Source organism: Rattus rattus, chromosome 4 (genome assembly GCF_011064425.1).
Source record: "Rattus rattus isolate New Zealand chromosome 4, Rrattus_CSIRO_v1, whole genome shotgun sequence".
Lineage (NCBI taxonomy): Eukaryota > Metazoa > Chordata > Mammalia > Rodentia > Muridae > Rattus > Rattus rattus.
The window spans coordinates 139809412-139881500 of NC_046157.1; the positions used below are offsets into that span (position 1 = coordinate 139809412).

The 72089-nt window shown below is 44.2% G+C and overlaps 1 protein-coding gene and 1 pseudogene across 1 annotated transcript; one reads left to right on the forward strand and one right to left on the reverse strand.

Annotated features, from left to right (window-relative positions):
- The first annotated feature begins 9629 nt into the window (after positions 1-9629).
- Lancl1 (LanC like 1) lies at positions 9630-46843 on the forward strand. The gene is made up of 9 exons (XM_032901263.1): positions 9630-9994; positions 14472-14589; positions 27153-27360; positions 36691-36826; positions 37364-37510; positions 39822-40004; positions 41739-41915; positions 42280-42352; positions 43160-46843. The coding sequence occupies exons 1-9, from the start codon at positions 9914-9916 to the stop codon at positions 43234-43236; spliced, it is 1200 nt and encodes a 399-aa protein (XP_032757154.1). The 5' UTR covers positions 9630-9913; the 3' UTR covers positions 43237-46843.
- A 22260-nt stretch (positions 46844-69103) lies between these two features.
- Positions 69104-72089, reverse strand: part of LOC116898526 — a 13317-nt pseudogene continuing 10331 nt past the window's right edge.

The following is a 72089-nucleotide window of genomic DNA, read 5'->3' on the forward strand; positions in this document are numbered from 1 at the left end:
ATAAATTACGGAGCTGTCATGAAATGCAGATGACTCGGAGGATTGAGTCTGCTATGTATCAGGGCCCATCAATCATATGTACTATCTAGATATGAGACAGCAAAGCAGTTCTTCCTACTCGCCCTAGTTAGTTTCAGCTACTAACTTATCCGTGGGAGGCTCAACTGAGAGAGTGACCAGATCAGACTGGACTACGGCCATGTCTAGAGGAGCATCTCTTGATTCGTGATTGATGTAACAAGACCCAGTCCATCGTAGGCAAGCACGTCAACTACCAGAGCCTGAGAGCAAGCACAGTGAGGGGAGACATGAGAAGGGCCAGGACGCTAGCTGGGCTTTGAGATGTGTAAGTATCAAGTGTGTGTGAATAGGAGGCGAAGGATCCTTGAGGCCAGCACGGGCTTTGATATAATGTTATGATGACATGTATATATTCCAATATAGAGCGATATATCCCTTATTTCAGAGACAAAGGAAATGACTCCTTTTATTGGATAGGAACACTTTTCATGAGTTTCTGAGGCATACTGACTCTTCCCTAACCACTAGAAATCCTTCTATAGTCGAACTTTAGCTGAGACTAAGACTCAATTTTGGAGTAGGTTATCGGGCCTGCCCTTTTGAATGAGGAAGGAAGAACGGGGTACCCTTTGGACACTACAAGTGTTTTATCACAGTAACACAAAGGAAACTAGAATACTACAATGCCTGAAGGCACATGCCAGGTACATGTGCCTGTAGGCTAGCAGGAGCAGGTATGGAGAAGCCCCACAGCTACAGTCCTAAAAAAGAAAAACTATAGTGTATAGTTCAGTAGACCTGAGAAATTTACATATCAGCCTCATAGGGAAAGGTGAAGATTCGAAGGTTAGAAGCTATTTTGAGTCATTTCTGTGTCTTTTTACTTATACAGTGTATAAGTCAAGCAATGGGGAAAGGATTGAAAGTAAGCAAGAAGAACTATAGTTCTGGTGTGGTTTTGTATTCATACCATAAAAAATTGACTCTGCTGCATGTTCTCACCAGAAATATTAAGTAATTTGAAGAGACAATGGTTAAGCTGAGATCTAAACCCATCCTATTTCTGGAGCACCAGATCTAAGCTGTCAACCATAGTTCTTTACGAAAAGATGAAAAATAAGTCTGAAATGCAGAGAAGACAGCTTGGAAATCTTCTAGCAGGTAGGAAATAATAGGAGCTATTCGCACGGGGAAGGCACCAGGGACAGAGTGGACTGAGAACAGGATGGAGAACAATTCAGCTGTGTCAGAAGGAGGCTGGGAGAAAGAGGCAGTTTGTGACATCAAAAATCTCAATTCCAGAAGCAGGAATTGTGAGTTATTTGTCAAGAAGGCCCCAGAGTCCTCAGATCAGCACATGCTAATGCCATTCCTCTTGGTTGCCTGCCACAGGTAGATTGCAAAACCATTTTGTTGAATACACCACACACATTGGTTGTAGAACGGAAAAATTAATAGCAAGCATGGACCAGGAAACCCTCACTGCTTGTTAGACTTCACAGTGCGGGAAGATGCTACACAGACTGCTGGAGGAAAACACATAAATGCTCTTACCCAATGTTGACCCAATTATGCCACACCATTGACCTGCGAGAAGTGCCCGCTGGTGTGATAATGGCATGACTGTTATATGGGTAATCAACGACCCTCTGAATGGATTTGAGGCCTGCTCCTTTGGCTGGAGAAGTCATAGATCCTAGGGAGAACCTACCATTGATAGGTCCTAGGGACAACCTACCATTGTTTTCTTTAATGGCAGTGTGGCTAAGAGATTTGTGCTGCTACTGACTTATATCAAGGAAGCTTCTTTTTGCAGTGGGCAATAGTTAAAGCAGACTCATAACTGACCAGAGTGCTGACAGTACATAACTGTGAGTGCTCACATGGATAGGGCCATCTATATCAGCGTCACATGTCTACAGGAAGGGGTAGCAAGAAGACTACTAAATACCGTCTTCTGGACATGACATGGCTGTTGCACCTATAAACTCGAAGTAGCTGCGTTTGTCTATAGAAGACCAAGCCAACTAGAAAAGCGACATAGATGGGGAGGCAGTCCTGAGCCCCAACCCCTATCAGAGGAACTATCAGTGGTTGATGGCTGCTTGGGAAAGGGAGTCATTTTCTTTGGGGGTGTGGCAACTGGTAAATTGTCCATGTCCAGTGAATGGTCACAACTCCATGCACAATTGAGCTGTACTAATTAATCTCAGGCCGTTATCTAAAAATACCCCCGACACACACATACACACACACACACACACACACACACACACACACACACACACACTCAATAACCCATACAGTTGTGAGGAAGATATTTTGGGAAAGTCCACAGGGAATAGAGGGTAGATATGATCAAGACACATTGAATACATGCATAAAATTTCAAAAATAAATAACACTGTTGTTCATTCTTTATAGTATACTCTATATGTTATTATATTGTATAACATAATGTATATGGATGTGTATGTATAATATATAATATATACATATTATATGTGCATGTTATATAATATATAATGTATACATATACACATATAGATGCATACATGTATAATATATTATATTTATAATGTATTATGTATAATATACTGCTTTGCATATTATATATAAATGCATAAATATATAAATGTATATGCATGTTCATACATGTGAACAGGAATACATATATGTCTATATATGAACAGGAAGATGAAAATCAGTGAGAAAGATGAAAAAGAACCAGGAATTGAGAGAGAGAGAGAGAGAGAGAGAGAGAGAGAGAGAGAGAGAGGCTTCAAGAAACATGAGCATGTAGCTTCTTCTCAGACTCATTGTCTTTCTGCTCTTAACACATCTTTAGGAAAGGCATCAGTGCTGTATGTCATAGTCACATGATAAGTATGAAGACCTCTTGCCTCCCAGGCGTTTAGGACCTAAGATTAACAGGAATAAATGCAAAAGCACACAGCAATTTCTGCAACAAAAGTAGGTCCAATTTCAAAGTTGAGGTTTAGGAAAAATGGCTATAAGGAGGCAAGATTAGAAGAAGGTTTGAGAACTCGTTCCTATTGGAAGTTTGTGAATTCCCACTCACAGGTATCCTAATTCTACTGCAGGGCTAAGGACTAGAAAATTTAAAACACCTGGATAATTTCTGTGTTTAAGCAAATTGACCACAACCACATTAATAGGTAGTTGATTTAATGAATCTGAAATAGTTACACGTGGGACTGTTTTAATGATGGACAGAAGTCGTTTACACAGAGTGCTTGGCATGTAGACAAGGTCCTGCGAACACAAGCTATTATTATTAGGAAGGGGCCATGGGCTAGTCTCCCTTGCTTGGCCTTTTCATGTGCCTGCCAACCACAATGAATGTTCTGGAAGGTTTATGAGCGCTTGTATAAAGAGTGACAGCAAGCCTCCTGAGTCCCTCCCCAGCAGCCTCTGGCTTGGCAGCAAAAAGATGTATTATGGGGCTTCAGTTAGTTCCACAGTAGAACTGTGTGGAGCTGACTTGTTCTGCCTGGTGTCCAGAGAAAGCCACAGGACTCCCGGAAGATTTGTCCCGGCTAGTTCTTCTCCACCCTGCTAGAAACATGTTTGAACATATGGTTGCGAGACATACTACATTGAAGAAAGAGATCCTGGAAAAGTGAAGGTAGAGTAAAAACTTATTTGATTGGCAAAAAAGAAAAAAATAGGAATAGCCCTTCCATGTACTATCTAGATAAAATATAAAAAAAAAAAAAAACTGCCTAGAAGCACAGGCTGGCTTAGGTCAAAGTAAGAATACAGGACCATCCTCCTCCTCCTCCCTCCTCCCTCCCTCCCTCCTCCTCCTCCTCCTCCTCCTCCTCCTCCTCCTCCTCCTCCTCTCTCCTCTCTCTCTCTCTCTCTCTCTCTCTCTCTCTCCTCTCTCCTCCTCCCCCTCCCTGCCTCTCTCCCTCCCTCCCTCCTCTAGCTCTTGCTCTTTCTCCTCCGTTCTTTTTCTTAGCTTTAGTCTACAGCAGTGGTTCTCAACCTTCCTAATGCTTTAATACAGTTCCTCACGTTGTGAAAACACCCAACCATAAAATTTTTTGTTGCTACTTCATAACTGTAATTTTGCCCCTGTTATGGATCATGCCATAAATATCTGCGTTTTCTGATATTCTTAGGGGACCCCTGTGAAAAGGTCATTTGATCCCAAGTTGAGAAACACTGGTGTAGAGAATATGTGAGGCACTGTGATGTTCCAGATATAAACTGGAAATCAGTAATTCCCAGATTACTGTCGTAATAGCCATGTCGTTTATAGTCATGGTTTTCAAATATTCAAACTATATTCTTTTATTGTCTTCTCTTTCTCTAGAACCAGAACATGCCAAACTCTAGACAGCGAGAGAATCACGTGACAACCAATCCAATTCTGCAAGTTTTGCCTACAATAGATTCGCATGAGATTTTCATTATGCGGAGTCAACCCAGTTCCCCTACGACAGAGTGCGTGGCAGGAAATCCGGGAGTTTGTATTAACATGAGTTCTGGCAGTGACAGCCCAAGGGGATATAGGCCTCAAGGAGAACAAGTGTTGCATGATTCTTCAGAGTTCGAGCCCTGTCCTTTACTCGGCCAGTCCAGGGCACGGCCTTCACACCAGGCTTGGTGTCTCAGCCCAGACATTGTATGGATGAAGGAGGAAAATCCTCACTGAAGCCCAGGCCTGATGGCTGTCACAGTCGAACAAAGACATGAGTGGTTAAAAACCAATGTGGCAAGGCGGTAACAAGCTAGCTAACCAGGAGATTCTTAATGCCCTCCCTGCTCTAAGAACTCAGTGTATGGTCCTGAGGCAGTGGCTTTGGCTTTTCACTGTAAACCTTTGTGGTCCACAGTAACTCACCTTGACCTTTGACCTCTTGCTTCTCACAGCAAATAGAAAAGAAAAAAATATCTATCGGGAAAGCTGGAAATTTTTAATGTTTTCCTTTAAATGGCTTGAACTGCCATTTATAAGACAAATCTGTACGTGACATGAGCATTGTAAATACTGGTACCTCCTTGTCAGATGGTGGCACAGGCCAGTGGGCTTGCCAGACTGGGACAAACCAAGGATGAATATATATCATCTCAAGACATGCACTAGTGTTGTGTGGCTGGGTGAGGACAGAAGCAAATGCGGTTCACCTCATTTGGGGTTTCTGAGGGCCCAAAGCGTGGCTCAGTGAGTAAAGGCACTTACTGCCAAGTCTGATGGTCCAAGTTCAATCCCTAGGACCCACACAGTAGAAGGAAGAAAACAAACTCTCTCAAATTGTCCTGTAACCTCCGTGCACAGCACATACACCCTATAGCTAAATATAATTAAAATATTAAAATATATTTTTAAGTGAAATATTTTCTGTGAGGAGGATCCCAGGTACAGGGGCAAGGCCAAGAGGTTTTCTATTGCTGGCTTGTTCATACATTACCATGCAGGTAGACAGCAAGGGTCTGTAATCTTCACAGTAGAACACAGGCATGCGTTCTCAACAAAATCCTCTCTCTTCTTGCTCCTAAAGGCATAAGCTGTGGTGCTGATCAAGATCTATTCTCACGGGTTAAAAGCAAAGCGAGAAAACGGTGTAAATGTTTGAACTCTTTTGACCAACTTTCTGTGCTTGCAACCTCTTTCATCTCCCACAGAATGCCAGCAAACCCATGTTTCCTATAGCAGGAGCGTTCGCCCGGCAGTTACAGGTACAGAGAAACCTGTCAGCACACTACCAACAGTCCTGGCAAGGCCAGGAGGTGGCGTCATCTGTAACACAGGAAACACTGTCTCTAGGAAATTAAAAGTGAACCGCAGTGTGCTTGGTGTACGTGTCTGTTTCCTCTGGTGCCAATGTGGGGTCAGTAGCATGGGTGAAACAGGATGCTTCAGTTGTCCTGTTAAACCAACAGGACAGTGACAGTAAAACCAGACTGAGGCAGCTGCTAATTTATAACTTTGGAGCTGAAAAGAAAATAGGCTACTCTAGGTAGAAGGGGGAAAAAAATAAATCAAAGCCACAGGCTGCATGTGCATGCACATTAGAGAAGATGTTTCTGGAAAAAGTAAATAATATGGAATCCTGTGGTCTATCTCCTCCCTAGCTCAATGACAGAATTAGCAAAATTCAAGGGGATGCACCATAAACAGCAGCGGTGCATTCAACAAGGTCAGAGGCAAAGTGGGGACCAGAGCAATATAACTGTGTTCCCCCTATGCTAGCACACAGGTACTATCAGTTATTAGCACTTCCACAGTACATAGGAGACCCAGCAAACCAGTCCTCTCCTTCAGACATCAAGGGTACAACAGGCAGAGTGGGTCAGAGGATGACCTCATTTCATAGCTCCCTGTGCAGCCCGGTCACAGCCATGCAGCTTAATTCTCACCAGTGGAGACACGAAGGAACTGACTGATTCTACGACCAGGCTGTGCAGGCCTGACCCCAGCACTCCCTCAGGCCTGAACACAGATGTACCTCTGGACGACCACCATGCACACTGTGACCAGAGTAGCACCTTGAGAAATGAACAGCACATGAAGAGATCTACAGTCCAGAAAGGGGGACGAGGAACAAAGCTAACCCAAACTAAGAGAAGTGCTTTTCTCTCTGTTCCCACCATGTGGCGGTGACCTAGCTGTCACCCTCACACATGTTCTGGCATTTGGAGGTTGCCTTCTACAAACCCAGAAAAGGAGCAACAGAAAAAGAAAAAAAAAAAGTAAATGCTACCAGCATCTCAGACTTTGAAACCTCCAGAACTGTAAGAAATCTAACTTTGTGTTGTCTGTGCTCCTGGGCGAGGGTGGCTGTAGCGGCAGCTTTGAGGAGTCCTCCTTGCAGCCTGGCAGTGGATAAATACACGTAGCTTGAGGCTAAGTATTTGAATCACGGTAACAAAATTGTATGGGTTTTATTTAATTGATATCATAGGAAAATTAAATTTAACAGGCAGGAGAATATATTCACAATATCTGAAGCCAGAGATTCATAACTGCAACCTATCTGCTAGGGGACCAAGAAAACTTGTCAACTAACAAGAAAATCATGCAAAAACAAACACAAAAATGAACACCCACAGGTAAAGCCTATTTGTCTGGAATATGTATGAACAAAAGCCCAACACAATTATCAACAAATATTAAAAATAAAAAAAACTGTTTCAACATCAATGGAATTGTATGCCATTCATTAACATGGTAAATTTAGAATACTAGACAAAAAATGCTGGACAGGAGGTGAGGGCAAAAACTGATGGGTGCCAACAGAAACAAGATAAACTAGTCCAGCGGTTCTAGAGAGCGGTGTAACAGTATTGGGAAATTAATATTGAGGGAATTAATTTTGAAAATGTTCTATGGTTCAGTAGTTGACTTCTGGCATATAGAACAGTTATACCTAAGGTATTTAGATAGATGGATGGATGGATGGATGGATGGATGGATGGATGGATGGATGGATGCATAGATAGATAGATCATGCACCTTGGCCTGGAGAGATGTCTTCGTGTGTGAGAATGCACGCACAAGCACAGGGATGTGAATTCAGATCTCCAGCACCCACAGAAAAGCCAGATGCAATAGACACGGTAATCCCAGGTTTGGGGAGGATGGAGACAGGAGATTCACTGGGACTTGATTGACTCCAGCCACTGAGAAAAACAACAGTGTCCAGGCTCAGTGAGTCACTGTCTCAGTGGAACAAGACAGAGAGAAGACAGCACAGAAGCCTCTGGCTTGCCCATGCTTGTTCCTCTGCTCCACATCGGAGCTCAGCACCTCATTATACTGTCGTCATGGCACAGCCTTCTCAGGCTTTCAGCCACCAGCATGTTGCTTTCCAACTTTCAGACTCTCTCCATCCTGTGCTCCCGTCTTCCTGTCCACAGTCATCTGGTCAAGCCTTGTCTGCTTAAGTTAAATGTTCCACTATGCTCTCCTGAATCATTCCTTCTGTACATTGTTAGTGAACTTAAATATGGAAACTTCAATCGCTCATGTAAAGCCTGTGAGGGGATATCATGACACTGGGCTTGCAATAATAATGATAATATAATATAATATAACTACAACAATGTAATTAATATAAAATGTTTCTCCTTTTCTTTCCTCTCTTATGAGATGCTCCTCCAATAGTCACTAAAGACCTTTACTAACTCTGCCTGAATATGCTAAGAGAATTGAACTAAAGAATTTTCTGAGAGATCAAATGTTATTTAACATAACAAAACCCAGAACTTTTATGTGACTCTAAAGCAACTTCTCAGGAGAGAACTGGGGTCAACTTGAAGGAGAAGAGGTTCAGGAGGACCTGGAGGCCAGGAGTGGGGGGTCTGAAGCGTGTGCCCCTTAATCAAGAGAGAGGAGAAATAAATGATAGTTTATGATGTTTATATTTTATTCATTCTCTCTCCCTCTTTTCCCCTTCTCCTCATCCCCATCGTGCGTGTGTGTGTGTGTGTGTGTGTGTGTGTGTGTGTGTGTGTGTGTGTGTGTGTGTGTGTTTGGAGGGGTGTTTATGGAGACCAGAAGGCAGCATTGAATCACTGGAGTTCTGTTGATTGAAAGCAGCTCATGGGTGCTGGGAATCAAACTCTGGACCTCCTGGAGAGCAGCAAGAGCTCTAGCCAGCCCCCAGGCATGTCTCTTACCAGAGACAGACATGAACTAGATCCCCACATTCTTTGAACAGAGAGGTCCCAAGGTGTCCCAGGTAGGATTTAATTTCCAACAAAAAAATTTTCAAACAAGAAGACTGTTAAGCACTGAGGTGGTTCTACAATCTTTGTCCTTATTTTTTTAAGGGTTCAAAATGTAGTATCAAAGTCTAATTTAGGCTACTGAGCAGACTAGATTTCCTAAGAGTTTTTGCTTAAATTCTCTGATGTTTTCATTTGGTGCCTTATCCACAGTCTCCATAGCGCCTTGAAGAAAAGAATGTGCCCAAAGTATTTAGCATATCCTGTTTATTATGATATAGTGCTTGGTGGCCCACAAGGTCTAGTGGGATTTGTTTAAGACAGGGCTTCTCTATGGAACCCTGGCTGTCCTGGAACTCACTCTATAGACCAGGCTGGCTTGGAACTCAGAGATCTGCCTCCCTTTGCCTTGTCGTCCGAATGTTGAAATTAAAGGTGTGCACGACCATCGCCTAGCTGGTCACGTGGGTTTGCTGTTCTTGGTTGGTTGGTTGGTTGGTTGGTTGGGGTTTTTGTTTGTTTGTTTCCTTCATTGTCATTTGTGTCTTTTTCCCCCTCCTTTTAAAAACATAATTAGAAGATGAAAAGGCAAAGACACTTCTCCAATTTCATTTTGTCAGCTGTAGTTAAGACTTCGGTGTGTAGATTTGAAAGCGGTCCTTTCCTTTTGCAGACAAAGGTAGCTTCGACCTCCTGGAATCTAGAACTGAACTTTCTATAACAAGGTGTTTATAAATGAGCTTAGGAAACCCTGATCCCCACCACCACTCCCTTCCCAGGAAAGCATCACTTTGTGACTTTGTGTCTTTAAGAACCTGCAGGCCGGAGGCGGGACTTCGGCTCCGCGTGCCCGCTGATTGGCCAGGCCTACAGGAAGTGGGCGGTAAACGCGCCGCGTCTGTTATTGTCCGCGCTGCGCGGTTTGCGTAGCCGCTGGAGAGGCGTGCGGGCTACATCACCTCGGTGTATCCCCCCTCTCGTGGCCGTGGGACGTGGGTGAAAAACGGGCTCCCTTCCTCCCGCGGGGCTCCGAGCAGCGGCCGCTGTCTCGCGCACCTGCCGAGCGGCTGCCAGCCGGGGGCCGCTTGGAGGGAAGGGGCTGTCAAAGCGCCTGCAGTCGCGTCCCAGCCCCGAGTCCCGACCCCTCTTGAGATCTCTCTTTCCCCTGTTCTGCAGGTTCGCTTTCGGCGTCATGGCTCAGAGGGCCTTTCCGAATCCTTATGCCGATTATAACAAGTCGCTGGCCGAAAACTATTTTGATTCTACTGGGAGGGTGAGTTGAGGCTTGCCTGCATCGCCACCTACCTCTTTCCCCAGCCTAGGGGCTCCAAAGGACATCACTTCTGCCTAGATGATGGGGATTCCCATCTGTCCCCTGCCAAAGAGTTGTGATTAGATCAGATTTACATAAGTATCTAAGTCGGAGTATACTGAGGCCTAACGATTCGGATAGAGAATAAAAATCCATTGTCAGCATCACTAACAGTGGAAGAAATAACCTCAGGTAGTACGAATGTCAGTTATAAAAATTGTCTTCGAAGTTCGCTCCCTAAGTGGCATTAAGGGAGATGAGGAACCTAGCTGTTTTCATAGGTGCCATGCTATTCTTTAGTGAGTGTGTGCGAGTCTGGGCAGAGTAATGAGGGCAAATATGGAGAGGACGACTTTTAAAGGCATGGAAACGTATCCCAGAGGCCCAAAATAATTTGTAATTTTACCAATTTTTGAAGTCTTTAAAGCCGAGAGCGGTGAGCCAAAGATTAGAAAACCCATTCTTATGTAAGCTGGTTTTCATACCACCAGGCACTTAGAGAGGAGAGCCATGGGGGGTGGGGTAGTGGAGGTACCGGGGACTACCTGGTTTTGACAAATCCCTGAGAGAGAGCTGAAGAGTATGCACTCACTTTGTAGCCCAGGCTGAACTCACAATAGCCCAGGCTGGCCTTGAAATCACTATCCTCCTGCATCAGCTTCCCCAGCACTAGGAGTAAAAGTGTATGCAACCGTGCCGGAGCTCACACATTTTAAATTTTATCACTTCTTTCTTTGCAATGCTATTACTGTGCAAATAAATAAATAAATAAATAAAAGGAAAAGCGCTTTTAGGTAGCTGTGAGGGTTCACAGAATATGTCTGGCTTCTGTGGTGTCAGCTCACCCCTGAGAGCACCCTGGTTGGTGTTGCAGTAGGAGGGATGGAGGTGCAGTGTAGAAGGGTATCAGTGTATGTTCTCCTGGGACAGAGCTCTGTGTCATTGTCTGGAGTTCCTCAGGCCTTCTTGTCATCATGTGGGCCTGTGTTCTGCCTACCTCAGCAGACCTGAAGCTAAGGCTTGAGTCAGCCCTGTCTGATCAGAGGGAGAGAAGGTGTGCCGCTTCGTGCTGACTTGGCAGAGAAAGCACTTAGAGAAGCGTCTAATGACGGAGCCTCAGGCTTACGCTTTAGGCTGCTCATAAGTAACTTTTGCACACTTTACTATTATTATTATTATTATTATTATTATTATTATTATTATCCATTTTTTGTTGTTGCTTCAAAAAATTAACACATATGTTTCACGTGCGTGATGTGCAGGCCCATACATGTTACAGCCATGTAGAGTCTTTTCCTGCCTTCTGCCTCGTTAAGGCGCAGTCTCTGTCATTTCTGCTGCTGTGCGGTGTATTCCAGGCTGGCTGGCCCATGGCCTCTGGGTGACTCGTCTGTGCCTGACATTTTGCTGTAGGGGTGTTGGCATTAAGATATGTGTTGCTACATGTAGCTTTTTACATGCTCTGAGACCATGTCTGGGCAGTCGTGTTTCACAGCTAATGCTTTTGCGTGCTGACACGTCTTGACCTGGTTTCTTTGGATTTTTAAAATGCTAAACTAAAGCGCACATTGGCTGGCCTTCAACTCAAAGTAATCCTCCTGCCTCGGCCTCCTGAGTACTAGTGGTATAGGTGTAAGCCACCACATCCAGCTCTCAAAGTCATTCATTCTTTTCTTTTCTTACAGCAGTGTCTCACTGGGTAGCTCTAGCTGGCTAGGCTCTCACTGTGAAGTCCAGGGTGCCCTCAAACTCACCGGGCTCTATCTGCCTTTACCTCCTAATGCCACCATACCCAGCCTAACTTTAATTCATTTCTAAGGGACAAAAAAAAAGACACAAATGCAAATTCTAACCCCAAATAACAGGGCGACAGATGGTACAGCACAGTGTGGGACTCCTACAAAGAAAGTGGCATCCATTTTTAAATCCTCTTGTTGAACCTGGCTGCCTCCATGTTAAGACAAAGACACAGAAGGAGCCCGTCTGTCTCCTGGCGTCTTCCGGGCCTCCTCACACTTTCCATTTCAGTGGCGTGGTCTGCCTAAAGCAGCCAGTGTTCTCAGGCAGGGCACTTTTGTGAACAGGTGTGCCTGGCAGAGAGTGACTCCCGACCCCAGGCTGAGGCACTCTCACTGTGGCCTCCTGATGTCAGGCCGTCCAGGGCCGTGCTTTACACGTGGCCTCTGTGCACAAGGTGGCTTATGGCCATGTCAGGCTACTCCTTGACTCCTGTGAGGCTTACAGACCTTCTTATATTAATATTAAAGTCCATCGTATCTTACTAAATGCATCTCAAGTCTCATTGAAGTCCTGACCTTTTGTCAGATATTGTTGAATAACAGGAAAGTGTCTTTCAGGCTGTGGATTCTTCTTGGTCCTCTGTGCTGCAGTGGCCACAGACCTCGCCAGGGATGTTCCTCAGAGGCGAATCTTTGAAAATTGTTAGTGTTAGGACTTTATGACGCTGCCTTCCTCCAGTCGTAAGTGCCACTTTGCATGTGTGCGCTGGAGACGTGCATGAGTGTTGGCTTAAAGAATAATGTCCATGCTCCCTGTGTGCTGTCTCTTTTTTCCCCAGACAAGACTTTCTGACATGGAACTTGGCAAGTAGGCCCAAGACTGTCTGTCCACCAAGTCCCAGGAATTGGCCTATTTTTTCCTCCAGAGCTCTAAGATAATAAGCATCTGCCAGCATTCCCCCTATGAGCACATGCCAACATGTCCCCCTGTAAGCACACACTAGCATTCCCCCCTATGGGCACATGCCAACATCCCCCCCATAAGCACATGCCAGCATTCCCCCCTATGAGCACATGCCAGCATTCCCCCCTATGAGCACATGCCAGCATTCCCCCCTATAAGCACATGCCAGCATTCCCCCCTATGAGCACATGCCAGCATTCCCCTTATGAGCACGTGACAGCATTACCCCCATAAGCACATGCCAGCATTACCCCTATGAGCACGTGACAGTATACCCCACTTTTTAATATACTGGTTCTAGAGGTCAAACTCAAGTTTTCATGTTCTTCTTAAAAAGTGAGATTAAAGGGCCGTTGAGATGGCTCATCAGGTGAATGCACTGGCAGGCAAGCGAGGACCCAAGCAGAAGGAGAGAACTGACCCCTGACAGTTGACCTCTAACCTCTACCCAGGTGCAGCCATGTATGCATGAGCAGGCCCACACGCACAGCAGGACTCGGAATAATGGAGACAGATAGCCTCGGGTGATGGCCGGTGTGGGTTTGATACTACAGTCTTTTCATGATGAAACACCTGTCCGCAGGTGTGGCGGTCCTCAGCCCTGGTTTGAAAGCTCACTGGTCTTTTTGGAATTGCTGTCTGGAATCATAGCATGTTCCTGAAGAGCTAACACGTTGACACGGGTCTTTAATCCCTGCAGTCATTCAGAGTATACAGCGCTTCAGACCTCCTTCACACTTGCCTTTAAGAAGCGTGTGCCCTGCTGTGGTGGCAGAAGACGTGCTGAGAGCTCTGCCGCACGTCACAGGACCTCAGTTCGAGTCGCAGCACCCACAGCTGTCTGTAACTCCAGTTCCAGGGCATCAGACACCTCTGTTTTGGCCTCCCAAAGCACCAGATACACATAGTACACAGATATATAAGCCATCAAAACACCCACACATAAAATAATAAAAACTAAATTGAAAAGAGATTTTCAAAATAATAATAATAGGATTATGACCTATGACCCTCAGCTTACCCATCCGTTATGCAGGCGATTACATGGGTTTCACTAACCTCAGGGCCTCAGCCTGAGAGTACCCGTATGGCACATTGTGGGTGGCCTTTTAGAAACCATGGGGCAGATATTAACTCTCCAATTCCAGGAAGGCATCTGCAGTACAAAGAAGTGGAGTTAAGCTGGGCAGTGGTAGCTCACCCCTTTATTCCCAGCACTTGGGAGGCAGAGGCAGGCCGATCTCTGAGTTTGAGGACAGCCTGGTATACAGTTCGAGTTCCCAGACTGCCAAGGATACACAAAGAAACCTTGTCTAAAATAACAGAAAGAAAATAACTTTCTTTTCTATTAAGACTAGGTCTGACTGTGTAGCCTAGGGTAGGCTCAATGTAGCTGACCTCCTGCACCAGCCTCTCAAATGTTGGAATTGGAGGTGTGTACCACTATTACCTGGCTCATGGTAACTTTTTAAAAAACAAACATGTTGTCTTAAGTAGTATGAATTCCCTATGTGGTTTCTGGAAAACCTGTCAAGCTGCTTCAAGTTTTATGTGATAATATTTCCATGAGTAGAAAATGTCATCAGAAAAGTACTATTGATCGACTGTTTACTCTTTTTTTTTTTTTTTTTTTTTTTTTTTTGTAGCTGGGGACCCAACCCAGGGCCTTGCGCTTGCTAGGCAAGCGCTCTACCTGTTTACTCTTCTTAAAAATAATTTTCCTTCATTGCTGCAGCTGACTCCTGAGTTTTCACATCGCTTGACCAATAAGATCCGGGAGCTCCTTCAGCAAATGGAGAGAGGCCTAAAGTCTCCAGACCCTCAGGATGGCACTGGGTACACCGGCTGGGCAGGTATGGTGTGACTGACATGGCATGCACACTGCCGAGGACCAGTGCAGGACCTCCCCAGGTCTGTGACAGCCTGCGCGGCCGCCTCTGGCTGCGTCCTGGGAGAGTGCTGCTCCCCGGCCCACAGGCAAGCACACTGCAGGTATTCATGCCTGGCTTTGGGGAGGTTACTCTGAGGCAAAATTGTCTTCAGCGTGATATAGCTGATTAGAAGAGTTCCTGGAACAGACGGAATAAAGCACGTCTGTAAATATCTCCTTAAACACCCATCCCAGTGCACCGATCTGTAAGGACACACAGTTAGTGCCAGGTCTGTGAATGAACTCCTGTGCTCTCCTTGCTGGCTGATTTTCAAGTGCTGTCTGCCAGGCTCCACCGCTGATAGCCTGGAGGGAAAGCAGGAGCCACTGCTCTGGAGGGAGGTGGGTGGGGAGGCCGCGAGCACAGTCAGACTGCTGAGGACAGAGGTCTAGGGACACAGTGTTTCCCTCACACATGGAATAATTGGGGCTCCATTTTGAGCTTCTGGACTTTGCAGGTTCCTGGGGCCCACAGCTGAGTTGCTTAATAACTCATAAGCAGAAGCCAGAAATGTGCGTTTTACAAACACATGTGGAAGCTGATCTGTGGGCTTCCAGGGAAGGGGAATTACCATGTGAGAGATTGCCTGACAGCAGGCTCGGTACTGCTCTCTGCATGTGAGAACTCACATTTCCCCCCAAGGTCGGGAAGACACGTGAGATCTCTAACATAATTGCAGAGGGAACATGAAACCAACATTGTTTTTTGACACATGGCTTCACTATGTAGCCCTGGCTGGCCTTGAACTCACTATATTAGTCTGGCTGTCTTCAGACTCACAGTGATCTACCTGCCTCTACTCTCCAAGTGCTGGAGCACTGGGATTAATGGCATGTACCACCTCACCTGGCCTGAGGCAAGCTAACATTGGTCCATACTTCTTAGAGCTGAGTTTTAAGTCTGTTAACATATTTTAGAGGCTGAACATAAGAAACATTAAGAGGAGAATGAAAGGAAAGGATTTTGTGTCAAGAAGGAAGTTATCCAAGTGTCCTTTATTACCTACTGTAATTTCAGCTGTAGTCTAAGTGACACTCATTAGTGAAGAGCCTTGCTGTCTATTTAAATGAGCAGAAAACAACACACACCTACACAAGTGTTGCGGTATCTCTCCCTGCCAGGTTATCCACTAGAGAAGGCCCAGGCTCCTGTCTCATCCTAAGACATTTGAAGTTGCCATTATTTCGCTACCTCTGACCAGAGAAAGAGGCACAGGCTGACCTGAGGCACATGGCTAGACTTAGTTCCAGAGCACATCCAAAAGGGAATCCTAAGTCCCTAAGTCACCCGTTTGCATAGGCTCATGGTGTTATGGAGAATATTGCTTGAGGCTGGAGGAGAAATGGTCTTACATTCCAGTGACTGACTTGACAGTGTCAGGAAAAGATGTCTGTCAAACAGCCTGAATTGCTCATGAGTTGAGAGGCTAAAAGTCAGACTTCCTTCAGAGGGACCTTTACGCTGAGGTGCAGCACCTGGTTTACGCTGTCTGGCTGCAGTACATTCTGGCAGCGTCTCCTTCAGCTGCCAGTGTCTTCTCCTGGAGCAGCTCACTCTCAGCGCTGGCTCTGGGAAGCAGCTCCACAGCAGTTGTCTGAGGCGGACTGAGGGTGTCTTCAGTGGCTGGTACATTTCTGAGGAAACTTAAAATCTTGTAGAAAAATTTGCTAATAGCTTTAGAGGCAAGGCTCCTAATATCCTGTCTTCGAACGCTGTTAAAATGCCATTGTTTCTGAATAAACTGTCTCTTCCAGCGTTCTAATACATAAAAGGCTGTCCTGGGCCTGGGTTCAGTCAGAACAATGTAAGGCTCTGATTTGACTAAGATAGAATGCTGATTCAGCCGCAGGAAATCAAACTGTAGTGAGCCTTCAGTGGCCTTACAGCTTACAGACGACTGTCTAGTGATGGCTGCCATTTGATTACCCAGCCCTGCATCCAGGAAGAGCACAGTGGAATACTTGCTGCCGTGTGTCATAGCAGTGACTACCCGACAGGGGCTACCTGTGTGTGCACTTTATGTACACCCAGGTAGCTTTCTAAAACTAATGCTTTTCTCAAAAACAACATACTATCTTTTGGCTTCGCTCAATATGAAATTTGGAATTTGTGACCTTTTACAAAGACCACCTTCTTGCTCCTTTTGCTAATTTATCTGTTAATTTAGGAAGTGCTTTTTTATTGTAGAAGACCGATAAAGCTCTCTTCAACACTGACATCTATTGAGCATCTGTTGTCTGTGAACAGTGAAAGCTGTTACAACTTGTCGTTAGCTTACAGTGCAGCCTGTGTGAGCCAAGGCTGTGATTACAGTTAATTAGAACTTTTAAGTTGAAATCTTATTCTCTAGTAGAAATGTGGCTGATAGCCAATGCTGATTCAGGGAGAATTAGGATTTGGAATGGAATCCGATTCATCAGTTTAAATGGTATAGTTTGTTTCTCTCACAGAAGAGGCCTGAGTGACAGCTGAAGGCCGACAGGGAAGCCTTGGCTGGTTCCTCTCACTGCTTCCTCGGTCTTCAGCCACTAGTTCCAACCCTCGGTCAAGATGGCTGCTAACCGCCAGCTCTTACTTCAACAAGGGAAGGATGGGTCCCCTTCCCTCAGTGTTCAAGTTCCGCTCAGTGTGCTTTTCCTGTCGCACAGTCACATGGTCACTGCTGTTCAGAAGGAAGGGTGACTCATGTAGTCAGTTAGCTGGAATTTCATTACTAAGAAGAACTTTCAGGTAAAGCCTGTTAGTGTCCTAGAGCTCCTATCTACAAGCAGAACCTCTTAAATATGTGTAGTCCAGCCAGTTGGTCCTTATTTTTTTTTCCCCATCTATAAATTCTCTCTAATGTCTTTCCACTTGGGTCAAGATTTTTATAAGAATGAAGACCTTTGCTAGGGTCTTAAATATTTTTAAATCATGTAAGCAATATTTTGCCCTTTCATTTCCAAAGGAACTCAAAACAATTTTTTTTTTTCTTCTTGAAAACAAAGTCTTCATCTCACACATAGTGGGTTCCATTGTTACGGAGAACTATTTCAGAACACAAAACCCTGTACTGCTCAGTGCGCCTCCCTCCAGGAGAGACTGCAGCTGATTCTGCCCATGTCCCTGCCTTCTCTAACTGAAGACCTAGTCCTCCACTTCCCACCTTTCTTGTCCTTCAAACCCCTGTTGGCTTTCGTGGCCACTAAATGCCTTTGTTTGCTTGTTCTGTACACACATTTGTCACGCATCACTAAACCCCACAGTCACACTATGTGCCCTTTATGATTCTGAAGTTTACAGCTTCAGAATGAGGCTGCCAGCTCCGTGATGCCGGGCATGTGCTGCTCTGCTCTGCTCACCTTGAAGAAGAAAGGGTTTAGTGAGGAGACTTAACACCGAGTGTTTAGTTCTACATGAGTACCTATTTCCAAATACATGGCTACTGTAGCCTTTTCCATTCTCAGTGTTTCAGCTGAACCTAAGACTAATGGGGTCAAGGCACCTCTGTGTGATATGTGCTTTGCAAGGTAACTAATGCAATTAGAAGCTTACCACCTGATTTATTATGTCTCTCACCCTAATAATTCAGTCTGATAGTTTAGTTCAGATAAGAGTGAACTTTGAAATAACCACATTTGTACAAAATATATTATTAAAGAGTGATAACATGTCCATGGTTAAACAAAACTTGAATAAATAAGGGGCTGGCGAGGTGGCTCGGAGTAGTGAGCCTGCTACCCAGGCATGAGGACTGGCGTTCCCCAGCACCCAGATAAGAACTGGGAAAGCATAGCAGCTCACCTGTAATCCCAAGCCCAGCACTCTCTTATAATCTTAGTGCTCAGGAGGTGACGAGGGTATCCTTAGACACTGGCTAGCTGGACTAGCCAAATGTGTGAGCTTCAGGTTTAGCAAGAGACCCTGTCTCGGCAAATAAGGTATAAATTGACCAAGGAAAACACCCAACATTAACCTGTGACCTCCACATACATAGGTTTACATGCATACTAACAAATGCACACTACACACAGAGACACTGTTCTGCAATAGGCCCTATCTCTATCTTGACTTTTATTTTTCAGTGGAACGTGAGGATATTTTACAGAACTGAGTGCTAAGTGTGTGCTTTCAGTAGAATCTAAATGTCTCACCTATGAGATGCCATCACTAAGCCCCTGACATTTACCCTTTCACTCTTTGATGGAGAAGCAGAATTCCATGACCCTGGGGAGAAAAGAGTAGAGGTGACAGCACTGTCCCGTTAACAGTCACTCTGACATTCTTGCGACAGAAGCGAATGTGTGTGCATGGACACCAGTGACCAGTGAGGAAGGCATACACCATGCTCAGTGCTTTCCTCTAATCACTCTTCTGTGCCTCAGGACAGCGCCATGGCGTGGAGTCTAACAGGTTTCTGTATCCATGTCACAGCTGAGAAACAGAAGCAGAGCAAGGCCGAGATCTTAGGTCACACGGCCAGCAGGCGATGATGACAGGTTTCTGTCCAGCAAGCCTGGCTCGTGAGACGTGTCCTTCAAGTTTTGAGTGAGTCTGTGTGCATGTTTTTTGCTAACTACTACATTGGTGTCCGTTGTCCACGTTTTGTGAGTGGAGATTTTCTTAAGCTCTCTGATACGGATACCTGTACTGTACAGCATTTTAGAATTGCATATGACCAATCAGTTCAGCATTTTTTGTAATTATAAAAAGAATTTGAAAAATAGAGAAATGAGCCTTACTACCAAGACAGCAGAGGGAGGGGTGGCTGCTGTCTGGCCTGGGAGGAGCTGGTTTAGCATTGCACATAAAGTAAATCCTGGAAGTTTTTCTCAGCATTTGCAGCCAGAAAACCGAACTCTGTGACATTCTTTTGGAAGAATTTGTTTTCCCATTTCCTGATCCTGTGGTTACATTCAACGTAAGGAAGATTCTTCTCACAATGGCTTGGTTTGGAAAAGGGTTGTTGCGAATGTTCTCGAGTGAGTTCTCACCGTCATGTAAGACCGCTGGCAGCTGTCAGTAAGTGATGGTTGATAGAAGCAGCCTCCGTTCTTTCTCTCGAGTCCTCCTTTACACTGTATCACGCTGTAGGGTAATGCACTGCAGTGAACGTGGAGCACGTGCCAGCCGTCCGCGTTGGGGTGGTTTGTCTACGGTCTCCATCCCCTCCCAGCAGACCAACAGTGTGTGCATTCAGGTGACTTAGATGCAGAAAACAACAGGAGTGGAGCCCTGCAAAGGAGTGGCCAGTTGCTGGCTCTGTGATGGGTCCAGTGATGTACAGGACACTCTAGGGCACTAGGGGACTAGTACTACCTGTCACAGGGCTGGGCTGCCTTTTGTTCCAGGGAAGACTGTAGAAGATCTTAGGTTAGCGCCCAGAGGTGAAATCACAAAAGACGAGTAAGGAGTTATTGCTATAAAGGGTTAATGGGTCTCTGTGTTAAAAGTAAGTGTTTACTAGGAAACACTGACTCTCTGACAGGTAACAGCAGAGAATTAATAAGCCTGAGGGAGGGCTGTTCTCTCTGGTGTCTTTAGACTGAGGAAAAGTGCTAGCCTCCATGTGATGTCATGTTTCCCCACTCTACTGTGCTGACTCCTCAGAGAAATGATGATCAACTTAGACTTTAAAAGAGAAAAAGCCATGTGCACAAAGGGCTCCAAGGGATTCGGCTCTGAAGGACGTGACCTAAGTTCCAGTAGCCAACTCAGGAAGTTAATGAGGCTGGGATTGGCATGAGTGTCCTTTGCTGAAGTATTAGATAACGTTTTAAGTAAGAAGAGCTACACTGTGATCCCTAGAGTGATATTAGCTCGGGCTCTAAATGCACGTCATTAGTGTTTCAAGATGCTATACCTCTGCTCTGCCAAACGTATAGCTGTTAGCTGCCGCATTGGTATGTGGGTCTCAGTTACTGCTGACACTAGAGTTACCTGAAAGAAATCCTTCTGGCCAGTTGTCTTCTCTGTGTAATTCGATCTCTCTTTGTAAGAAGCTCCCAGCTGAGCAGTACAGTGTCTAACTGAGCCCTGAGCAGATGTCCCTCCCCTTCACCTTCCTTAGAAGCACCCATCCCTCCAAGCCAGTGCTTGGATGTAGACAGTGGGTTCCCAGAGCCCTTCTTATCCACTGGAGAGATAACTACGTCAGGAGCTTTGTCTGCTCCCTTTCTGAGCTATATATTATCAAAGCATTTAACATTGATGCCATTATACTGTAGGTTATGTTACTAAGGCTCAAGTTTGAAACAAGTGTGGGCTTTAGGTGTCCTGTCCTGAGTGTGCTCAGGTGAAGCACAGAGAGCAGAAGGCAGTGTTTGTAAGCAAACAAGAACAAATGCTAGAAGAGGAAGTGAGGAGATGGCTCATTTGGGTAAAGGGCTTGCCGTTCAAGGATGACAAGCAGAGTTCATTCAGGTCCCTAGCACCCATGTGAACTCCGAGCTGCTGTGGTGGCTGGCTGTAATTCCAGCATTCTGATTGTGCACACAAGATCCCCAAAGCAGTCTGGGTAGCTAGACTAGTTATGGGTTCAGTTAAGAGGCCCTGACTTAATGAATAAAGTTAAGAGTAGTTAAGAAAAAGTTACAGCAGCAACTTTGCAGGCACACATGTATGCGTGTACACACATACACACACAGAGAGAGGGGGAGTGGGGGTGGGGAGAGAAAGAGAAATGGTAGAAAGGGAATCAGATTAACCTATGCAATGACCTTTACAGACAAGGCTGCAGTTGGACTTGGCATTGCCATTCCAGGTAACTCCTACTGGGCAGTTGCCTGCATTACTGCTCTTTGCCATTACCTGTTTAACCTGAAAGAATTGCTTAAAACTTGGTGCAAGGGAAAAAGAATGAAAATTCAGTTGAGCTCATATCTGCTAGGATTTGACTCGGTTCACCACAGCTCTAGTCTGGCGCAGTTGGAATTCAGGAATTGGCTGACAAGTCACCATAACTGGTAAAACTAGTAAGGAGCCAGTCTCTTAGGCTTTGGATTCTCACACCCCTTGGTCTGAACTTCTCCCCAGACTCCTCGAGATGCTTCTGTATGAGAGCATTTCTCTGTCTTCACAGATCAGGACGGAAGGAGAGATGCTGGCATGTGGGAAGAGGGGGAGTGTAGCCCCAATCCACTCTGCCCCCTTAGATGAGTGATCAGAGCTGGATTAAGACGAGTTAACGTTCAGTGATGTGCACTGTCTAATGGTTGAATGCGTAACCATTCAGTGTGTGCCAGGAGTGTTCCCTGGGGGCCACATGACGCAGTGATTCTACAATGAAAGCTGCTATTGTTTCTGGTTTTAGAAGAGTGTTCAGGCTTAGCGAGGTTTATGTTTGCACAGCTAGGAAGGGCAGGGGCAGCCCTAGACCCCACGGTGAAGAGCCAACATCCTTTTAGCTTATTTATCAACTGCTATGCTAGTCCAGGGAAAGGCTAACAGTGCTTCTGTATTAGACCTTCACCAAGTAGAGGGCTCTGGACACTGAGTGAGAGGAGGAACATGTGAGGTTCCCTTTGCTCTTAAATCCTGGCTCCACAGCTACATGGCAGCTGTGGAAATAGCTACAAGAAAGGACGCGTGTCTGAAGGGCTCTTTGAACCGCTTTGTTTAGGGCTCTATTAAATCGAAGGTGAAGAATTGTGCCTGCTTTCTTCCCAGATTTCCTGTGAAAGGCTCTGGGGGACTTGTGCAGTGAGCAGTGAGCAGTGCACAGTGGGCAGTGTGAGCACAGCTGAGCAGATAGCATGGGTGCTGGCCTGAAACCTGGGCTGGATGGTTGAGCTGGGAACAGTAAGTGATCATCAGGAGGACACTGCTGCCCTAATGGCCTCGAATTCATCTATTGGTGAAACGTGTGTCCGATCACTGACACATGAGATTGAGGAACAGTTCTGCCATTAGGGTAGAAAGCTCCAACTTGATACAGAAAGGCGGGGTGATGGGTAATGGGAGTTCAGGGACTTTCACTTGTTCCCCACATCTGAAAGGAAGAAAGTGTAGTAATTGATGATGAGCAATAAAGCAGCAGTTTTCACTCAGGCTGCAGTTTTCCCCCCACCTTCCGTTAGTAATTTCGACATTCTAAACTACTGAGTGCTAATGGACACCTCTGGCAGCTCCCTAACGTCCGGATTGTCACTGTGGTCCTGCCATGAGACCCCCTGGCCTGCAGGGAGCTGGCATCCTCTGACAAAGGTACCACCGCTGACTGCTTATTGAGTAAACAAAGCACTCTCCAGCAAGGCAGAGGCAGTTTGCAAGGCCCATGTGTCTAGCGATTTTATCCTCAGCGTGTACATTTGGGACAGTGAGGTCCTGATTGGTCAGGAAGAATAGAACTAATGATCCCTCAGAAATGCAAAGGCTTAGTATTAATTACTTCCCGCAGCTGGCTGTACTTCCCGCACTGCTGCGACCAGTAGCTGAGTAAGGAAATTGCAGATTTAGAAGTGTCCCTGAACACTTGTCCTCCCCAGGGCTCTAGAGAGAAACAGCAGAGCAAGCCAGGGTTGGGTGCCCCTCAGAGAAGCGTTTTTGGCCTCACAGTGTTTTCTTATCTTTTTTCTTAAAGTAAATTAGTTGCAAACATTCAAATCCACATTTATAGGGTGAGTCTGAGGCGGCCCCAGACTTCCTCAGCTCCATACTCAGAGGAATGTTGGTGTCACTGCAGCAGCCATTGGCCCAGTGTAGTTGTTGAACATTTTGAATGTGGGGGTGTGACGGAAAGTTGCTTACTGTTTAATGAACCTAAGTGTCTGAAGGTGAGAGCAGAGACTGACATCAGACACTGCGGACAAAGCTGAGAACAGCTTTCTGGAGCATTCACGTCACATGCAGCGTCCTCCCAGACCACAAAACTGTAGCAAGTCCATGTGCTTTGCTTTGTTCTAAGGAAAGGAAACTCTCCAGTCCTCTCTCTCCCACTGCTGACATACACTGGGAATCATTGCCGACTCCAATTACCAGAACTAAGGTGTTTCCCCAAATGCCCACTGATCACATTCTCTGACTGTCGGATTCATAAATAAATACGTCTGATTACAGTTTTCCTTTTCCACTTCTTTGATTATGCCCTTCTCTTGGGTTACACTCTCCTTTAAGACATTCACGTGTTTTAGCCATGAGTATGAGCAAAGCTGAAAATGACTACAAGCCAAAGACACTACCTAACCTGCACAGCTTAACAACACCAGTTATGGGCTGGGCCGACCCCGGTAAGAAACTGGTACTGCTCACCTTAAATGTCCGTGCTAGTGTTGGCCAGGGCGGTGGTGCAGCGAGTGGAGGTGCTTGTCACCAGGCCCCAACGTGATTTCCATTGCCTGGACCCACATGGTATTAGCAGGAAAGAACAGATGCCCACGAGTCACCCTTCATGTATGTGGCATGGCATACACACACACACACACACACACACACACACTCAGACAAATAAAATGTAATTTTTAAAAGAAAAAATTTTAAGACTTTTAAAAGGTTTGTGTTCATGAAAACATCAAAATGTATCTGGGTTCATGAAAAGAAGGCCTTTATATTTGTAAATAAAAAAGGTAAATGAAGCTTATTCTCCAATTAAATATAATCAGAACTTAAATAATATTTAAACATTTTCTTGCATGGTACAGGTTAGCAGATAGGAAAAAGAAGCATACCTGTCTTTGTAACCCTTGCTTGGCAAACAGGGTGAAAGCTCAGGTGTAAACCAAGAGAACACTTAGTCACAGATGGCGCTGTCTTCTCTTAAAGAAGCTGAGTTCTCTGATAGATTGAAATGCTGACAGACGCAGCTCTGAGCATCACTGCTGAGCCCCTGGCCAGCTGTGTTGTTAGCACGAGCATTTTCCTCCTGATGTTAAGCGTCCTTCAAAGACCAGCAGCATATTTACAGATGTGTGTCTCCGTGGGCATAGCACTAGTCTGCCCTTGAGAACCTGGTGGTGCCCTCAGAGCTGTGGACCTGAGACGTTGAGGAGCCATCATGGCGTCTGCTTGTCACCCATCCCCCACCACGCCCTGCTGGTTTTACCCCAGGCATGTTCATTCTCACGGTGGAGTGGTCCTCTGTTGCCCTGTGTCTCACTCCTGTTGCACCCTCCTAACTATCCTTGAGCACCCGCTATTCCAACCCTGACAGGACAGCTAAAGTGATTTAAAAAAAAATACCATCATGCCGTTGTCTGCTCAGAATGATACATTTCAACCGAAGCCACCACCATCGACTGACAACCTGAGTAAGCTGCTGCTGCTACCCCTCTAGCTTTGAAAAGCGCTTTCTTCCCCAGGACTGGTCTTAACTGCATCGGGTGGTATTCTTAGATAGCAGTGGCTTGTGTTAGTAGACAGCCTAGGGTCTGGTGCGGCTGCATAGTAGCTCTCAGGTACTAGACCACCATCTCCTAGCAACACCTGCATCCTAGAATGCACAGTCCCAGTCACTGTGTCAGCCATGCCATCACTTCTGCATCCCAGACAGGAGAAGGTGGGAGGAGGTTGCCTAGCCAGAAACCATCCCCTGCTGTAGATTCGGTCTGCCCTGAAATCTAGGTCATCATTTAAGGGGAAATGGGTGTACATCTAGAGAACTTTAATGTCTCTGTTACAAAAGGTAAATCTTCATATTCCAAATGGGAATATTTTTTTAAAAACTGTCTGAAATGGAAAGAATTGACAAAGAATATGTAGGCTTTCTCTTAGAAATTTGGAGGCAGCGAGTCAGACAAGTAGATGACATCATTGAAGGTGGCTGCCTCTAGGAGGCAGGAATGGGCAGAGGAAGGAGGCCAGTTTGTGTGCACAGCCTTACAGTGCTTTATGATTCCCAGTGTGCAGCCGAGGCCAGGCCTGATGGCTTATCAGCAGGACCACAGGCTGCATCTTGTCGGCCATCTTTGATATCTGTGCAAAGAGGAAGGTATGTGTGCAGTATCAGTGTGGGGTGCTCTGTGCAGGAACAGACTGTCGAATCGAAAGATGACACCGGGGCTCAGAGGGAACTGGAAGCGGGGGCTGTGGACTCCAGACACAGGACGCTGTGCTCATCAGAAAGAACCAACCAGAAGGTCCTGCAGTCTTCATGAGGAGTGTGGGTCTTGTAGCTGTGAGGCACAGTAGGTCTTGTTTGTTAACTGCTAAGACAGAAGTTGTCGGTCATGAGAGACAGGAGTCCAAAGGGAAACCACCTCTGGGCTTGTACTTAATCACATTCTGTTTTCCCAGATGCACATTGTGTCATTATCTGGCTTTGGTGCTAACATCACTTAATTGGGGGGTTGCAGCGGCAGTGGGAATAGGGGGAAGTGGAAGGGCAGCAGTTTAAGTGGATCACCGGCAGGTGCGTGATGTGGGTGGTGATGAAGCCCATTAGGGAGGTAATTCTGGGAGAAGCTCTTGATGTTGATCATTTGTGAAAAGGAGGGTTTTCTTCCCCGCCACGTGCATGGTTCCATACACTTGTCTACAAACCCTGTGAATCCTTACATCTGCTCATCAACTTCTGGAATTACTAACACCACGCTGCTTTGAAAGAGCAGACAAGGTTATTAACTTCTGGAGGAAATGAAAACTTGGCCTTAATATACATGTGAAATTGAATTGTCTGTAACACAAAGCTTTAGAGATTACCCATGCAAAATGAGAAAAGTATCTGAATCTAAAATTGTCCTCAGTACAGTGAGAAGTAATTCTGCAGACTGCATTTTTACTGCGTTGAAATCCATGAAGAGATTGGCTCTATTAATTTAGATTTAAACATAGGCTCTGTGTCTCCTAAAAATGGTAAATGAGATGGAAAATGTGCTTTACAGGAAAAAGTGTTTCTGGAAATGCTTTAGGCAGACAGACTTCTTCTCCACATCTCTGACCGCTTCTCACTGAGCTTCAGAGGGAGAGCTCTGTCCTCTGTGAGAGGCATTTGTATTAAGGATTTGCACACACTGCCTCAGTTACTCCACAGGCTTTAGGGGAAGACAAGTTGCAAGGTGAGTGGGGGCCAAGTCAAAGTCACTGGCAGCTCTTACGTTAGTCTCCAAAGTAGTGTACTGGGTAAGGGGATGCCCCTGACAGGGAGCCAGGGTCTAGGACTCAGCAACACAAACGCCTCTCACATACAAGAAAGTTTACCTTTTGCTGAAAGAGAAGTTAGCTTTTTCATTCCTTACTCTGAATTGCTTTATGTTGCAAAGATGTTTCTTGTTCATTATTGATTGACAGAACAGCCATTGACCAAAAAACATTAATTACAGCCAGTACATCTATGTGTTTCTGTCTTGGATAAGTCTTCAAAAGTCTTTACTACTTAACAGAATTTGAACAGTGAGTAGTAATACAAGGAAAAGTAAGATTCGCTCTGCCTCATTCTTAGAGCTGAGGCTAGAAGGAAAGTCACCGGTACTTACAAATGATGTCACCCAGCTCATAAACCTCAACCCAGATGAGCAGATAAGGCACCCGAGTGACAGGCTCCCATCTCCGTGTCCTTTCTGCTTGCATTCCAGGCATCGCCATGCTTTACCTTCATCTCCACAATGTGTTTGGGGACCCGGCCTATCTGCAGATGGCGCACAGCTATGTAAAGCACAGCCTCAACTGTTTGAGCAGGCGGTCCATCACCTTCCTGTGTGGGGACGCGGGCCCCCTGGCTGTGGCTGCTGTGCTGTACCACAAGATGAACAGCGGGAAGCAGGCAGAGGATTGCATCACACGGTAACCATGTTTGCTTATGAGGATTGTTGCCTAGACAGCCTTAGGATTCTGCATATGTTACCAACAGAACGTCCAACTGAGTTTGCTTTTCTCTCAGCAGGTAAATCGTCCCCCTGCTTTTGGTCAGTTCTCCTGTTCCTCTTACAGTTAAGGAATCGCCTAGTAATCCTTATCTTAGTATACAATAGAAGACATGGGCATGGTCCTGATCAAATATCAATTCCCTGGGATCAAAGCCTTGATCATGGCATGAATAATTCATGGTGCTTCCCAGAATCCACATTTGGAAAGGAAGTGGCTCTCCTTGCAAACCAAGGACCAAAAACTAATTTGAGACTGCTATTCTAGATTATGGGGGTGCACCTGTAATCCCACTTTGTAAACTGTAAACACTCTTTTGTTCTCGGAAGGCGTTGGACAGGCATGCAGCCCCACAGAGGGCTCATTCACAGAGTCCTTACTGAGATCCTGTGTCAGTTGCATTTCTAACATGATCACCCCAGAGTCTCCTGTGATTTTTATATTCTCATTCTTCTTTCCTATAATTGCTGCTAAACTGCATAGTTATCAGTTTAGTTAGTTGTGGGATTCTTTCATTAATATATATTGTCCTTTCATACCCATGGGTTTCCATCCGCACTCAGCAGGCAGTGTTGGGGAAACAGTTTGTGTCATTCCCTAAACAGTATGCCTGTTTACAGAGCACTATAGGATAATCTGCTGCAAAGCAATAGGAAGATATTTATGGGTTGCATATTAATCACTCACCTTAGATGATGATGCGATTGTCGGTATATTTTAGTAGTTTGTGGGTGCTAGAACCTTTCTTATGGGTACCGAACAGTCATTCTGGTCTGTGTGCAGTTCATCAGTAGGCTCTTTGTACTGTTCAACTTGTGCTTACGCGACAGAGAAGGAGTTAGTCATTCTGTTCATCCCAGTGCTGCTTGGTGGGTGTATAACTTGCGTATGCATGCACACACAGAAGTTCACCATTCTCTCCAAATTTTGTCCCATACACTGGTGCTTTCTCATTATAACCATTATTTTTTCCTACTGGAAATTATAACCACAGAAGGAAAGTGAAAGAATCTTTTGCTCTACCTATAACATTTTATGAATCAATATAATAAATCATTTTCCGCATTGACATTTTAATATATAATTGTACCTGTATCTATCAAGCCACAAATTATATAGTCCAACTTCAAACAAAAAGCCATATTATCTAGTATGTATAGAAAAAAAACTTTGGCCAAGAATTGTTTAATATAAAAGTACACAAGGTTTCTGCATGCTGGTTAGTCCTCATCATGCTGGAAGGTGCTGCTGTAGGAGGAGGGACATTACAGTCAGCTATGAACCCTGCAGTGTGTACTACTGACTTACTGACCGCTAGTGCAGTACAGGCACGACTCTGACAGGGGTAACCAACTCTTTTCTTACTGATGTGAGGCCCACTCACCAGGAGGGATTTTATGTCTGGTACTGCGAACCTGGGCAGAAGCCCAGCTGAAGTGGTCTTCTGCCCTGCTGGGGAAGGCACTGCTGTTGTTTTGCTGAAAGGACTTGATGCACCTGTCAGATTATCACCTCATTATTATGTTGATGCCTATTGTCAGTTTTAGTCAGAAAAGCTGCTTTCTGCCCTGGATGGCAGCTACTATAGAGGTTCATAACTGATCTAAGCATTGAAAATAAGTTCCTGTTAAGGATTTAGCCCTGTGATGGCATCATGTCACCCCTCCACTCTCAGAGACCATCAAGGGAGCTGGAAAGAATGGAAGGGCTTAGGAAGAAGCTGGAATTGTGCCTCCTGTTGTGGAATCCTGCCCTGTGGGTGTGACTTCCTGCTCTGAGGGTGTGACTTCCTGCTCTGAGGGTGTGACTTCCTGCTCTGAGGGTGTGGCATCCTACCCTGTGGGTGTGGCATCCTGCCTTATAGGTGTGGCATCCTCCTCTGTGGGTGTGGCATCCTGCCTTATAGGTGTGGCATCCTCCTCTGTGGGTGTGGCATCCTGCCCTGTGGGTGTGGCATCCTCCCCTGTGGGTGTGGCATCCTGCCTTATAGGTGTGGCATCCTCCTCTGTGGGTGTGGCATCCTGCCTTATAGGTGTGGCATCCTCCCCTGTGGGTGTGGTGTGGCCATTGCTCTCTTGAACTCTTTGCAGCTGTGATCACCTACCATAGACCTGCACAGCATCAATCTTACCAGTATCCTTTCATGGAGAGGGGAGGAGTCACAAGCCACAGCAGCCCTGATCATCTCCTCAGTGGTCAGTGGCTGCCAAGGGTAGGGAACAGCAACTGATAAGATTCCCATGCATTTGTGACAACCAAGCCCCATGCTCTTATAATCTTCATTAAACTCATGGGTACACTAAAAAATAAAATTAAAATATGAATTTTAAAAATCTGTCACCAATCTTGACCAGAGTGGTAGATGATACAAAGCAATAATTTCTCTAAAAGTCTATAAAGTAAGTTTGTTCCCATTGCCGTTTACTGGCACAGGAGTGGCCAGCAGGACTGTTGGATGCTCACTTAAGTCTGACACAGAACCTACCTTTCTCATTTATTAAAACCAATCGGCATTTCGATCTCTGAGACAGCATTCTTCAGTATCACTCTGAATTACTCTCAGAACTGTTACAGTGGTTCCAGTTGTCACACAGGTCACCTTCCCTGCAATACAGTGGCCAAGTAGTAACTGCTCTGTAAGAACGTCAATGGTATTTGGTAAAACAAGGTGTTGAAACAGATCGGAGTTTGTGCTCAATGCTGGTTACACAATTTAAATGCACATTGCTCCCTGTCTGCGCATGGTTTTCAGGAGCATGTGTGGCTGCAGCAGTGCTCTCTTTGCTAGTCATGCAGTCGGCCGTCTCCTCTCACCCTAAGGGCCTGACCTAAGAAACGCTCTCTGGGAAATGGTAACAGATACCACAATTAACAGATGCCATGATTGCTTTATTAAAATTAAAATGCTCCAATGAGTAAGATAAGACTTACTTATTATTTGATACCTTTTGTGATTTACGTTTTAAAATTTTATGACACAACAAGAACATCTTATTTATGGCCAGCATAACTATTATGTACAGTTAAACTACAGAATTTGAGACAGGCCTGGTGGCTCCTATCCATGATCCTAGCACTGGGAAGGTTGAGGCAGGAGGATTTCTATAAATTCAAGGCCAATCTGGGCCATGTAGTTACGTTCCAGGCCAGGCTAGTCTAGAGCGTAAGGTTCTCTCAAAACAAAAGACTGTGTGTGTGTGTGTGTGTGTGTGTGTGTGTGTGTGTGTGTGTGTGTGTGTGTGTGTGTGTTCTGTCTGTCTCTCTGTGTGTATCTGTGTGTGGTTATTCTTACAGTCACGTATGTATTCGAATGTGGATGTAGAAGGGACTTGGGGGCCCCAGCTTTGTTTTATGAGCTCTGTTGGGAACTGCAGTGTTCCCTTCACCTTCTGCATCTCCTCCCTCTCCGTGGCAAAAATTCCATTCGTTTGGTTTCTAGAAGCCCAGAATTACTTTTTGCCCTCAGGTCGAGTCAGTGTGCTTGCTTATTCTGTTTTTTTATGAGCCATCGTCCTGTCCCGGTGGCTGACTCTCTGGGGAATCATACACCAGTGTCTTTGTTGTGTCCCCTTTACCTTTCCAGCATTTTCTTGATAAAATAGAATCTCAAAATCAGAATTTTAAGTTTGAAAGAGCAAATATGCCGTTAATATTAAAAAAAAGTAATGTTTACATAAAGAAACCAGAATCCAAAGAAATCAGTTTCCTTTAGGTTTTAGTTCCTAACCTGCCTCTGGGCATCTTTAGCTTCTGGAATGGATAGGACTTGCACTTTTCAAATGGCGGATGGAGGTCTCTAACTTCCCACAGGGGTGGAGGGTTTAGAGGGATGAGTGAGAGCCAGTGAATACAATGGCCTGCTTGAATGGCAGAACCTCTCTCTCACTGGTTCTCTCTGCTCTCTGGTAAATTCCCTGTAGGAGTTCTATGTAGTCTGCATGGAGTTCTTGGTGTCAAAATGCAAATGGAAGGCATCTCCTGTTTGCCACAGTAGGTGACCAGCCCGGCAGAGTAGAACTTGGAGGCTGGTAGTTAGGATGAGGAGGAGCTGTGGGTTTGGACAGAGTGAGACGTGTGTTGTAGGGAGATGAATTAGAAAAGGACTTTGCCCATTATAACACCCTCGGGAAGTGCCACTATGTGTCTAGCAGCACACTGTGGTCATTGAGTGTCTTTACTCTTCCTCCAGGGACATTCACTGACTCGCTGGTCTCTTCTCACACCTTGTTTCTATTAACATCAGCCCACCCAAACAGATAAATGGAGCTGCAGAAATATGCTTCTGGTTTGAGAGTTTCCAAAAAGACATAAAGCAGCCTTTATGATTTTCAAATGCCCTCGTTATTTTATTGACAGAGTGTAGCATGTGAAGCACACGGCTGAGCCCTACCTGTAGAAAGCAGAAACACTAGTAAGTGCTGATGAATTCTGATCCAGAAAAGAAATCCATGTTCCTTATTAGCCTAAACTGTGCTGTTGGAAGATGCTGGCTCTGCACAGTGTGTATCTGTAGGCATTTAAACCGTATACCATATTCTGCTATAACCAGCCCCAGTGCAAATGACCTTGGTTTTAAAATGTTAATTGTATTTCGCCACCTAGTGGTAGTGTAAATGAGAACACCTTAGTTCAAGTGTTTTGGTAAGATCGTCATTGAACTAAGTGCAGTAATGGTTCATAATTGTATTTCCTAGGGCAGAAATGACACCGACATCTTCCTTCTTAAATATCCCTTTGCAAAAGTAAATCAAGTTCATTTTTGTTTTCAAAATCTGTGATGCATTTGTATTAACACTTGATTCAGAATTCTGATCCGACCTTGAGGTTGTATTCTGGCCACTGCAGTAACAGAGTTTGTGTACAGTGGACAGATTTGTTTTCTTAGCCCCAGTATTTCCTAGATACAAGTTATGGCATAAGGGAAAAACACGTATGATTTTCTTAGCAAATGTTTTGCTAAGTTCTTTTGAAAGAAAGGGTCTGGCCAAGCTCCTCTGCCTGGGGCCATGTCAGTTGCCCTCCCAGATCCTCTCAGAAGTGTCTCTGAGCTCTGGGGGCTCTTCTGTGTGAAGTCTTTGTTTTAAAAGGAGAATCTTCTGTAGCCCAGAATGACCAGGAACTGGTCCACTGGCCCTGCCCGCACCTTCCAGGCGCTCAGGGCACAGTGTATACAGCATGCTCAGCTCCGTGAAGCCTCTTATTCCCCGAAGAACCTCCAACTGCCTGGTTGTTCAGCATGGGTCATAGCAGAACAAGGCCCAAGAATCTGCATAGCACCCTTTGGATCTAGAGTATATGTGCCAGTCATTTCGCTCCTCAAAGACCTGCATAGGTTTATACTGAAAAGCAACTGGACCAAAATAAGGCATGTGAGCTCTCTTAGACAGATCCCTGTAGAAATAGCTTACCCTCCAAGATACATAAATATGTATGTGTGTATATATATTCCATACAGTCACACCAATGCCAGTGTTTACAGTATTAACCTGATTCAGTAGCCCAAAAGTGCTATATCATTTTTTTCTTTTAGTTTGTTACCACCAGGATTGACTTTGACTATAAAAAATGTCAATATATTAGCTGGGCAGTGGTGGCACCCACCTTTAATCCTAGCACTTGGGAGGCAGAGGCAGGCAGATCTCTGTGAGTTTGAGGCCAACCTGGTCTACAAAGCAAGTCCAGAACAACCAGGGTTACACAGAGAAACCATTTCTGGAAAAAAATAAACAAAATAAAAATAAATAAATAAATAAATAAACAAACAAACAAACACATTTATTTTTGCCATTTGTGACTTCAAGAATAATTGGAGGCTGAGGGTCTAAGTCAGGATGGGCACTTCCTGCCCATTCTAGCCCTGCAGCAGCAGTAGATGTGTGTGAAAAACCACCTTACCTCCCTGCCACTCACACGGCCTGGTGGCATGATCGAGGCTTAAACAGAGTCTCACAAGGAGACAGACGTCTGCCGTGGTGACCCTGCCCCCGAGATATGCTGGCAGAAACACTGCCGTTGTTTCCTGTCGTTGTGGCGGGGAGTAAGGAAGATGGGGACTAGGCTTTACAGACTGGCTATAGAGGTGCATCAGTCCCTCGCAGCATGTCAGTCTTTTTTCAGCCCCTTTTTTCTACCAAGGAACAAGCAACCATAAAATACCCTTTATTCTAGAAATGGAGAGAGGGCCCAGTGATTGGAGCAGAGCACTGGTTGCTCTTGCAGAGAACCTGGGTTCAATTCCCAGCATCCTCATGTGACTCACACCCTCCATGACTCCAGTTCTAGGGGATCCCATGCCTCCTTCTGACCACCGCAGGTACCAAGCACACGCAAGCTACACATGCACCACTCAAATGAAACACTCGTGTATAAAATAAAAAATATATCTAACTTAAAAATGTGTTTAACAGACACAGAAGGAACACCCATTCAGAGTCTGCCCCACATGTGGCCCATACATATACAGCCACCCAATTAGACAAGATGGATGAAGCAAAGAAGTGCAGACCGACAGGAGCCGGATGTAGATTGCTCCTGAGAGACACAGCCAGAATACAGCAAACACAGAGGCGTATGCCAGCAGCAAACCACTGATTTGAGAATAGGACCCCCATTGAAGGAATCAGAGAAAGAACTGGAAGAGCTTGAAGGGGCTCGTGACCCCATATGTACAACAATGCCAAGCAAACAGAGCTTCCAGGGACTAAGCCACTACCTAAAAGACTATACATGGACTGACCCTGGGCTCCAAACCTCATAGGTAGCAATGAATATCCTAGTAAGAGCACCAGTGGAAGGGAAGCCCTGGGTCCTGCTAAGACTGAACCCCAGTGAACTAGACTGTTGGGGGGAGGCGGCAATTGGGGAGGGTGGGAGGAACACCCATAAAGAAGGGGAGGGAGAGGGGATGTTTGCCTGGAAACCGGAAAGGGAATAACACTCGAAATGTATATAAGAAATACTCAAGTTAATAAAAAAAAAAAATGTGTTTAATTTTTTCAAACATTGTTGCATGTCAGCTACTTCAGACCCAGAGTCATCTCATTCTGCGTACGGCAAGAGGTCTTCTTCATTTTAGGCACCAAGTTTGCCTGCCCTCCTAGTAGGTGATAGGAGGAGAAGGGGGTGTGAGAGGCGTATTCCTTTCTCACAAATGCTCTTCTGTCTAACAGTAGCCTGACTCTTGGCTGTGTGCGCTGGTGTGCGCTGATCTGCTGGAGCAGTTACCATAGTTCTGTGTGCCTGAGTTTCTTGTGGTTTTGATCTGGGGAAATACTGTTGGCCTCCAGGGGTGATGGCTGTCTGCTACCTTAGCGATGTGTGTTAAATAAAAGTGCGGGCAATGGCCTAGTTCTACGAAATGGGCAAATAATTACTAAAAATAAGAACACATATGATAGTTTCAGAGCTCGCTCTTATAGCTCAGAGAAAGCCAGTGTCCCTGGACTAGCATTAAAGGACGAGGAAGACATCCAAATCTGCAATTCTCTCAGCTCATTCTACCAAAAAAAAGCCATTTCCTCAAACTCCTTACTGCTTTTATTAACCAGGTCTTGGTATGGATTTTGGTAGAAAGTATTGAGTCACTGACTATTGATGCCTGGTTACAATCCCAGTAGAACCATCCCTCCTTCCTGTGTGCGTTGTAATACTGCAAATGCTGATGATCCAAAGGGAGTTTCCACCCTGACAGCAAACAAGCCAACTTTAAAATCAGGATTCATTCTTAAAGATGAGACATGGAGATTAGTATATTGTAAAATACCAGTTTACATTTGATTTTCCAGAAAGTCCCTAGGTTTTTACACTAATACCATTTTGTCAAGTTTTGACCAAAATGTCAAGTGTTTTAATAACTTAAATGGGATCCCACTGAAGTTCATAGAGAATTTAGAGAAAATTGAGATGCATTTCGAAACTCCATGTGAATAAAAATTCTAAAGCAGCAAGAAAATCCCCCTGAACAAAACAAAAAACAACCAAAAACAAAAAACTCACACAAACTCGCTCTCAGAGTTGCAGCTCCCTAGTCTGTGTGTTCTCTAACAAGCGCACTCCCCTGGGCTCTCCCTGCTTTCTGTCTGCCTGGGGTTTCATTACCCCGCTGTACTTCCCTGCGCCCGCATCTGGGCTGAGAGACAGAAGTGAGGTAAGCTGACTAGGTTATCCTCCATGGAACCACAGCGCCTCTGGTTTCTGAGGAAGGTCTCTAGTCTCCCTTACAGATCTGACTGCTGTGGCTTCCCATAGCAGTTGCTTCTGCTTTCTCGGGGCTTGTAAGGAGAGAGAGAGAGAAACTCAATCTAGTTTTTTGTTAGGGACCGTCCTTTCCTGTTCATCCTTAAGACAGAACTTCTTCTGAGATCACTGTCAGCTTGCAGTTACCTACTTCTGTGTTTTGGGCTGTACTGAGGTCAGGCCAAGGGAATATTGGAAGAGGAAAAAAACCCTCCAATTTGGTATTCCAGATTCTGCCCCATTATTAGCTGCCATTTCCTTTCCAAAGTACTCAAATAGCTACCTTGTTATTCTGTCCAGGTTGCTGGTGCTGTGTTTAATGGGAGAGGGAAGGGTGGAGTCCACTCGGTGCTACTTAACTGGAAACAACCCATAAAAACTTTGAAAAAGCTGTACTGCATACAGCAGTGAGAACCTAATAAATTATAATGTTCAATCTGACAGGATATTGTTTTGCAACTTACAAAAGAATGTGTGTGCTTGATAGATCTTGAAAGGTGCATTTATATTTACACATACATGTATTTTTATGTGTACATAGATCTAAACATACACATACAAAAAAAAAAAAACCTCAGTAGCCAAGATAGTTTCTAAAAATAAAAGCTAGAAGGGTTTATGCCACTTGCATGTGTTACCTCGTGGCCAAGCAGGCTGCAATGAAGGTGAGTGGGATGCAGCAAGCATAAAGCCAGCAGCTCTCCAAGCATCGATTAATCCCGGCTAAATGCTGTGATGGCTGCACTTGCTAGCTCCTCCCATCTCCACTGCTTAAGCAGAAGTCTTAGAGCCAGCGAATGTGAGAAGCTAGGGAGAATCCTAGAGCCTCTGCCTCACTTGTGCATTCTCCTTGTGTTTGACCGGTTCCAATGTGAACTCAGTACGGGGCTAATTTTAACTTTGCTTTTAGGTATGTATGCTTATGTGTTGGTGTTTATATATTTTAATGGACCACTTGGAATGCCAGTGTCTGCCCCCTGTCAGGTGATCATAGTCACATGTTTCTGTTCCTAGGCTCATTCACCTAAATAAGATTGATCCTCACGTACCAAATGAAATGCTCTACGGCCGCATAGGCTACATCTTCGCTCTGCTTTTTGTCAATAAGAACTTTGGAGAGGAGAAGATTCCTCAGAGCCACATTCAGCAGGTAATGCAGTTCTGTGGGGTTTAGAGTGTCTGAGGCAGCTGCTTGCATACTCTTTGTCTCTCCACCTACTGTGTCCATGTAGGGAGGCCAGGTGTTTGGCCTGTATAGGTGAGGCACCGTCAGAGAGCCTGCAGCTTCACACTCGGTCTGTGGGAGGCCCTGTCAGGAGCCAAGCGAGTCAGAAGGCCATCCTGCTAGGTTTGACCATTCAGAGGCCCTCCCTAGGGGAGACAGAGGCCAGATCCATCTCTCAGATACAAATATCTCCTTCAGTGCCAGGAGGAGTTTGTGCTTTTCTTTGAAGGATGGATTCTTAAAAGTGCTAATAAAGAGAGTTGGGGGACCTCCTCAGCCAACAGTCCTCTAGACAAAATATATTCCCACTTCTCAGAAGGGAACTGCCTGTCCTTCCTGGTGGATGATAGTGTCCGATTCCCTTCCAGTTTTTCAGTACTTCTTAACAAAAACTCCCTTGCCTCCACCAAGAGCACTTTTTGTCTAACCATCTTGTTACATCGCTTGGCTCTCTCCCTGTAGATTTGTGAAACCATCTTAACCTCTGGGGAAAAGCTGTCTAGAAAGAGAAACTTCGCCACGAAATCCCCACTGATGTACGAGTGGTACCAGGAGTATTACGTGGGGGCTGCCCACGGCTTGGCAGGCATTTATTACTACCTGATGCAGGTAAGGGATGCTCAAGGCGAGACTAAGCTGACCAGGCCCATGTGTACTGTCTTGGCTGGGGATCAGATCCTGACACTGTCTTCCTGTCTGTCACTCACTGAGTCACACGCCTTGCAGTCATCTGACCTCAGCAGAGGTGCAGTAGCCAGGGAGCTCTTTCAAGTGTGACAGCATGAAGACCCCCATCCTGGGGATGCTGCTTGAACCAGGTGAATATGCACTCCCAGCATGCAACTGGAGCAGGATCATGACCTCTAATTCTCAATGATGTGCCCTTTGTTGGTCTCTCTCAGAAAATGCCTGGAGTTACAAGTATTATTCCCTATTATAAAGAAAACCCACTGAAACAGACTTGAAGAGTGAAAACAAAAATCAATTAAAAAAAAAAAATAACAGCACACACTGCCTAAGGCTCACTGGGAGAACAAAGCCAGGAAGACTATCCAGGGGATTTCGTGCTATGTTCCATAGTTCTCAGGTTCTGACAGTAGTGGGAGACATCACCCCAAATTAGAAAGACTGAAGACAAATAGAATTCACTGCAGTAAACTTGATTTGGGGAAGGTCAGAAAGAGAACTCAGAGGATGCCTAGTTCTAAGACAACAATTGGTGTTTGTGAATGAAAATTTATGGCAGAAGAAAATGGATTCTTTCTGGAAGCAGAATCAAGTGCCTCTTCTTTACAAATCACAGTGTCGCATAAAGGAAGGTATTGTCTACTCGTGTGTCCAGCATGCACGCATGGATGTGTATGTCACCATCTAGCTGCAAGAATACAAAACCGTGTCCTACCTCTCCTCGACCCATGTTTGCCTTAGAATACAGTCACAGTTTGGGAGCAGCGATAAGAGGCCAACCTGCATTCATTCATTCATTCACTCATTCACTTATTCTGTTTTCTAGTAGAAGTTGTATAATTAGCATTATTGACAACCAAGATTTAAATTCCTTCTTCCAGATTGTTCCCTTGGTGATGCATATTTCTAGAACTACATGTATATTCTTAAACAGCTTTCAGAAAAAGAAGGTTTGTGTCTTTTGACATTCAAGGTGTGTTAAAATCATAACATGTCAGTGAATGGTGGTAGCCTTTTTGACCTGCCATTTAATCTAATAGTCAAGAGATATCGCCCTGCCTCTTTCTGCAAGCTCTAATAAGAAATCTGGAAACCACAGCATCGATTTTTCAATTTCCAGGTTGTTATCTATTTGAAATGATGAAGGTTTTAGTAATGGAAATCTGTTTGTGACTGTGCCTAGCTATTAATATAACATTGAACAGCATTACTTCTCGGTCATGTTGGATGAGTCCTGGGGAGGGACTCACTCCACTTTAATACTTTGCTCTGACTTTTCCTTGTGTAAAGTACTGTTCTTACATGCCTTGAAGAGCCCAGAATGCTAAGAACATACTACATCTTATCATTTCCAGCGCCATCCCCTGATTGTGTACCCCTCATCCTGCATGCCCTGTCCCCTATGTCTTTTTTTTTAAGATTTATTTATTATATTTATATGAGTACATTGTAGCTGTTTTCAGACACACCAGAAGGAGGGCATCAGACCCCATTACAGATGGTTGTGAGCCACCATGTGGTTGCTGGGACCTTAGAACCTCTGGAAGAGCAGTCAATGCTCTTAACCGCTGAGCCATCTCTCCAGCCCCCCTATGTCTTTTAAAGAATGAACAGGCCCTGAATTAAGAACAGTATCAAAAAGAAAATGACTAGATTATATTCCAAATAACATTCATGTGCCCTGCCTCACCATGATTTATAAATCTCTATATCCTAGTATCAGAGTAATCCAGTGTACAAGTCATTTCCAATTTGGTGTGGAGGCATACTGTACTTCTGCATCAGGTCTCAGATCTCCCAGTCTCTCTCGTGCCCTTCTCTGTTACAGACAGCATCCACTACCACTCTGTCTTAAAGTGGAAGGTGAGCTTGGTGGTCAGTGCATCCCTGCACTCAACACACATCTGTTTCACCCTTGTTTGCAAGCATTGACGTGGGCACAGTACTTGTGAACCTGTCCATAACAGCAGTCATTAGAAACAACACATACAGAAGGCCATAAGAGGTCAATAATGGCCCACCTGTAGTTTGTTCCATTTCTTAAAAATCATAAACTAGATTAAAACAAGACTATCTAGCAGATGAAGAAATCGGAAGAGATATGAAGCCTTTTAATGATGTCACATTTCCTATTAGGCATGATTTTTTTTTTCTGGTTTGGTTTTAACTCATTTTGAGTTCTAGGAATGTCATTCTCTTCAACAGAACTAATAATCCTGTCTTTCCTCTTTAGCCCAGCCTTCGTGTAAGCCAAGGGAAGTTACATAGTTTGGTGAAACCCAGTGTAGACTTTGTCTGCCAGCTGAAGTTCCCTTCTGGCAACTACCCTTCATGTTTGGATGACACCAGAGACCTGCTTGTCCACTGGTGCCATGGCGCCCCTGGGGTCATCTATATGCTCATCCAAGCATACAAGGTACCTCTTGTTCTCTTGGTTAACAACAAAATAGCAAACGCTTTTACAACTTAACACTATTCTCAGTCACGAAAGGATTATGAACAACTGTTGGGTCTAAGGTCGTTGTTAGCATCCCTCTCACAGTTGTCCATCCTACCATAGTGAACACCATCTCATAACACCAGAAGCGGCTTCACTGCAGAGTAACCAAGATGATAACAGAAGTGGCAGAGCCACGATCAGTACCCCAGAAGCGTGACTGAAAGCAGGGTCCTTACCCATCGCTTCAGCGATGTGAAGGATACAGCTGCCATGCAGAAAGACTGCTGGCTCTTAAACAGCACTGACATCCAACCCAGCAGCTCCACTCTGGACCTGTGCCCCTCCCCTGAAGTGACCATCCATAACAGCCCTGCTCTAATCCAAGTGTGAGAAGTAGCTAAGCATCCCTTCTCCATCAACAGACGGACAAGTAGATAAAACATGGCATGTGCATGCTGGGGCATAGTGTCCAGTCAGAAAAGGGAATGAATTCTAATACACATGCAATACTCAGACTTTGAAAACATGCTAAACAGAGTAAGTAGACACCCAGAAATGCAACACAGAAGAGGAAATGTCACTTCTATGGAGTGATGGCTAATAGGAAGTATCCAGAATAGGGAAATTACAGACAGAAAATAGAAGGTGTCGGGGTCAGGAGTAGAAAACAGGGAATGCTGCTCAATGTGTAGTGATAAAGATAGAAGTGGTGTCAGGGCCCAGCTTTACGACTGTAGTGCCACTGAATTGTATACATAAAATGCAGTCCCAGTGCTGGAGTTGGACACAGGACGATCCCTAGAGCATCCTGATTAGCTAGTGTTGCCCAGTCCTTGTGCTCCAGGGTGAGAGAGACACTATCCTAAAATATAGTGTGAAAACACCTGACCTGGACCTTTGGCCTCCATAGGTACCCCCCACACAAACACACAAACATATAACAGCTCATTGATTCTTCCCCAGGAGGTAAAGACACTCTGATGGTGAAGGGTGTCAGTTACTCAAGTTGTATGACTTGCATATGGCCCGTGTGTTCTTTAGAAAGGGATTGGTGATAAAACAAGTGACCAGTTCAGTATTGTTGCTGCGTCTGTCACACACACACACACACACACACACACACACACACACACACACACACACACACAAGCAGGCCCAGTTATTTTTAAAAGCAAAGCTGGTTACATTAGTTAGCTTTCTGTTGCTGTGATAATACACTGACGAAAAGCAGCTTGGAATAGGGAAGAAAAGGTTAGTCCAGTGTGAAGGGAAGCCAAGGCAGGAACCTGAGGCGACAAGAACTGAAAGTCCATGGGCGAATGCTACTTGCCTTCCCTGCCTTGCTCAGCCCTCTTTCTTACACACCCAAAGACCACATGACAGGGGATAGCACCACCCACAGTGGACTAGGCCTTTCTCCCTCAATCATCAATCAAGGAAACACCCAAAGACATGCCCACAGGCCAGTCTGATGGGACAGTTTATCAGTGGAGGCCCCCTCTTCCCAAGTGTGCCTCGTCTTGTGTCAAGGTGACAAACCTAACTGTGATACAAGTCAGTGTTAAGTTTGTCTTTGAAAGTACCGCACATCCTGTTGCGTTCCTTACTTCTTGCCATGCCTCCTCCTCCTCTTCCCCACCTTGCCTTCCCAGGCAGGAAGAGCTTTACACCCCTGATGACAGAGCTCCCGTGTGTCCCTTGACTCTGCAGGTGTTCAAAGAGGAGCATTACCTGTGTGACGCCCAGCAGTGTGCTGACGTGATCTGGCAGTACGGGCTACTGAAGAAAGGCTATGGGCTGTGCCACGGAGCTGCAGGGAATGCCTATGCTTTCCTGGCACTCTATAACCTCACACAAGATGCGAAATACCTGTACAGGGCCTGTAAGGTAAGAGCCAGGCTGTGCACAGGAAGCATCCCCTTGGGAGGTTGAAAGGGTCCGTGGGCTTAGAATTTATAAAGTCCTTTAAGGAAAACCTTGAGAACTAGTCAGTTCCATTAACATCCCTTAAAAGGGTGGATTCTGTTGGACATTCGTGGGAGCAAAGGATGAAGGGTCATTTTGTTCTTTGGCATCAGTGTTCTTACTGCTCCCTAAACTCCCAAGCCATACACCTGCCTCCAAACCACCCGTTCCTCAGTCTTCTGCCTCTCACTTGATAGCTTGGGAATTATTCAAAGTAACAGGCAGTTTTCGTGAGTTCCTAGGATCTGGAAATAACTGCAGTAATTGAACTCTGTCTCATTTTCAGTTTGCTGAGTGGTGCTTAGACTATGGAGAGCACGGGTGCAGGACACCGGACACCCCCTTCTCTCTCTTTGAAGGTATTTCTCACACACAACTTAGCTTCTGATGCCATCAACTACCTCTGCTTGATGATGATGTGTCGGTTTTCCAGGTCTAACCACAAACTGATCTTTATAGTCCATTCTTAAACATCTTTCCTGATGTGTTGGTCACTTAGCAAGGCTGAGGACATAGCTCGTTGTCAGAGTGCTTGCTTAGTAACCTGAAACCCTGGGTTCCATCTTTTGTGCTAGGTAAACTGGGCATTGGCACACACTCACAATCCCCACTATAATCACAGCACTCAAGGGCTGGAGACAGTAGAGGCAGGAGGATCAGCATTTCAGGGTCATCCTAGGCCACTTATTTGTTTAAGGCCAGCCTGGACTGTATGAAACTGTGTCCCACCCACCCCACCGCCCAAAAGAAAGAGTCAGTGAGCATGTTACCACATTACCACAGACTATAATGTTAGTAGCTGTAATGGTGGCCACCATTTATGGAGCTAGGCATATGTGGAGTCATAGATGCAGAGCCTCCAGGAGGAAAATGGCCACGAGGCTGTGGTGAAGGAACTCACATGTGGCCAAGTGACAGGAAGTGAGTGGCTTGAGTAAGTATCTTGAACTGGTTTGCCTCCATTCTGTCTCCTATCTTCCCCTAGATAGAAAGACAGCCAAGAACCCTACTCGGGGCCTCTGATTTTGAATGTGGGGTAGGAATTACAGGATGCTTCCCATATGCTTCCCATGACTTAACATAAAGTTGATGACAAAAAGCAATGAGCCGCCTTATTAAATAGAGCCATGTGGTGTAGTAACTTGTGCTTCTTTCTGTTCCTTTAGGGATGGCTGGAACGATATATTTCTTGGCTGACCTGTTAGTCCCCACAAAGGCCAAGTTCCCTGCATTTGAACTCTGAGAAGAAAGCATGTCCCCTGCCGCTCACAGCATGGTTCTGTGTATCCCTCTGAGCTCTGTGTGACCATTGCTTTTGAAGGAAGCAGAATGAAACTGTATACTTTGAAGTAGTTGGGTTTTTATTTCCATAATTTGCTTTAGCAGTTCATCGCCTTCCTTTTATGATTTACTTTTATTTAATTTAAAAGTGAACATGAAGCCGCCTTAGCTTCCTTCCAAAGGGAAAGCTGGATGACAGGTACAGTGTTTCGTAGTCATTAACATAGTTTCCAGGCGTTCAGCAAATGTTCCTCCAACAGCTTATCAATGTAAGCATGCCTTAGTGCTCTCGAAAATGTTTTCTGAAAACTCTATAAGCCATGCCTGGTAGCATGTTATCCCATCTACTGCAGAGAGAGGCATGAGGATCACAAGTTCAAGACCAACCTGGGCAACTTAGTCAGACCCTGTTCCAAAATAGAGAGATCTGGGACGTAGCTGAGTGGTAGAACACTTTCTACCATAGAAGAGCCCTGGGCTCTGCCCCAGCTCAGATGCGCACAGTGCGTACACAGACTCGGTGAGTTAGGCAGATCACATGCAGGTGGCTGTTGTTGAATGCTGCCTTCCGTCTCTTCTGTTGAATACTCCTCCTCCAGAAAGTAGTTCTGTGGCTGGGTTTTCTCAAGTGTTTGATCAAAGGGGACAAAAAATATAGCCCATGCTTCTGAAAGAAAAGCTGTAGAATTTTCTGAAAGAATTGTAGACTAGACTTTGGGCCTAAATGTCATTTTTTAAACTTCTAGTTTCTATCTGAACTAGAATTACCACTCAAGAGGAACAGAGGCACTATCTGCCTGCAACATTGTCAAAATTTAATATGGTTGTGACACACATTCTGATCTGAAACTTAGTTCAACACCAGTTTCTTGGTTTGTATTATACTTCAGGAATGTTTATTTTAAAAGTGTTTGTCCTTCAGTATTCATATGAGATCTGAAGTAGATTTCCTGTGTGAATTTGCTGAGACAGGATTCTACCTGACCTTTGGCTGACCTTCAGACGTTCGGCTCAGATTTGACTTGCTTTTCGCTGAATGAGTGCTACGTCATCGCTTCCTGTCAATTGATTTGAACATTGATCACTAAATAGTACAGAATCTAATTCTGCTTACAAAGAATGTGGAAAGGGAGCTGCTCTAACCAGTAGCTTCTAAGAAACCACAGCTTTTGACAAGCAGTCTGACTCTTAGCTGGCCTGGGATGTTACTGCCTTCGTGCTTGTAACAAATGAGCATTTGCATATCCCAAGAGCAACGTTCTGTCCGACTCTGAGACGGTGCAGAAGGCTCCTTGGTGCTTCCAACTCTAAACAGATGCCCATTGGCTCCTTATCCTCCCTCCTTTCTTCTGTAGGAAGGCGGAAGGCCTATCCGGACTTTTGTAACTGACTTGGTGACATTTTCCAGCTTTAAAACAACAGGATCTAAGAATATTTAATCTGTTATTTTGTGGCTCTTTTGGTCATGCTATTTTATTGGAGATCAGATCCCCAAGGAGTGTATGCTGGTTGCTATGAGGAATAATCCCTATTATTTTCTATTTGGTACCAAAATAGTTTATATTATGTGAAATTTTCTGGCCCTTTAAAGGGTGCCTACAGTAAGATCCAAAGAGCAGCCCAGCACTCAATTTCTAGGATTGAGTTGGTCCTTCTGTGACCCCTGTACATCAGGGACTTCATCCTCAGCAGCTGTGTGCAGTCTGCCATGTATTGATGGTGTCGGTATTTATAAGTGAGACTCACAGACAGCAAAGTACAGCTGTTTGGCGAGGTGTCCAGCCTTAGAAAAGAAAGTTTACTTGGTTTAGTTAAATGGCTTGTTATATCCTGCCTGCACTTTTCTATAGATACTTATTAAAGAAAAAGAGGAAGTGTTTTGGTCACAGTGCTTCCCCAGGCTTCCTGATTAATGGTGCCTTCTGCATATTGTCACCCATGAGCAGACTCATCGACACCACTCAGCTCTCTTCACTGAAGCTTTTTTGAAACTCATTACACTGAGTGCGTATACCACTGTTCACGTACGTTTAAGAGCCAGGAGTTTTCTGAGGATTTTAAACTCAGGTAGAATACAAGGCTCACACCAATGCCTCTCCTTGCATAGAGACTGCAAGTTCATTTCCACTCCAGAGTTGTACAGACGTGGTGTTGTTGCTTTTGTTCTTTTACATTGTTCCCTCGGAGGTTTTTCTTCTTGGTTTCAAAGCCTTCCAGTGGCTGTCTGAAAGCTCAGTGGTGGTGTTCATCTCCATCCTGAGTCTGGGGGTAGATGTCCAGAGCCCGCGGGGCAGTCTGCTAGCCCCTTGTGCTTTTCTGCCCTAAGCTTAATCGTGTAAAATATCAGCATTGCTTCGGCTGTCTCCACAGATCCCACCAGGCGCTCATGTCCTCCCAGCTGTCGGTCTTTCATCCTTAGAGCCATCCGGTTCCCACCCATATCAAGGCAGAAGCCCGTATGTATGTACAGTTAGATGAAGAGGATCTACAAGTATTTTTTTTTCCTTCCCCATTTCTCTAAGTAACAGAATTGCAGGTCTCCACTCCTGTGTCCTCAGGTCAATTTGTATCTAGATTATAGAACCTGACTTTGAAATAAATAGTGTAATTGGGAACTTTTACCTCTATCCTCCTTCGGCTCCGAGAACTCAGGTGTGGTCCCTGCTCACTTCACCTTAATTCCTGCTCCTCTTTGGCTTCCCTGACACAGATCAGAGCAGGGTCTGAGGGCTCCATACAGCTGGACTGTAGGAAAACTGTTGACATCTAGTGAAGGGGAGTCAGTGCAGGGGACATTGAAGAATCACCCCAAGGTTCATCGCCACTAACCGGGGAAGAGCTGGTTTCATATTTGTATGTTATTGTAGGATTGGACTCCCTGGTCCTCAATAAAATGCCTGAGTATCAGATACCATTTGCTTCAGTTTGAACGTGAAAAGTATTTCTCTCTAAGGGTAAATAGTGGCTTTTTCTGTATAAACTCAGTCCCTGGGATTCACTCCTAACTACCGCTTCATTGTTAGTTCCACTCCTTTGTAATAACAGATTCATATGTGATCGTGGTAGATTTTGAGAGAATCTTCGAAGGTTTCAAACTGTGCGGCAGGCACGTTACCACCTATGTTTATCTCAGTGTGCCCAGTGGTCAGCTACCAGCAGCTCACAGCTCTGAAAGGAGCTTAGAAGTGAGGTCCTTGGATGAGGCATAAGTAATTACGGGGAAGCAAGTCTGCCCAGTCACCTAGGAGACCGGATCACTCTCAGGACACCATGAGCCAGTGATGCCATGAAGCACGTTTTCATCTCTGAGCTACGTGTGCTTACGTGGCCTTCCTCCTGCTCCTCTGTTGACTGGATGACTCAGAACACAGGGAGAGGTAGGGTTGTTTCTCTTCTTTAAGTGAAATGACGGGATGCATGGTCTGCTGATCAGGCAGTGAGGAATGGAGGGACAGAAGTCTCCAGTAACCAGACTCTGTGGAGTGACCCGGTCCTGTGTTTACTTCTCTGTAACAATGAAACTGCAATTGTCATTGTAATAATAATAATAAACACCTTTAAGTAATTTGGCTCTTTGCATTTACCCATAACTTCTTTGTTAATATGTTTTTAAAAAAAAAAATCCCTGTGTCCCTCCCATACTCTCTGATGATTAAAAAATGGTAATTTATGCTATTTTTCTTTCCTACCTTCAGCCCCAGTATGGAATCAGTACCCCAGAGCCTCCTGGTCCTGTCTTTACAAGCATTCTGTAAATTTATCCCCAGAAAATTTGCTGTTCCATTCTCTTTTGAATCCACACACTTTTCCAAAGCCTTGATCAGAGGCTGCTTCCAGAGCAGAACACTGGCCTTCCTAACAACGGAGAGCACACTGGCTCCACAGTTCCACTCTGTGAACTGATAAGCAGTCTTCCAGGAGCCTGGGTAATACATCCTTGGAAACATAGTTTACAATTTCCGTAGTAATGAGAGAAAGCACAAGCACAGTAAGCCAAACCGTGGACTAATGGGGATAGACAAATGGAGCCTAGCAGGGCCACTCCCAGTCAGCCAGCCTCATTTCACATCTCTACGTTCTGTTAACTTCCTATCAGCATGCAAATTGCAACCATGATGACATTATGTCTGCAGCTAATGTTCTGTCACTCTATAAGTAAGTGTTGGGGAAGGCCTTTGTGTGGCATTTAGTAGTTATGGAGGGCAAGGGTGAACTTCTGATTAACCAGTTTGTAAAGTACTGTCAAAATTGCCTAATTTCTCTGGTGGACCTGGCTCCAAAGGAAAGAATTTGTAATTTGAAAGTGCTGATGGAGGCTACAGCCAACATTGGATGATTTATCAGGAATTGATTTTTAGCAGTTCACATGCATTCTTGTGGATACTTTTTGCACTATTGGTTATGTGCTGTAGACGTGCCCATTTGAGTAGTTTCTATGAGCAGTGCTCATTATCTCGTCTGTGTGTATACAAGGTAGGTTCTACATGCACAGACCAGGTCCTCGCTCAGGTAACTCAGATAATTAGCCAAGCAATTACAAAGTGCCTTCTGATATTTGCACTGGTGCCAGCTGTTGTTTTCCTTGTTACCTGACTTCCTATAGTAAGGAAGGGGCATGGCATGAGGCATGTGAGAAACCTTAAAGCCATAGCTTTGATCAGTCCTAGGTGCATGCAGGTCGCTTAGGGATCTTTGTCAAGTGCTCCTAAGTGAATTAGATAATCCATCATGAATCTCAGAGAAAAATGAGTCAGCAGTGGGCTGGTGGATTTCGAGAGTTGACCACATGTGAAGGGGATGAGACAGCAGGAGTGACTGGAGTCTGATTTCTAACTGTCATGGTTCTGTAGGATAGACGTGTAGGGATTCAGTCTTGTGATGAGCAAGTTGGTGGTTGCAGCTGGTAAAAGCAGAGGACTTGGAGAAGATACTTAATATGAATGGAAAAGTCAAGAATTTAGATTTTTTTTTCAGTTGAAGTATCACAAGAAAATGCCCAGAGCACAGGATTATTTGCGTCATCTAAACTCAGGAACTCATGGAGGAAGGTTAGCCTCCTGTGCACCTCCATCACAGTTTATAAGATCCCGAATGATACAGGTGAACACAGATCATTCACACTCCTTTCCAAAGCCCGGCTTCTTCATGCTCTTATAAGTAGTAAATGTAGTATAGATAGGTGCTGCTGGCCGCCTGACGTCTGACAGGATTCCAGGGTCAGTAATGTGGGGTTTAGAAACAAAGCTGATGTAGGAGACTTGGAAACCCAGTTCGAAACATGGCGGGAGGTGGGGGATGCTTTATTTTCTCCTAAATTAGAAACCTGATACAAATGAGTATGATCACTAATATCCCCGATTCCTGCCAACATAAATGTGTTCCCTGGGCATTCAGCAGCGAGCACTGATCCAAGTCTGGATGACTTGCGACCAGTGTGTTTTCTACAACTTACAATAGTGATTGATCAGCAGGCTTGGTTTTAGTTTTTGAAAGCCCTTATCTGCCCAGTTAAAACTGGGTCTGCTGTAGTGACACCTTAAGGTGCTAACATAACAAGTGCATCCCTTGTTTACTTTGGGAAGTGATTTACAAGTCCACAGACTAGGAGAGCTTCTGAGAATTCCCGACTCTAAGAAGGTGGCATGCACTAGGTAAACAAAAATGCCCCTCTCAGGATGCAGTAGAAACACAGGCTGTGTGGGTGGCGCTCAAGATTGGGGGGACTTCCTGACAAGCTACTGGTCTTCTGACAGGCAGGAAGCTGGCATACTAGATGTCTAGAAGCCACTCAGGGAAAAGGGTGAGTAGGACAGATTGCTATTGTAGAACCCAAGTGCATGCCATACATCTGGACATGGTGGTCCACATCTGGGCATGGTGCCCAGTACTCCGAAGGTGGAGTATTAAGAGGTCAAGGTCATCCCCAAGTATGTAGCAAATCCAAGGCCAACCCAGCATTATGTGAGAACTTGTTTCAAAACAGCAAAAACAGAAATAAGCCCACTTAGAATGCAGAAGACAAACACCCGAAGGACCAAGATATTACAAACTCCTGAAACAGAACCTGGCAAGCATGACTAATTGAGAAATTAAAGCCACGAGAAGTTAAAGTTCCCTAACTCACCGTTTCATAGCTTCCTTTCCCCCAACATCCCCGGCTTCCAGCTGGGCTTAACCCTGAGCATATTCCCTTGTGAAAGCCCACATGCAAACACTCGGCAAGAGTGCATGCTTTCTTTATTCTTGCTCTATAATATAAGCAACATCTCTATGTTTATTTTTTATAAGTCCACACGTTTACTGTATGCAATAATCACAGAGTAGCAGGCATTTCTGTCTCTTCAGCCATTCTCACATGTTGATAATTTCTTCCTCTTCCAAGTCATTTTGAAATAACTGCACGTAGCTGTGCTGGGCAAACAAGCAGTGAGTCCTCCACGTTGTTTTGCCTTCCTGAACCTCATCCCATTCTCCTTGCATGTGTCTCCCAGTTTCTAGTGACCACTCCTGCAGATGCATCAGCCCTAACCCAGGTTATGAGTGATAGGAAAAACAGAAAAGTGTGTTCCCACGTATCTGCAGAGCAATCCCAAAGAAAGGAGATGAGCTGCCTGATTTGTGAGATTAAGAAGATGATGTAACATGTAGGAAAAAAAATGAGGATGCAAGCAGAGAGGCAGAAAATATAAAGGGGAGAAGATAAAGGAGAAAATATGAAGGGAACATAAAGGAGTGAGAACACAAATGACAAAAAAAATCAGCAAAAGAGTTAAATAAAGTTGGAAGAATCATCGACTTGAACTAAAATTGTTTTCAAGCCATCCAGCCCAGGAGAAAATGATCGTGATGAACAAAGGAGTAAGGAAAGCCCTAAGGACAAATGTGTCGCTTTCAAGAGTCACACTTAAGGATGTATGTGACACTTGCAGGAGAGTCATACACGCACTGTGAGAGCTTCCAAAAATTATGGGAACAGAAAACATAGTTAAAGAAAAATGGCTTAAAATTTCTGAGAAATGTGAATGCTTCCTCCTTCTTTAAAGGGGACAAGAATACCTTGGCAGGGAATAGAGGCAAAGATTAAAACAGAGACTGAAGGAACACCCATTCAGAGCCTGCCCCACATGTGGCCCATACATATACAGCCACCCAATTAGACAAGATGGATGAAGCAAAAGAAGTGCAGAAGTGTAGATCGCTCCTGAGAGACACAGCCAGAATACAGCTAATACAGAGGCGAATGCCAGCAGCAAACCACTGAACTGAGAATAGGACCCCGTTGAAGGAATCAGAGAAAAGAACTGGAAGAGCTTGAAGGGGCTCGAGACCCCATATGTACAACAATGCCAAGCAACCAGAGCTTCCAGGGACTAAGCCACTACCTAAAGACTATACATGGACTGACCCTGGACTCTGACCTCATAGGTAGCAATGAATATCCTAGTAAGAGCACCAGTGGAAGGGGAAGCCCTGGGTCCTGCTAAGACTGAACCCCAGTGAACTAGACTGTTGGGGGGAGGGCGGCAATGGGGGAGGGTGGGAGGGAACACCCATAAGGAAGGGGAGGGGGAGGGGATGTTGCCCGGAAACTTGGGAAAGGGAATAACACTTGAAATGTATATAAGAAATACTGAAGTTAATTTAAAAAAAAAAAAAAAAAAAAGTTGGTATGTCAGTCTAGGAACTGCACACTTGAGATTACATTTTATTGCATGTAAATTACACATCCCTTCAAAGGTCTAGCTAAATTAATGAATGGGTTAACAACAGGATGGAAAAGAAAAACTAATTTCTACTTCTGATTACACTTGAGCAAGTAGAACAACATTCTCTTTAAGAACAAAATGAAAATTCAAGCAAAACATGAAAGTAAAAAAAAAAAAAAAAAAAAAAATCTGAAAGAAAACTAACGTCAGGCTGAACCCAAACCAGTCTGTACTAGGACACATCACAAACAAATTGTCAAAACCATGGGTGGAACTTTTGAAAGCAGCAAAAGAAAAGTAGGTTTTCACTTAAGAAAATTCTTCAAGTTGAAACAAAGGAACATTCAACAGAATACAGAAGGATTTAAGCACAGAAAATAACAAAAATATGGAGAAAAAAACAGAATAATTTGGTAAAGGTGGCCTAGGAGTTCTAATTCTGGCATAAAAAACCACAAAACATTGATCTATAATATAAAGGAGAGAAGGAAAGTGTTTTGTGGTAATAAAAGTGTGGGCAAAGTAAAAGTCCAGGACACTTCTGTGAGTTGACATTGAGTTGTTACCGGCTTAACCTGTTGTTACAGCAACAAGGTGCTTTAGGTAATCATGGTAAGTCCTGAAAAGCATATGCTCCTACCAAAGGCACACAAGAAAATGAGGAAGAAACCATCACCACATCAGTCAGTGAAGCATTCAAAGAGACACCAAGAGAAAAGAAACTAACAGATCTCAGTTAGCAAAAGGCGGAGCCTCGGCAGTGATGATATCCAGCATGGATTAACATTGCAACAAAAGACATAACATTACTGAATGGAGTTGTTTTTTATAAAAAGATCCAATGATTATTGTAAGTGAGAGATTCATTTTATATTTAAGGACACAGGGATTACCCCAAACAATGAGACGGAAGATACATTGTATGTAAATGGTAATTTTAAGGAGTTTCTCTGTTTGCTATATCACACAACATTGACTGTCAAAATAAGTCGACAAAAAAGACTTAATGACAAAAGGACCAAATCCCCCAGGCATATGTAACTATTACTAATACATATGCATCCAACTTCGGCATGGCCGAATATATGAAGCAAAGAGTAGCAGGATGCAGTGAGAAACAGATGCAGAAGAGTGAACTTCTGATGATGGAGAGGGCACCAATACAGAGGGTCAGAGAAGACAGTCACACACACTGGATGCAGTAGCAGCAGTACTTGGAGGAACCTCATAATGACGAAAAAGAAGAGTGCTGTGCTGGGAACTAGAAAAAGAACTGCCTACTCCCACAACGGACACACGCGGCAGACTCCAGAGTAGACCACATGCTAGGTAACAAACACCCTGAGAACTGAGATCTTAGAAGCCAATGTCAGGAAGGGAAGCTAGACATTTCAAAATGCCTAGAAGTCAATACACTTTTGAATTTATAGGTCAGAGAAGAAATTAAAAGGAAACACACTCTCCCTCTTTCCTGCTTTCTTGGATTGCGTGTGCACCCAACTTTTTCTCATGGTTTGGTTCTGTCTTCATTCTATTGTAGGACTTTTAAGAAATCATGAAGTCTGTCACATCATCTCAAATATAGTCAACTAACTACATGGAAAGGTCACTTTCATTTTATTTAAAGTTTTATAATTATTTTTTTTCCTTTTTTTTTTTTTTCCAGAGCTGGGGACCAAACCCAGTGCATTGCGCTTGCTAGGCAAGCGCTCTACCACTGAGCTAAATCCCCAACCCCTTATAACTATTTTTAAAGAATATTTAATATCTGCAATGTCAAGTCTTGCAATATCTGAAAAAATAAGTTAACACATTTAGCAAATTGCTTGTGATTTCTTTTATCCGGGAATTTCTAAGACGTAGAGGGATCTTACCTAAAAGCTAGAACTACTGATTTTGGTGGGTCTGTCGTAGGTGTACTTATATGTGTACACGCACACATATGTGGAAGCCAGAGGAAGACAAAGTGCGTTTTCCTCTATTGCTTTCTACTTTATTCTCTGCCTGAGACAGGGCATCTCACTAAACCTGAAACTTACCCTGCTTGGCTAAGATGGCTGGCTAACAAGCTTTCAAGATCTGCCCATCTCCATCCTCCAATCCTTGGGTCAGAGACATGGCCAGGTCTACTTGATTTTTATGTAGATGCTAGGGATTTGAACTCAGGTCTTCATGTGTGCATAGAAAACACTCTTACCAACTGACTGTTTCATCAGAACAAAGACAAAAATAAAAGCAAGACTATGACAGGGATCCCTTTTTTAAAAAATGCATAAACAACGATGAAAAGTTAATATAAAAGCTAATTCTGTTACAACTGGTATTGTTGGTTTTTAGACTCCCCCACCTATACCAGTAAGTCCATAGGGGCGGGGTGAAGGGGTAGAATCCTAAATGCAAGACACTGTATCTTTGCAGTTTCCTCCACCAAGATGTCCTTGGAACAATGCAGGTAGCACTGTGCTCAGCCGTCAAGAGGACCAGTGTGGACAGAGCACTTCCCAAATGATCTGCTCACCATGAGCTGAACCAGCCCCTTAGTAGAGGAGACCCCCCTGCGTCTGGCAGTCTGAACTGTCACTAAGCCTCAGGGGAGGCACAGAAATGTGGCTTAAGGCACCCAGCTGAAGTGCAGCTAGACAAAACGGACTTGGGAACTGCTCTAGGACTTACACTAATTCAGAGTCTCCTGCTTGGCTTGGCTCTATTTTCTATTTCACTTGACAGAGCTTTGTTCCTGAGCTGATAATCACCAAGTCACAAACACAGGTTTTGTCCAGCAGATGTCAGTAGAACTCAGTTCAATAATGTCTGTTAATGAACTTGAAAAACCAGTGGGAGAGAATGGGAGAAAAATGAGTTGCAGTTTTTGGTTGGCATTGGAGGAAGTGGCCAGGCATAAAAATCCATATAATTGGGCATGTGGAAATACTGCAAGATCGACTGTAACAAGCACGGCTCTGGCGCTAATGTTCAAAGGTTAAAACAAAGTTCAAAGTGGTTTTAACTGGATGTCAAGTTCTAAGTCAGAGGCCAAGTCATGACTGATGCAAAAAGGGAAGGCCTGAGGAGGTGGGCTCAGGTGTGGGTTACAATGCTAGCTGATCCTATTTACAAGTGGGATTGTGTGTGTGTGTGTGTGTGTGTGTGTGTGTGTGATCAAGTACACCAGTAGAGACCAAAGGTTGATGTTTTCCTCTCTCATCCTCTACCTCATTACCCTTTGACACAGAGTCTCTCACTGATCCTAGTGCTCACGCTTTAATGAAATCAGGATGATAGATCCTCCTGTCCCCCTGCCCTTGCATCCAGGATTTTAGGTGTACCCCATCACACCCAGCTTTTTACAGGAGTTTTGGAAATACCAACCCAGGGTGTTGCGATTTGGTCTATTGCTATGTATTGTAATGCTCAATTCTATACCAGCCTACAAGTGACTTCTCGTGTTTGCAAACCTTGTTCCTCGATTTAGAACTACTAGTTAAATAAAATTGGCTACAGCCAGTTACTGGAGGGATTAGAGGTGGGTGGGTTTGGAGTGACCTGGTTGGAGCAGAGAGACCAAGGGGAGAAAGGAGGAAGAAGAAAGAGGGTGAGGAAGCTGCCATGAGGGGAGATGGATCATGAACACATGGCCAGGAGGAACAGCAAGTATCTGGGGTACACTGCTAGGGCAGCAGTCAGGCCTGCAGTTAGAAGAGTAGATTAGAGGTGATTCCCCAGTAATTGTCAAAGCCAAATAAAATGACCATAGTCTGAGTCTCATTTATTTTTAACCTAGTCAGGGACACGCTTAAATTGCTTATATTACACCAAGGTTATCATGCTTACAACACGAAACATTATACGCTGAACCCTCTGTCCAGCCCCGGAGACAGTTTTCTGGAGGCCACAATATTACTTTACCAATTCTTTAGGTTTCTTTTTTCTAGGGTAATAATAAACTATCCTTTAGGTTTAGAAATTCACAACTTTAAGCTAAAAGGGACAGAGCAAAAAAAAATAAAGGGAGACCTAATTTTTTTTTCAATTGTGGGGAAATTTTACACATATACACATGCAGAGAGAGAGAGAGAGAGAGAGAGAGAGAGAGAGAGAGATGAGGGGGAGGGGACACTCGTGAAATCATCATACCTAATTCAGAAATAATAGTGATGTAGTAGTGATAGCTTTTTCCTAGTTCTGAATGTTTAGTCTGCTTTTAATGTATATACACTCTCTCAGCACAGCTTCCTTTCAGTTTCTGGATGACAGAGACAGGGCTCTCACAGAGGCCCTTATGGAGAGTTTGTGTGTTCTTCCCTGCCAGCTCCAGCACAGTTTGGGAACTGATAAGGAGGGAAAGAACTCATCCGGCCAAAGGAGAACTGCCGTGTGTCAAGAAAGTAGGTCCTCCCGGCTGCATGACTGTTACTGAAGCTCTTCCCAGTTCAAGTTTTATTCTCAGGTAGAAATAAACAAAATGGCCCTTTTGATACTCAGACCCCCCAACACACACACACACACACACACACACACACACACACAGACATAGTCATTCTCACACACACGCATTCATTCATTCATTCATTCATTCATTCATTCACAGACACGCTCACACATCCAAGACACACACCAGAACTGGAAGGGCCAATCTGATCCCCATGCCCTCTTAACCTCTCTATATCCAGTCTCACCGGGATTGAATCCTACACATCAGCCAGAAGTCCTGGTAGATCATTCACAGTGGACAGGTACTTTCCCAAAGATCGTCTTCCTCTGGAGGGGCCCATTTGATGTACTATTAAATTACCATTACCAAACCATAATGGGGAGAAAGGAAGTTTATATCCTCAGTAATGTTCGAGGGTTTAAAAAAGAAAGGACAAGAAGGACCTGACTTTTATTAATAACATCGCTGGAAAGTGGCAAGGCAACATCTGGAATACTGATTACCCATTTGGCATGCCGTTCGTCTGCACAGCAAAGACTCAACATGACAAGTGCTGTCAGAAGGAAATAGGCTCCATCTAGTTAAATTAGAATGATTAGGGCCATTTAGACAGGGGAAGTTTAATTTGTATGGATCTAGAAATTTTATACAAACTGGGATACCTAAGTATTTAATCTTCCCTGAAGCTCAATTTAAAATTGAAAGAGACTGTTGCACAGATCTATAATGAGATGAGACATATTAGAAATTAATTTAACCATTACAACGCTGGGAACACGTAGCCCAGAGAACAAAAGAAGAATTCATTTGCAGTTTGTGCACAACGAGAGAAGCAAATGTTCTGATACAATTCATTAACCAGCCCGTTGTTTCATGAGTTCTTTAAATAGTATCCAGCTTGGATTTTTTTTTCTACTTCGCCTGAAAAATTCTCCTCCCAAACTTAAATTACAGAGTAAATATAAAAGTAAACAGAACCAAGTTCTGCCCTATCCTTATATTCTAAGTGGAGATGTTAACCTTCCAGGTACCACAGATCCCTATAGGATCCCATTGAGCTTTTATGGATGCCTCTCCGAGCAGTATTTTAAACACGCAAAATAAAATGCATATGATTTTTGTTGTAGATGAACATATAACATTTTTAACATCTAGAAATGTAAAGGAAATTGCCTTTGTTGAAATTTAACAAATATAGCAGATATGTGCTATGTTTTTGTATATCTAATAACAAAATGTGAGGGTGCATTTGATAACTATTGTCATTTTGAAACAGTACTTTAAAGATTTATTTCTATTTTCTGGGTATGCACACCTGGATAAATGTATATACATCACGAGTGTGCAATGCCCATGGGGGTCAGCAGCCCTAGAACTGCTGTGCGGGTGCTAAGATCCAAACCAGGACACCAAGTGCTTTAATCTCTGAGCTATCTTTCCATCCCTTTGAAATAAACTTTAATAGACATTATCCCGAGTGTGGTGCATAAGTACCAATGCTTTCTGTCAGTGACTAAGTCTTGGGTACTAAAAATACAAACTCTTTACCTGTAATAACTGAAGGAAGTGTTTCGTTTTAGTCAGAATTTTGTGAAAACCAGCGTGTGATCGTTTTCCATACACGTTCATGTACTAGCACTCTTGTTTCATGGCTTCCACCAAGGGTTGATTCAGGATGCTGTCTCTACAGCCAGTGCTGTAGCTGAGAAGGGTGTGGGTGGATTCTGTAGCTGTTGTCAGCAAAATTGGCTAAGCCATTCATCGCTTGGTCAGATAATGGCTACACCGACAAGAGGGCTGAGGTACCAGTCAGCAGCCCCCAAAAGCTGCTAAATTTCTCCCCTTTTTTGTTACGATGCCGCTAGAGGGTGTAAGCTTGTTCCAGATTCATGGAGGACACAGGTTTGAATTGCCTGGTTTAAATAAGTAATGAATCTTTAGGTTGTTAGGCTTGTTACATCTCTTGGGGCAGTCTTTTCTTTAAAATATCCTTTTTCCATCTGCAATGCAAAAGTCATAAATCTTGACATGTTCTTAGAAACTCCTTCACACCTTCTTTGATGTAAAGAGCTAGTATTTCTTTTGGGAAGTACTGTTTCTTTCAGCGTCATATATTAGTGCTGTTCTGTGCCGGGGATCAGGAGGACCAGGTGCTGAGGAGCGAAGCTAAGACCATGGGACGCACGAGCTGCTGGGAGAATCAAATTAGCAAATTACTAATCACTGCACCAAGTAGTAAATTTTGTTATAACAGACACTACTGGACTCACCACATCCCCTCTGCGGCTAGAAGAAGAGGGTAGTCCCTGACAAAGGGGGCCAGGAAGTGACCTATACAGTTTTATTTTTAAAAAGTGGGGAGAGAAGGAGGATTGGAGGACCTGCATTTGCAGAGGTTGCACAAAGGTATGAGAAAGTAGAGCGTCTTAGACAAAAGGACGGAGCTATTCAGGACGGGAAGGTCCCAACTGTAAAGGGTATTTTTCTTCTTACGCAGTATGGATGCAATTTTGTTGGACCCTAAGCTCAGCGTTCTTGAGGCTTTCTGGAAGGGCTCTCGTCAGACTCCCACCCCAGACCAACTGTCTCTGAAACACAAGGTGGAACCTAGACAATTACTCTAGCGAATCCTCCAGCTACTGTTCATGGACACTGAGGGGTAGGAACCACTGACCAATGATGGCTTGATAGAAAAACTAAGCACACGCAGAGAAACCATTCTCTTCCCAGCTGTAGCAGAGCAAATGACGAGATTCTATTTTCAAATGAAAGAATTGCTTATGCGTGTGAAAGGTGGAACTCAGAGGAGGGATGACTGCAGAGAGACTGTTAGGAGACCATGTATGCCATGTGCCAAATAAAGACAAGGAAAATGGCAGTCAGGGTGGCAGGAAGGGCAGACTTGTGAGACTGCGCTGACAGATATGACAGCTGCATGTGGGAGGCAGTGGAGGGTTAATGTCCAGGGTGACCTATTAAGTAGCAGTTGCCTTGTGAGTGTTGTTCAGATGCACTTCTGGCCAGCTCACCTAGCCTTTGATGCTTACACATGCCTCCCCTTTAGGGTGCTTTTGTGACTGTGGTTTAGAAAAGGGCCCTCTCCTAGTGACTGATAATGCACAAAAAATGCATGTGAGCACTTTCTGCCAATGACCCACCCAAGATCCAGGATTTTAAGAATGAAGGAAACACAGTAATCAGAAAGACCTACTATCCGGCTTCTCAGGGGCTGCATGCGATCCTGGGGCAGACAGGAAATATACAAGCGTGGAACATCCTGGGTTGCTATGCAATTTCAAAAACAAAATGCTCGGAAGGAGAAAAACTGATGAGCACACACTGCAGTGACCCAGGAAATAGCCTGGAGCAAAGGCATGGATAGCCACGTGGGGCAGCGCTTTAGAAGGATACCTGCTATAACCATGAGATTTCACTCCTTTACAAAAGATCCTTGCATGTTCCCCAAGGTGTCCAGCTCACTAACCTTAAAGGCAGATGCAAAGACTGCCTCAGACAGGAAGATACGAAGGGGCAGCAGGACGTCACGCAATTGGGATTCTGAGTCCAATCCTAAAGCACAAATAGACTGGAGATGAAAATGTGACCGAAATTTGGTAAATCTGAAATAAAGACTAACCTAATTAATAGTGGTGTAAGCTCACCTCTAAGCTTCAATGAGGTACACTGCCAGATGCTGACATTTACGGCAACCTGGCTGAAAAACTGGCTGAAGTCTATAGACACTGCATAAATATTGTTTGCAATTCTTCTACTGGCCTAACATCATTCAGAACAAAAGTTCAAAAGAAAATGATTGTCTTCATAGGAAACCCCCAGCTTCCGTGGAAGGCTCCCAGAGGGTGATCTAGTGACTGTCATTATTGTAATTGACTTGAGTCTTGGAACCATTCTCTATGTCTTAATTCTCTAAAGAATTTAAACAGATGCATTTATATTCAAGCTTTATGAAGCATAGGCTTCAGAGTTGTCCCCTTTTATGCAGCCCACTGAAAGGTGACCATTGAGAGAAACTAGGGAATATTCTGCTTTCTTGAGGAGAAACTGGGTTTTGAAGGGAAATGTGTATTCCAACTATTCATGGCCACTGCCTAAAGGGAGCTCGGAAAGGATGTAAATCTCTAAGCCACCAGTCACTTGTTATTTCATTTTTCATTCAAAACATAGTTGCTTCTAAATGTTCTCTTTGCCTCTGGTTTTATATTTACAATTATTTTGTAAAAGGTCCATGTACAGATTCATGCCCACCAAACCTGCCTAACTCTAAGTACTGAGCACAATATTCAACATGAAGTAAGTAGAAAACATAGTCAGTGTTCATTAGTCACAAATGAGTTGTCCATGATAATTTGCGTGCTTTCCTGGGATAACAATTCTGTCTAGGGTACCTTTAAGATTTCTTTCTATGGGGTTGGGGATTTAGCTTAGTGGTAGAGCGCTTGCCTAGCAAGCGCAAGGCCCTGGGTTCGGTCCCCAACTCGGAAAAAAAAAAAAGAAAGAAAGAAAAGAAAAGAAAGATTTCTTTCTATGTGTACAGAAAGGATGTTAGCATTCAGCAGGACTCTTAGAGACCTTCCATTCTGTTTCGTAATGAGTAAAAAGTCAGTTCCCTAATAGTTAAATATCAATGGCCCTTGAATTTTGACATCTTTATTCAGGACTCTTTCCTCTTTTCGTTTATTTTTTTATTTTATTTTTTTTAAACTTTGGACAACATGGGTATCCCAGTCAGTAGAAACCATGCTTCCCACTTTGAGTCTGGCTCTCCCTCTGAGCTAGTGAGTCACCCGCTGTGCTACACTCTCTCTCGATGCTAGAACAATAGCTGTTCAGTCAGGAGAGTACGCGACCCATAGTCTATAGTCTCCCGAGTTGTCAAATGATGACGTTCGCTCTGTCTGATGTAGAAAATGAATTTTTTATTTAGACTATTTCCAACTTACAGTGAGTTTCAGCTCCCCTAATGAGTGGAGGGACTTCAACAAGAACTTGTTTCTAGGAGGCAGAAAACTTAAGGACTGGGACTCAGACCTGTGTAGGTTTTGGAATAGGTCAGAGGAGAGTTGGTGGGGATTGTATACACTGTGCTAGAATAAAACTTCTACTTTGTTTCTCTTTCTGGCAATCTAAGGTAACAACAAAAAAGCCTTGCCTCTTTTTGCACTCAGTACAGAAATGTGTGTGGTTTTTAAAGGGTAACGATTTCATATTATTCCAGTTTATATACATTAAACAATTTCTAAGAGCCTTTTAAGTCTAGGCAAGCATGCTTCTATATTGCAGACTAAAGCAGAGGATATAGGTACAGTTTGGGACTGCTGGAATTAGGGTTGCAGTAATGTCCCCTCAGGGCTAGGACACCTCTTCAAAGCAGGCATGTGCTCCTGAGAACACTTGATGCCTGAAGACTTTGCAGTGACTGCAGTCTACATGGTGGCTCCAGGCTGAAACTGAACCCACTGTTAACCCATCCCCCATCAGTCCGGAGCCAAGCCTTGAAATAGCTCTGTTGCCGCCTTAATGGCATCTCGGACAGGAGCAAATGTTCTCCACGGTGGCGCCTGTTGGCTCTAATCAGATAAATTAAGGAGTTGAGCATGTTTCCACCATTTGGTTTAGTTTTATTTTAGTCCCCAAGTCCCTTTGCTCCCATTTCAAGGCTGGCATTTTCTCATTGTGGAGGCCCCTGCTTTATCACTGAAGAAGCTTCGAGTAGAAGCATCACCTGTCTCACCCATGCTGAGATGCAACGTTTCCAGCAGACCACTGCACGACTACACTTTGCTATCACAAAAGCCAACTCTTTGTCTCACTGGGCGTGCTTCAAATCATCCCCTTCATGAAGAAATGTATTCTCACTAGGCCTGGTATGTGCTTTTAATCCCAGCACAAGGGAGGCAGAGGCTAGAGGATCTCTGTGACTTGCACCTCAGTCTGGTTTACATGTGGTGTTCAAGGCTATCCAACAAGCCAAGACCACACAGTTAAGCAGAAAGAGGGGGAGAGGGAGAGACAGAGAGAGAAACAGAGACAGAGACAGAGACACAGAGACAGACTCTCCCAGAGAGTGAGATATCTGAGCTCTACAAGTACAAAACATCCTTTATGAAACAGGAATATCACGCATATGTAAATAGACTATGGCTTTGTTTATAGAAACAGCATAAGGCTTAGAGTGAAACAAGATGCAATTTCATCTCTAAAGATAAAGACTACACAAATCATATTTTCTCCCAATCCAGTACTTACTATTTATTTAGATCATACTATTTTTCTGACTCTATCCTACTTTTACCCACAAATGCTGCAATTTTACATGATTGAAACAAATATCTATTATCTCAAGATAACTGGTCCAGCTCTCTCCTTTACTTCTCCATAGATAGCCTCCTAGTGGCATAAGGCATCTCATAACTACAGTAGCTTCCAAGGATGTCCTTCTGAGCTAAAGGAGTTGAGCATGTTTGCACCATTTGGCTTAGTTTCATTTTAGTCTCCGAATCCTTTTTTCCAAGCTGAACCAGAACCAACAGATGACACCTTCTCTGTGCATGTTCATAATTTCTCCTTTAAAAATGGAAGCAATGTAAAAACAAGCAGATGAGGAGGAAAAGGAAAGGCCAGTAGAGCTGACAGCCCTTGGCTTTGCCCTTCTCTGTGTCTGATCCACTGAACTTCCCGTAAATTGTCAATCAGCTAATGATTAGAGAAACGTTGTACTAATCCACTGATTCCACAAATGATCCATCTACCAAAGGCTCTTTTCGCCCGGGGATAGAAATAAACTGCACTCAAGGCAATGATCAATGCAGAAGTAGTAGGGTCATTGAAAAGCTCGCATTCCTGTTTGATGCAGAATTACAGAACACCACTTTTGCCCAGGACGATCAGCTCCTAGGATGTGGCTGTGGCACGATTTTCACCTATTCTCGCCCTCTTCTTGTCATCCAAGTGGTCTCCTTCATTTAATGTAACTTCACATGTGATCACCGCCCCTTAAGACATGCCGTTCTCAACCCTCCTACACAGCTTGTGCTGTTTCTGGAGAGGCTAACTCATTCGGCTGGCATTGTGCAAAGCAGGAAATCAATAAACATTCATTGAATTAATGCAGAAAAGACAATTTTTCTTATGAAACATTCGAGTGGCTTATTTTTATTTATTAACCCCTGAACTCATCCAGTACAGTATGATGTGGAAATTCTCGCCATTTGTGAGAGTTTACGCCTGAGGAAGTGGAACATTTGCCTGAAAAATTGTTATTTTCCAAGCATATACAATGTTTCTACGGCTGAGGAAACACTGAACTGTTGTTTTTTTAATTCATTCATTCATTTATTTATTTATTTTTACTTATTCACTTTACATCCTGCTCACTGCCTCCCTCCCATTCACCCCCTCCCAAAATCCTTCCCCCATCCCCCCTCCCCTTCTCCTCTGAGCATGTGGGGGCCCCCTGGGAATTCCCCACTGAGAGACACTTCAAGTCTCTCAGGTTATGCACATCCTCTCCTAGTCAGAAAAGTCAGCCCAGCTAGGAGAACATACAGGCAACAGCTTTTGGAATAGCCCCCACTTCATTTTGAACTGTTATTCTTAATCGCACTCAGGACCCTGCCTGCCTCCTCCCACCACACCAACAGATCTTGATAAGATAGCTGTGTAACCTGCCTTCCAAACTGAGACACTTTGACCATGAAAATGCCGAACATGCAGGACCTAACTTCTAGATGCTCTACAGTTTGTTTGTCACTGCACTAAGTCTGGAGGAGAGGAAAGCCATTAAAAGTGTTAGCCTTTGTAGTTGACATGGGATGATGTCATCCCCATAGGAAGTACCCTGGGAAATGGGTCGACACAATGTACTTCCGATTTTTACTATATTACTTCCGGAATTCCCATTTCTTCTCTCACATGTTTCTACCCTAGACAGAAGCCCTGAAAAGCAAATGCTGTGTTCTCACGCACGCCAGAAGGTGGTGACATTGGGTGTTTTCTTTAGTTATTCGCTACATTATGACTTGAGACAGGTTCTCACATCGAACCGGAAGATCTCTGATTGAGCTTAGCTGACTGGCAGGTGAACTTCAGGGATGCCCCTGCCTCTCTCTCCCCAGTACTGGAGTCATAAGCACACACCGCCATGGACAGATTTTTACATGGGTGCAAAGGATATGCGTTCAAGTCCTCATGCTTGCCCAGCAAGCCCTTTACTGACTGAGCCATCACCTAGCCCCTCACCTTTGATATATGTGGGTTAATGTCTACATGCAGGTGAGGGTAGGCACAAAACAAGGCAAGGCCTGTGATTGGTCGGTGAAAAAGAAAGGCAGGCTGAGAATTTTAGAGACAGGACAGAGAGATAGGAGAGAGGGGAGAAGGAAAGAAGATGGAGGAAGAGAAGGACGACCCAGATCTGTGTGGCTTTTAAATAGCCACAGGTAGCTATGAATATCTTATAAGGGATAGATAACTACAGGACAATTTGTCTTATCTAGGTGGGCAGTTTATATCAATATCTATTGGCTCTGAGTTTATTGTGTGGACATGTGGTGGGGTGAGAATTTACTGATATAAATCTGATTGATAAATTAGAAGCCTCTACTTCTTCCTCGGTGCTGCCTGCGAGGTGGCTGCCCTCTACTAGTGGCATCATGGCTGCCCTTTGGCCTCTGGTGAAGTCCAAGATCGTCAAAAGAGGACCAAGAAGTTCATCAGGCACCAGTCAAACAGATAAGTGAAAATTAAGCATTACTGACAGAAACCCAGAGGCGTTGACAACAGGGTGAGGAGAAGATTCAAGGGCCAGACTCTGATGCCCGACATTGGTTATGGGCCCAACAAGAAAGCCAAGCACATGTTCTGCCTAGCAGCTGCCGACGTTTCTAGTCCACAGTGTGAGGGAGCTGGAAGTGCTGCGGTGCAACAAATCTTCCTGGGCTGAGATTGCTCTTGATGTTTCCTCTAAGAACTGAAAAACCATCATTTAAAGAGCAGCACGCTGGCCATCAGAGTCACCAATCCCAGTGCCAGGCTACGCAGCGAAGAAAATGAATAGATGGCTTGTGCGCTGTTCAAATAAATCCACAAAAAAAAAAAAAAAAAAAAAAAAAAAAAAGCAAGACTCTAGAGTTTTGATTGTACTGGGATGCTGGGAATTGTGACTAGAACCAGGGAGGGTGGATGGCTGGGAATGTGAGCGAGTCTGCAGCAAGAGAGCTTCGAGATTGGCAGTCTCCGCATGGGGCTAAGCCATAGAGGCAGCGAGACTGCTAGGGCCAGAGAGCATGGGATGGTGTTTCCTTTTTTTTTTTTTTTTTTTTTTTTTTTTTTACTATTTCCGCCGCTACAGTTATATTTGGATAATTTTGTCTGAGTTCATTTACAGATCTTTCTTAAAACAGAATCTCATTCCTTGCCCAGGCTGACCTGAAACCAATGTGAAACCTCAGTGGCCTTCAGCTGGCTGCAGTCTCCTGCCTCAGCCTTCCAAGTGTAAGGATTACAGCGTGACTCATCATGCTCAACTAGACATTATCTGTCAATGAACAACAACAAGAATTAAAACCTCTTAGAGTTTCTATAACAAACCCATTCCCTCAGCAACTTAAAGAACAACAACACCAACAAACAAAACACCAAAACAGATTTCAACAAAGACAGGAAGCTATTTTTCCAGTTTACTTGTTTACTGAGATGGGACACATCTTCTTCTCCACCACAGTGTCAAGCTCTCTCCGTAAGGGGCCCTTACTCGTCCTTGGTTATCCATTTTCAGGGAATCCAGGTAACATTTTAATTTTGCTGCTTTTTTATAGTTTGACTCAAATGAATCCAGAGACAAATGCTAAAGCTAATTTTTTACCATAATACCAAAGAAAGTAAGAAAAGAAATGGGATGGGAGAGGAAAATATTTAAAGACAGAGGGATATAGAGAGAAGAGGAAGAGGAGGAGGAGAAGGAGGAGGAGGAGGAGAAAAGGAGGAAGATAAGGCAGATTTTACCCCTTTCTCTTTCTTTCCTTCATATACCCTGCTCTCAAAATATTGAGGGGGAGAGAGAGAGAGAGAGAGAGAGAGAGAGAGAGAGAGAGAGAGAGAGAGAGAGAGAGAGAGAATACAAAAGGACTGTTCCTAGGTATGGGGTTAGGAAGAAAGTTTATTACAATTATTATGGAGGATAGGGCCAGAGGCAGACAGAGAGCCCATATCCTTGTGGCCATGACCCTGAACCGGGGGAAGGGAAGTGAGAGGGAAGAACCAAGAACAACAGCCAAAAGGCCAAAGGTACAAAAGGAGCAAAAGAGGAGCAGGTAATCAAAATGCCTGGATTATATAGAGAAGAGCCTCTGAGGAAAGGGCAGCCTCAGGGCTGGAGAGTTCATGGTAGAGGGTGAGGTATGCCAGCCGTACCCTGTCACAGGTGGGGACTGGTGGGAACTGGAAGAACCCGGAGGCCAGGTCTGCTTTGACATGTTAAATAGACACTTTGGTTAGCCTTTTGTCTCAGGCTTGCAACTTAACAATAATAAATAAAAAGTACATTTGATGGGGCATGCATTAGGAACCAAGGAGCCAACCATTGGATTCAATAGTTCTCATGAAAGGAAAATTATACAGATTTAAGGTTTAAAAATATGAAGTTAAAAGAGTATGTTTCAAAATTCACAACCTCAGGACTAAACACTGTGAAAAGCAAGTCCAGGCAGCCCCGCCCTGCCACTAGAACTAACAGACCATAAAAGAAAAGGAATGCAGAACAGACCAGGAGTACCAGATCTGACTCACAGGCCACCTGGCAGGAAGAGATAAACCCCCAGCCCCCGACATCCAGGACGCCCCAAACCTGCCAATGTGTGTAGCTATACCTTATTACCTCACCATGTGAAATAGCCAATCATATGTGAACATGTCTATGTGCCTTGTTTGAATCCACCAATCCCCGTAACTATGCATCTGCTTCTGTACGCCCGCTTCTGCTTCCCCAATCCCTATAAAAGCCCCATGCTGGAGCTGCTGGGCATGCAGCAAGTCCTCCCAAGAGACTGTGTGCCCGCAGGTACCTGTGTTTTCAATAAACCCTCTTGTTGATCGTGATCCGAGTGGCCTCGCTCGGTCATTGGGCTGGGCTTGGGGTCTCCTCCTGAGGGAAAGGTCCTCTCCGGGGGTCTTTCACTCATACCTCATCAAACACTGGCAATGATTCTGGAAAGCAGAAAACAGAAACACCACATCCATTGTACATTGAAGAAACCTGGAGACCCAGATGTCAGAAATTTGCCTTAAAAAAATCACACAACTGGAAAATAGTGGAGCCAAAATTCAAATGCTTTCTGTCATTAAGCCATTATTTCTTTTTGCTAGAAATATGTATGGTGTTTTAATGGAAACTTCTCATCTATAAAATAATGGATAGACTTACTTATATCTGCAGTCTTCTGTAACTTCAAAATTATGACTCCATGAAAATAATTTTTAAATTACAGGTAAGCTGTATGTGAAGTTTCTTAAATTACACTTGCATTCACAGAAGAAAGGAATACACACAGAACCACACAGATAGGGGGATCTCTGTTAGTTTGAAGCTAGCCTGGTCTACATAGTGAGTTCAAAGCCTTTGGGGGATTATATAGTAAGACCCTGTCTCACAAACAAAAACAAACAAACAACAACAACAAAAAAGAATTCACACAGAAGATATGGTCAGGAATCTTCAGTCAGGTGTGGGAGTACATACCTTTTAACTTCAGCACTCAGTTGAAGGCTAGAGGACCCTGAGTTTGAGGCCAGGATGAAATATATAGGGAGAGAATCTCAGACTGAAACATTTTCCCTCCAAGAGCCTGAGGTGCAGCAGAAACAGGAAATGGCTAAAGAAGAAATAATAACTAGAAGGTGAGGTAAATCCCCAGTCCTCACCAGGTAGTGACAGCTTCAAATTGGCAGTCCAGGAGTCTAGGCCTAAGAACTGGGCAAGTCCAGGCAAGCCCAGGCAAGTCAGTTACTAGAAAAACCCTCAGGCTTCAGGCAGCTAGTCAGAAACTGCCCTGCCCTCAGAAGCTGCCCTGCCACCTGGCCTGAAGCAAGGACAATGGGTCAGTAGAAGTTTCCAGACCTCCCCAGCAACAGTTTCCAGCCGTCACACCCTGTAATAGAATATCCCTAGAGATGAGTAAGATAAAGGTCACCTATCCCAGAACCCCCTAATGTGCTTTAAATCAGGCCTGCGAGTTCACTTGGTTATCTTTGTAGTGGAAGACCCCAGCGTGCTGGACTTCTGCAGAATAAAACACTATTTGTGTTTACACACTATTTGAGTCTGGGGCATTATTCTTCAGTGAATCATGGACCCTTACAGAACCTGTCAAGCAAGAGAAAGTTTAAGAGTATAATCCTAGTCCTGGCAGGAAACCACTAGAGCAGAAGTCAGGCCCCTGATTAAGTTTTATTCAGCTGAGCTAGCAAAGCAGTGGGAATGAAGACAGGACTGAGCGGATGAAGCTTTGTCTGTGGGATTTCACGAGTGGAGGGGTGGCCGAGCCCCTTGATGGCTGCAAAATAGAACAGAGTGAGGTTTGAGTGATTTAAGAAAGGGGAGTTGTTGCTGTGTGTTTTTGTAATTATTTATCTAACCAGAAATTTGAACGTGTATTGTGTAACTAGTCATGTGCCCATAGGGGTGTAATGGGAAAAACTAGAAGCACAGCTTTTAATCTCAGCACTCAGAAGGCAGAAACAGAGGGATCTCTGTGAATTTAAGGCCAGCCTAGTCTACATAGTGAGACTCTGTCTCAAAAAAAATAAATAAATAAAATAAAACAACAACAACAAACATTGTGTCCTTTTGGACATGACAACTTAGTGGCAGTGAAAAATGGTGAAAATTGGAGGTAATGACACACTGTGATAGTGGTTACACAGTGGTTACATAGAAGTCTGGTCCTCAGAAGATACAATAGAAGAAGAAGATCCCCTTCCTGCTACATGTAGGAATAGAAGTGAGGGTGCCGAGATGGCTCAGCAGTTATTAGGAGCACAGTCTACCTGCTCTTCTAGAGGACCCCGGTTCAATTTATAGCATCCACATGGCAGCTTACAACTGTCTGCAACTCCAGTTCCAGGGCATCCGACACCAGCACTCAGACATACATGAGAGCAAACCACCAATGCACATAAAATAAAAAGAGTGACAACGCATTTCAAAGAAGCAAGGGAAATGCTGAGTAATCACCACTTAAATTGAATGAGAAATAACGAAAAAGAAAGAATCAGCCATGAGGGACAAAGCATTAGAGAGAGATTTCCTTTAATCGGGCTAGAATCTCTAAATGTTTACACAACATACGATTCAACAGTCTAACTCAGATTTGTTCTTTCCATGGGTCACGGACTCTCCTGAATTAATTGCAGACTGATAGGAACGGTAGCCAATCATTGATCTTCTATGAGCTGGATTATAGGGATCATATTTGTCGTAGTTAAAGATTATTTCTAGTACTAGGCACACCGGCACATGAACGCAGCCCCAGCTACTGAGTTAGCTAAAGAAGGAGGGGTCACTTCTGTCCACAGTACATCCGGGCAACAGAGCTTAAGATGAAGGGTCAGACGGAGACAGGGAGGAAAGAGGGAAGGCAGTGGACTATACATTTGCTCTCTTCCAGGCTTGAAGTCTATCCATGTTTCTTCCTCAGTTCAAAGCACAGCTGCCTCACACCCCTGTGCTCTGGAGTCTTACTCATCTTGAGGGGAAAAAAGAGAATTTCAAAAATTATATCTCTTTTCGTTGCTTTGTTTTCTTTTGTTTTGGGAAGTACTTGGGATTAAACTCAGAGCCTAGCACATGGTTTTTTACCACCTGAGTCAAAATACTCCCCATCCTTCAAGAAATCCTAGTGTGATACAGGTGCAGAGTTCAAAGAAAGCTCCTCTAACCAGTCTCTCTCTTGCTTGCTAGGGTGGAGCTGCTGAAGTATGGACTGTAACATCCTTGGATTTTAGTCCAAAGCCACATTTAGAGACGACAAGTTCATTTAGAGTTTAAGAATAACTTGGATGAATACTCCAGATTTCAGACTGTTTTCTCTAAATTGTTTCTTCTTACCAAGTCTTCTAAGTATTGCAAAGTGACCAAAACTGGTTTGTGCTTCACTGTCGCCAGGCCTTTGGGGAAGATTTTAGTCTCCTTACCAGTGAGATGAGATACGAGCGCCTTCACTCCTGAAACCCAGTGATCAGTATTTGTGACATAGTGTCTGTGAAAGCAAATCTCAGAGGGAATTCTGTCACTTACAACAACATCCACTGGGTACACGGGGAAAACGCACACTGTGGTGAAATACAGGCATCTTTAGAAGGGCTGAGACCAAGGCAAACATTTGAAGACAAAAATGAGGGGAAATTATAACAGATGCTGCAGCATTCGTACAATTGTATGAAATATTCTGAGGATTTGGGGGGTCTGGTAAGCTGTTTTTAAGCACTTAGAAACCACCTTGGGAGGTGAGGAAGAAATGGAGGAGAGAAAGGAGGAGGAGAGGAGGGGGATCATCATCAGAGACATACAGATGAGCCACCACAGTAGGTAATAGGTCACACACTTTAGCTGGAAGACCCCAGGGCAAACTCTTCCTGGCAGTATTCAATTTTTCATGGATTTTCCCCTGAAATAGTGTTTTGCTAGTACTGTTTTTCTTTGTCCTTTGCGATTACCTAATATGGTTACTGGGGCCTGAGCTTGTCTGTCTCCTTCTTCTGTTATGTCAGCCAGGGCCTGGAAAGAAACAGATGGAGAGGGACACAGGCTTTGGGAGAATTTTGTTTGAGGAGTTAATGGTTTCCTTCTCCCCTTTCCCCTTCCCTTTTTCCTTTCCTATTTTCCTTCCTTCCTTCCTCAACAATTAAAGACAAGCTCCCAAACTTCATGCAGTCCTTGGCAAAAGGAAAATAGAAGCAGACCTCTTTTATCCTTGCAACAAATTTAGACCTTGGGATAAGAGAGTAAAAGTAATAATCAAGACTCACTTTGATACTTTAAAGTAAGGTAAGAGATCAGGATTCAAATTTGGGGTCAGATTTGCATAAAGAAATCAATAATGTGTGAACATGTGCCTGGAGCCTTCCTTAGGGTTCTAGACAAGATGGATCTGCAAAGCTCACCAAGTCTGAGTTTGTACCTGTAGCCAAGGATGCTGCCACATATACCCCGGGCATGCACCCTGTGAATGATTAACTAACAACGGGTGCCATGACAAACAAAACATAATAAAACAAACACACAAACAAAATAGCCCACCTGTCAGATACGCTAATAAAATTCTCCTGAGGTTTACCAGAGCAGTAGAAAATGGTACCTATATTCTGCAATCCTGCATCATTCTATTGGTGAAATGGATGCTTAAATGGGTAGTACCATCTCCCAGCAACCTCTAAATTGGCAGGAACATAAAACGACGACAACAATACCACACTCTGTTATTGAGCCATCCAGATTTCTAGTGGGACCGTGTTCTCGGTTCCAGATGTCTTATTGCTACGAGCGTCCCCTATCATTGCCCAGCACTGCTCCCTTCATTCATTTTATTCTGAGCTGCTTAGCAGAATAGAATATCGTTCACATGATCTCGGGGCACAAAACTCAGCTGGCCATCATTTTAATTGCGTAGTTGGAGTTTTGTCCCTGTTCCCTTGCAGTCTCTTCCACAAATGAGAAGATGCACTTTTAGAACCAATTACACGGATGCCCGTTTCAGCATCATTGTCTTCTCCAACAGCTTTGGTACTGTATTTGGAATGAATCAAAAGCTCCAATTTGAAAGACTGTGTGCATGGGCCAGAGGCCTTCCTGCTACATTTTAAATATTCACGCTTTCTACAGACCTTCAGAACTTTATGTAGAACTAAACAAATGTAGGTATTAAAAATATGTTTTCTGGGTGTTTTATGAGATTTAAACAATTGGGAGCATGTATTAATTATTATAAATCACCTCTATTTAGCAATATTTTGCAGAACAAATACAAACTAATTAAAGAAAACAGTCTGCAGCTGTTGGATATAGGATCATTATGAAATTAAGAGAACACTAAGAATTCTAATCAGAAAACTGTCAACAAGGGAAGTAACAAACGTGGGCTGGGAATTTCTTCTGAGCTGGCATTTTCGCAGTGAAAGGAACCCCTAAGATAGCTTAGCCTCCTCCTTTAACTGATCACACTGTTATTTATTGAACAATTAAATACCCTATCACTGGGTTCAGCCCGGTTCCGACACAGATGACCTAGCTTGACAATCCTCTACGCCAGAAGCACATGCTGTCCCATGCTGACTAGTCAGCTGGTCTGACTCCAGGAGCTCTCACAGAGGGGTGACCCGCTGTGCTAATACAAGTCGTAGTCAGACACTTGAGGTGAGGAGTCGTAGAATAAACTCTTCATCTCACGCACATTCTTAACCTCTCTTGCCCCCAAACTCCCACTGAAAGGATTAACTAAAGTATTGAAATATTCTACTCTGAGAGAAAGTAAAAAGAAGTGACATCCTTTCAGTCAAGTCTTTTAAGAAGGGTGAGAAGAAGCAGCCACCTGTTGCTGCTGTCGTAGGCGGACATGAATCTCCTTCAGTCCCCAGTGATCACACCAAAGTTACTTGATCAGAGAA

Bases quoted from the DNA above. Each gene is read 5' to 3' on its own strand.
- Lancl1 (XM_032901263.1), top strand. From the start codon at position 9,914: ATGGCTCAGAGGGCCTTTCCGAATCCTTATGCCGATTATAACAAGTCG. The intron at 14,590-27,152 runs GTATGGTGTGAC...CTTGCATTCCAG, and splicing joins TGGGTACACCGGCTGGGCAG to GCATCGCCATGCTTTACCTT. The intron at 40,005-41,738 runs GTACCTCTTGTT...TTGACTCTGCAG, and splicing joins TGCTCATCCAAGCATACAAG to GTGTTCAAAGAGGAGCATTA.